Below are 51,022 nucleotides of genomic sequence, written 5' to 3' on the forward strand. Positions count from 1 at the left end.
TCACATTTTATTCTCTCAAATATTAAAAAAATGAAAAGAATTCATTTTTCAATACAATGATTATCAACGTCACTTTTGTTTTTCTATACATTAATTTTGCATTGAAATTTTAAACTATCAATTAGAGAATTCAAAACATTAATTTTGCATTGAAATTATATTTCCATAGCTATTTGCTTGCTACTGATTTAATTTTGTTAATGTTATCAATGTGAGAAATACATAAAATTAGTTTAATATCAAAAAAATAAAAAATTGATAAAATAAAAAAATTATTAACTTAATATTTTAAAATTTTAAATTAGATGTAATATTTTTTTATTTTATATTCTCTTACTTAATTTTTATCTAAAATTTTTCTGGTATTAAACCAACCCAACAAGTTTAAGGTCCTTCCCTTGAATAATCTTTATTGTTAAAGACAAAATCAACACGTCAATCCTTCACTTTTTCAACAATCAACTCCCGGGTTTTCATTTTTCAATAAATATTGGTTTCACTTTTTCAACAATCATCGGCCGGGTTCTCATTTTTCAATAAATATAGTTAAATAATTTTTAACTAATTCATTTTAAATAATTATAATTAATAATTAATAATTTTATTTTTTAAATAAAATTTCAATAATTATTAATTAATGATAATTTAAAAATCAAAATTACCAATTGATGACAAGTTAATTAGTAATTGATTGATTGAATGTTAGTTATTTAATAAAATTGTTAATATTTTTTTCTTGGTGATATATATATATATATATATATATATATATTGTCTTCTACTAAAGTTATCATACTTTAAAGTAAGGTCAGAAGTGAGTTAAATCAGTTCATGAGCCAGTTTAAACTCGACTCATTAATAACTCGATAAACAAAATTCATGAGTTGGTGAGCTAAACTTGAGATTGAAATTGAACTCATAAATTAAATGAGTCGAACTTAAACTTAGATAAGCTTAACTCATTAACTCGTAAACTGGCTCGATTATATATATACATTATATATATGCATATGAAATAGTAATACTTAATTATATATATATATATATATATATATATATATATGATGTTAATTATTTAAAATTTTATATTTATTTTTTATATATAATTTTGATGTAAGACATAAATAAAAATTTATAATTTATTGATAGATAAATAATATATAAAATTGATCTTTTTAAATATTTTTTAAAATATACAAGTTATAATTTATTAATATAAAATTATAAATTATGTTTTTATTATTTGAGTCAGTTCGTAAGTTCGAGTCAGCTCGTGAACTTTGCCGAACTTAAGCTTAAAAAATAAGTTCGATTATTAATGAATTGAATCGTGAGCCAAGCTCAATTTTAGTAAATCGAGCTTGAACTTGGTCTAACTCGACTCAACTCGGCTCCCTTCCAATCTTACTTTAAAGTGATAGTGATTAGTGACAACTCTTCAAAGGATAATCCGATCCTATACTCCATAGTATTCCCTGCTTAAATCACATGACTAAACATGGGAGTTTAAGTGATTGACTTAATTATTATTTTGTTTTGGTCAGATTGCTTAGTTAATTATACATGTAGAGAATATTGCTGGACTAAATATAATTGAAGCCCAATTCCCTAAAATTTGTAATGGTTTGTAATAAAATCTTTAACACTATTTTTTATGAAGTCCTTGGTAAAGTGGGAAATTAGGAATATACTAAAAAATATGGCTCAAGTTATATGAGGATGAAACAATTCATAAAAAAGTTATGGGAAGAATCTTACTGGTAGTTGGTAGTGTACATAAATACCTATTTACGTTTCTTATTGCATAATAAAATAGATATATATATATATATATATATATATATTTTTTTTTTTTTTTTCAAGCCCAATTACATATATTATTCATTTATTTTCCCTCTGCTGTGCATGATTGTTGTTATTCTATGTTATAATTGCTGCACACTTGTTTTTATTTTGGTGAAACTAATTAATAAAATTATGAAAGAACGAGAAAAAATGAAAAAAATTTTATATTGTGTTATTTTTTTTATAAGAGAATAATGCTATTTATTTATACTAATTACTAGTCAGGAATTGGTTTTACATTATATTTGAGATTATCCAAAAGCTCAACTTGTTTGATATAGGTTGAATATTTATTGTCATCATTTGAAATTGAAAAATTGGTTCTTGTATCATAGTAGAGAGCATCCGTTCAAGTTCTTTTCGGGACTTTGGTGGATATGATGAACAAGGAATAATAACATCTTTAATCCTCATGAAACTTGGCCTCCGGAAAAAGTGATTTGTCTGTCATTAACTTCAGAAAAGAAATTTAGGAATATTTTTTAATTACAATGTATGTCCCTTCCCTCTACTCTAAATGCTTTTTGGAATCTCCCATTTATTGGTACTTTTAAGATTAATTGTGATGCTAGTTATTTTTGGTTCGGATAATAGTGTTGGTTTTACTTGTGTTATTAGAGATTCTAATGGGAGTTGGTAAAGGGAGTGTTTGGGAATGATTGAAAGTAATAGTATTCTTCAAGGAGAATTGTTTGCTATTTGGAGAGGATATCTCTTAGCTTAGGATGTGGGTCAACGAGATGTTATTTGTGAGATGGATTGTGTGAAAGCATTTAATCTTGTTACTCAAGATGGTTTTGGGTTTATTGATCCATTGGTGCTCAAAATAAGAGATATCATGCATTGGAATTGGCGTGTTGACTTTCGTTTGATTATGATAAATGTAAATACAGGAGCAGATACTATGACAAAGATGGCGATGAAGTTACAACTTTCTCATGTGGAGCTTCATTCTCATTGGCAGGAATTTAAGAGTAGTCTTAAACGGGACTGTCCCTCTATTTAAGCAGTTCCTTTGTTTTGTTTTTCTTTGTTTAGTTTATTTCAGTCACAAAAAAAATACTAATTACTAAATTGATTTTGATTTTTGAAATAAGATAAAATAATCAGAATCTCTAGATGATTCTATAAGAGAAATATAAGCATAACTAACTTAGAAAAAGATAAACATAACAAATTTTCTTTCTAGAAGAGAAAAATAAGATAACAAATGAAAATAACACAAAAATTTAATACTAATCAACATGGTATTGTTCATACCTTGACTCGAGAACGAGGCCGGGACCGACAAAGAACAAAGGGCCGGCCTAAGAGGGGCCTCTACCCTCTACTCGACCTCTCCCAAGAGGTCGGATACTACTAAACCGACACGGTGAAGCCAATGCTTCTAGAAAACAATGAGTGAGAAAGATAAGATCTCAACAAACTCCCAAAGATATAAGATAAGATAAGATTATCGCCTCCAGGAAGATCATCGAACTCTACTATAAATACACTGGCAGTTCTTAAGTATAACTCACGTTCTAATCTACTAAAAACCTGCCTAAATTCTTTATTAACTTAAGCATCGGAGTCTCTTACAGGTACCACCCTCAATCTCCTCACGAGGAACTCGGATAGGCAACACCTCAACATCGATAAGTCGATCACTGCCACTCAAAAGGACCTGGACCTCATGTTCAGACCCGACTCAACGGTTCAGATAACCCTCGAAACAGTATTCATCATAGCATCAATTCTTTTTGAGTTTTGATTGCAACCAAGGTCCAAGATCATCTTCCTTCTTCCCATCATCATCTGAAACAATAAATTCCCATAATGAATATGTCCAACATAATAAAAGGTACTCTGTCTTTTTTATGTTAAAATGTAGCACTTGGGTAGTAAACTCAAAATAGCTATATATATATATATATATATATATATATATATATATATATATATATATATATATATATATATATCATGTTTATGACTTCAATAAATATGTGGGTGGATCTAATACGTCATTGATTAAAGTCATACTCAGAGAAACTTTAAGATAGAAAATGCATCTTGACTAGGAAAATAAATTAAAAGGTTGTCATTTGTATTGTCAAAAAATTACGGAATAGATTTTGTCATTCTAACAAATTTGTTTAAGGGAAAGTCTAGGGGGTCAGCAATTCTATTAAATTTTGGCCAGCATATAACCAGCAGAGAAAGGTGAGCCATTGGATGAAATCTCATACCAATTTCACACCATTAAATCATCATTGATGGTTAATTGATGGCTAACAATTACAAAAGTTGCTGTCCCCTAGTATTGCTCTTTGTTTAAATATATATCCTACCAATAATCTTGGAAAAATATTCTCATAAAGATTATGTATTTATATTGAAAATAAATAGACAGAGTGTGCGCTTGCGGTGAACAACACATCATTGGAATAAAACTTTTTTTTTTCAAAAGCCTTCAAAAATCAAAATCAATAAAAGATCATGCACTAAATCGTGCAATTTGAATATATATACACCACCATAGTCAACAAAGTCCTCAAGAAATGATATTGATTGTAACTCATATACACATTCTCTGACTAGATCATCTACTGGTTTACCTTTTTCTGGTAGTGGAAGAAGACCAAGTGCCTCCCAAGGCAAAGATCCTAAAGAACTATTGAAGTTATAGTCCTTTGGGTAAAGGGAGAATAATGCAAAAAATCCCTTTAAGTGCCAAGGTAACTGATCATAGCTGAATTTAAGTGCAGGCAAGACATCACTTTCTTTTTGTTCAAAATTCCAAATCTCATTGTCTTTGACACCAAATTTTAAGAACAGTGAACTCCCTAATGTTCTCTGTGCCAATGGAAGCCCACTACATTTTTTGACAATGTCTTCTCCAATTTCCACCAATTGTGGATGATTCTTTTCATCTCCTTGTAGGAATGGCCATTTGAGATGAGATAGACCATGTAAAATGTAGAAGGAACCATTGCTCATCATGCTACGAATTAAGCGGCTACGTGTAGTCACTAGAACTGTACTTCCTTCAGCACCAAATTGCAACAAGTTCCTCAACTCTTCCCACTTGACATGATCTTTATTCCATACATCGTCCATGAGGAGTAAGAATTTTTTATCGGTAAGTGCATCTCTGAGATGTTTCTGTAGCTGCTGGACATTTAAGTCTTCTAATTTGCCTAGGTTAGTTGAGGTTGGAGTAGATCTCAAGATTTTAATTATGAGTTGCTTAAGGTCAAACTCATCAGAAACACAGACCCATATCTTTAATGGAAAAACACCATCTATGATGGTCTTATCAACCCCACAATGGAGACAACAGAGACACTTTTACCATCAACCTCATTGCTTTTCTTTAACAAGAGGTCAATGATATTATCTTTATCATCATTTCTCTCTTATGCACAACACGTCTTTCAACGTGAATGATCTCAAGGCAAAACTTATTCCTATCAGCTGCAACCTTGTCTAGCTTACCTTTGATTTCTTTGATCCGATAAATTATCCTACAACGGAAAGCAACTGGGTTGGAGCTTGAGAAGCATGTTCATAAGCCTGAGAAACGAGCTTCCCTATGAGTAGTGATTCAGCAATGCTGAAGATAAATGACTCGGCCATCATGTATTCTTTTTTTTTTTTTTTTCTTTTGGGTTTGTAATTAAGGGTCAAGGAGGAGGAAGGGAGTGAATTATGTTATGTGAGGCTAAATGTTAGGTTATACAAAACTCTATTTATTGATACGGTGAATGCATACTGCATTCTTGCATTAGTGATAACTAGTAGAGAAGAAATATTTCTTACTTGCATATCTCTTGTTGGAGAATGCTCCATAAAAACGCCTAAAACATGTTTTTAAAGACATTTATATGCCATATTATTACTGAACTTATAAATGAACCAATTATTTGTTAATATCTTAAGAAATTAGAATAAAACCAATTTTTTATAACAATAACATAAATCTAATTGTTCTCAAAATCATTTTTTTTTATTTTTTTTTAAATAAAAATCAGGGATATATTCATCTTTTTATCAAAAAATTTAAACATGATTCGATTTAGATTGTGTAAATTGATAGGATCAAATCAGGTATAATAATTATAATGCGGATAATTAGATTTATTATTGTTGCTATATAAACCATTTTGATTTAGTTTATTAAAAAATAAATTATTAACCGATTTAACAAAGATGTCTAATAATATCATAACACATGTAAACGTCTTCAAGAAAAAGACATTTTTAATGTCTTATCGAAGTGGTCTCCTCTCTGCTTTACTGGTTACAACTTATAAGCTGCGCGATTCTCGTCTATTATCCGTTATACATTAATAATTTTACAATTAAAATGTGTAACATGTTACTCTTTTATTATAATTGAAATTAAATTTTTTCTTCCAAAATGAAAGACTTCTCTCTTCTTCTCTCCCCTTTCTATATCTCTCCCATTTTTTCACTTATTCTATCTTTTTTTTATCATTATCAATGACTAATTACAAATTTAATAATTAACATGTGCAACATGATATTTTTTAATTGCAATTAAAATTAAAATTAAAATATAACTATATTATTATATTAATAATTTAACAATAAAAATGTGTCACATAATATTTTTATTAAAATTGAAATAAAATATTTTTCTTCAAAATTAATAATTTATTTCTTCTATTCTCTTATGATCTTATCTATCTCTCTCTTTCTTTATTCTCTCTATTCTTCTCATTTTATATATAACTTATATTTTATATTTTATATTTTATATTATTAATTTGACAAATCAAAATGTATCATGAGATATTTTTTCGTTATAATTAAATTAATTTTTTCTCTAAATTTAAAAAATTCCCTCTCTTTCTTCTTTTTCTTTATCTTTTTTTTACTCTTTCATTCTTTTATTTTTTTCTACTTTTCTATGCACAGAAAAACAAAATTAATAAAATAATATAATTTAAATAAATTCATAAAATTATAAGAAATACGTTAAATTTATAATTAAATATAATTAAAAACTAATTATACAATATTATTCACATAAAAAATATATTATTCTTATTATATGCATATTTTTTATTTAATTTTAAATTTTAACTGTTTATCTTTGTAAATGATATTTTTACTTCTCTTCCTTTAAATATTTATTACATATAATTTATAGAAAATATGATGTTATAATTAATAATTAGAATCAAGATTCAACTATTTAAAAAAAATTAGTTTTGAGTTAATTTTTAACTATTAATATAAAATTTTTATACTAATATCTAATTATATTTTTATATATACAAAGAGAATAATATTATTTTTAAATAACAAGTATGAAAATGAATTATTTTTAATTATGCAATAGACTTAATACATAATTAAATGTAAAATTATATACATTAAATTCTTTTATAATGAATATTAAAATTAATTATTAGTAAAAAATTAAACTCTTTCACATAAAAATAATAACTAAAAAATTTATTATTAATTTTTTTATCTACATAGATCCTGTTCTTCTTAGTCGACGGGCATAGATCCTGTTTTTCTTAGTCGACAGGGACTTTTGTTCCCTACGACTTTTTTATAAAAATAGTCTAATTTTATAAATTTTTTGTACTATAATATATAATATCATGACAAAAATGACATAATTTTAAAAGATTTATATTCTCATTATTACGAACAAAAACACATTATATTCTAAGTTTTGAGCATAAAGAAAAGGTTATTAACATTTGAAAATTCCTTTCTTGTCTTCTTTTGGATCGATTATATCCTTTACCATTCAACTTCGAAATCACTTTAAAGAATAGGAACTAGGAAGTAAACTTTTAAATAAGAATTTAATTTTAATAATTGTGAAAAAAATGTATACATATATTACTTAAATATTATCACGTTAATGAAAATAAATATTTCTACATTCACCAAATAAATAGGTAGCCAAATTAACACATCACATTTAAATTCTTCAAAATAAAAGTGGGCAGAAACCATTTGGCAACGTTGATTTCACCAGCACATATGAACTCAGCAAAATGTCAATTGATTAAAACTGATATATCAATTAACATAAATATTGTTTTAATCTTTTTGAGATTATTTTTGTTAAAGAGAATTGAATGTTTTTGAAGGTTAAACTGAATACATAACCTTCTTGTAATAGTTCATTGAAAAAAGAAATGAAAAGAAAAACGAAACATAGAATAATATGCAAAAGCATAACAAAGGAGCTCAGTCCACATAGATCTGGACCAAGAAGCCTGGTTTGATCCAACACTTTTGGGACCTTATATATTCATGAAAAATAAAAGAAAAAAAGAGAGAGAAAAGAGATGGGTATGACTGCAATGAGTAGGGTAGGGTAGAATTTAGACTCTATCCTAATCCTACCCGCGGGTTAAAAACTTTCTTAAAATTCTACCCTATCTTACTCACGGATTGAGAATCTCTCAATCCTAACTCTACTCGCACCCTAAAGTTCTAAATTCTACCTGCAGAAACAAAAATTTTTTTCAAATAAATATAAAATTCAATCATTCCAAATTTTATACATATTAATAAAATAGAAAATAAAAAACTAAGTACAAATTAAAATTAAAAACAATAAAATCTTAAAGAAATCCAACATAAAATTACAAATAATATGATCATCAACTAGTTTAGTGATTATTTCAAATTTTTATAAGAAAAAAATTATGAGTACAAGACTCACTTTCTTCACTACATAGATAACTTTTACATATATATTATATAATATATTAAGGATAAGGGTAGGATAGGGTTGGATATACTCTAAATCCGTACCTTATCCTACCCGCAAGCAAATTTACACCCTATTCTATCTTACCCGCAGCGAGTAAGGTAGACAACCCTACCCGAACTAGTTGATCCAGGTTGAGTACCAGTAAGTAGGGTATATATTGCCAGCCTTAAAAATAGAAAATTTTTAGAATAAAATAATATTTTCAACATATATGTTATTTTAAAATTAGTATATTAATTTAAAATTACGTATAAACTTATTTTTTAAAATATATTTATTCAGCAACTAAAATAAGATACAATTTATTAGATGAGTTAAAGGAAAAGAAAATATTTATATGTTTATTTTGTGATTAGCCTTATTTGAGTGCACTTTGAAGAGTGTGAGTGAGAGCCACAGAAAGTAGAATAATTATGCGCCACGTAATTCTCTCAGCTTGCAAAACCAGACAATTCATTGTCATCCCTTATTCTCCCATCCTATAGAGTATCAGCAATGGCTTTCACTGCGACTCCTCAGATTTTGTTACACAATCCCATATTAGGAAGAGGAGCAAGGTGGTTGAGAGGGAGAGTAACACCATCCACAAACACCGATAATAATAATAACATTAGTTTGCAGGTGCGGGCTTCCAAGGGCCCTGGCAACAAAAGAAGAGCACCCCCTTCCCCTGGAGTGGACACAAGAATCCACTGGCAAAATGAAAATGATGGTTGGGTTGGAGGTAGTAACAAACAACAATCCACCGCAGACAATAAGAACCCTAAGAACCTCTTAGGAGAATCATTTGCTGATTTGCTCAGCGCTTCCTCAGGTTCCCATTACGAGTGAGTCAGTTACTTACTTATTCAGATTTTAACTAGAACACGCATGCAAGAATTTCTCAACTTATTCATAAATGACTAATTCATGAATGAAAACAACAAAACAAACAGATTCTTAGGAGTATCGGCAGATGCGGATTTAGAAGAAATCAAAACAGCTTACCGGAGATTATCAAAGGAGTACCATCCAGACACAACTTCTCTGCCTCTCAAATCTGCTTCAGAAAAATTCATGAAACTCAGGGAGATCTACGATGTTCTTAGCGACGAAGAGAGTCGAACGTTCTACGATTGGACTCTGGCTCAAGAGGCTGCAAGCCGCCAAGCAGAAAAGATAAAAATGAGATTAGAGGATCCTTATGAGCAACAACTCAGAAGCTATGAATCTGTTCCAGACATGGTTGACCGTCTTGGTGGGAAGAATATGAAGCTTAGCGATCAAGCTGTTTCTGCCCTCACTATTGATGTCTTCATCATTGTTTTTGCCATTTGTTGCATCATTTATGTAACAATATTCAAAGCACCATATTATTATTAGATGCATACATAATCACAGTATTTTTATATTGTAATTTGTAATTGTTATAATGTAATGCAGTAGAATCAGATATAGGACTATACATCATTGCCACATTTAAGGCAAGGTTTCTCCATTGTTAACTCTCTTTTAGCAATGATAACATCGTATATTTCCTTGTAGTTGCAGAGAAAACTAAAATGCTAGAATCAAAGGAAAAGTGGGAGATACTTATTTTCTAACGTGACATGTAGTTGACAGTCGAAGTCAAACACCATAACCAACTTGCAATTGGCATTGCTCAAAGTCTAACTGTTTCTTGTTACAGCATCAAACTCAATCGTATTTCATGGTTTGGCTCTGAACGTCACGAACTCAGGATTCAATACACAAACTATCATAAAGCCTAAAGTTTACACTGGAATACGATGGACATGTATTTATATATGCTTCCAAGTTCCAAACCTGCTTAAATTTTTGAAATTTCAGCACAGATTTTAACTTTGAATTTGAATCTTTACTTAGTTCAATTTTTCATTTCCATTGTTTTGCTGATGTTTTAGTTACAATCTTACATGCACATAGAGAACCCCCTCTCAAATGACAGGAAAAAGTATGCACCAAGTAAGAACTAAGAAGGTGGGGGACTCTACAGTATAAGAGACGTTTATGATCAATTTTTGATAACTTGGCATTCTAAAGAAACCCGGGCAATATTAACAGCAGAGAAAGAATGTGAATAGACCATATCACCAAATACTAGTCACTAGCCTCTTTTACCACTGCTAAGCACTCTATGAAGTTGGAAAGCTTCTCCCTGCTCCCCACTCAAAGATCTATTCTCCAAGCAACAAGCAGTTAGCTGTCTAAGTAACCTCTCAAGATATGAGTGCAAGCAATTTTTGGACTCTTTCATGTTGGGATTTGTTGACAAGATCAACGCATTGACTGTGTCAGCTACAACTTCACGTTGTGAATCTTTTAGAAGATAACCTACAGGGGATTCCAGTGGTTGTTCGTATGCCAACAAAGCAACACAATCCTGCAGAAAAAGAAATATAGAATTCAAAGATAAATTTAACTAACTGTACTACCAATAAGATGAACAGAAATAATCTTGTGAAGTAATCTCCAGCAATTGTGAAGGCTTATATTTGAGGGAAGAAGAGACTGCTCATGTTTAGCATGCACGAAATAGACCAGAATGATTATTTGCTATAACCAAACCAGGCCCTATGAAATTCGAAATCAGCCAGAAATAATTGGTGTAGCAGCAATGATTTTAGTTGTCGGTAAAGAAATTCACCTGAACTAGGTCCTCAAAGACAGGCAACCCAAAAAAGCTTGACAACTCTATTCTTCCATATTTGACAGCCTCCTCCAGTGCTCCAATCTATTTATACCAGAGAGGAATGCAAAAGTGTTAATTAAGTAATTCTCTACCCAATACATAGGAATTTTAAATAAAAGCTACATACCAAATTGAATCAGTAACAATCGATAATTATAATAATAATATCAATTAAGCTTGACTATTACACAGAGCATCAGTCGCAGAAACTATCACCCGAGCCTCACATTCATACTACTATTAAACCATTAAAAAGCAAAACAAAAAATATAATATCTTAGCTGCGTTTGTTTACAGGGACCGGACACTGAGACAGGGACATAGAAACATAAAACCGTGTTTGACAGATGAAATATGGACAGAGACATTATGTCCAGAGACACTGAATTAATGTATTTTGTATCTATCCTGACAGGAAGAACAGAAACACTAACAAGGAACACAACTTATTTTTTATTTTTTCTTTCATTATTCTTGTTAATTTTTCATAATTATACTTTTTATTATTATATTTTTTTTCTCAAAATTTTCGAATGAAAAAAAAAAGAGAATAAATTAGATTTTCATAATTTGTTCTATTTTATGACCAAACAGAATACAAGAACACTAAATTGTGTCTCTGTCCTTTATGTCTTGTTCTCAGTATCTTGTTTTGTCCTGTTCTCAGAAATAAACGCAGCCTTATATGCTAATTCAGTTGGGAAAGCTTCTAATAGTGAAAAACATGAAACATTAAAAGGAATGTACCCGAACTAATTCAATAAACTTCTGACAATGAAGCAGAAAGCACATAGCTGATGTATTGTCCTGCAATAACCAGGTTGATAGTCATGTCTAGTGAGTTAAATACAATAAAAGAATATTCTTAGACAATAAATATCAAATGAAGAATTTCACACACAAGTTGGTCTGATGATATTTGGAATCATTTAAAAATAAAAGGGAAAATGGTAGACCTATGTCTTGAGGACTAAAGTATTCCAACATGAATATCATGGTCAAGTTGGCCATGTATTGCCACGTGTGTGTGTGTGTGTGTGTGTGTGTGTGTGTGTGTGTGTGTGTGTGTGTGTGTGTGTGTGTGAGAGAGAGAGAGAGAGAGAGAGAGAGAGAGAGAGAGAGAGAGAGAGAGAGAGAGAGAAGAGAAGGGGGGACTAGAGCCAACTGGCAAAGTCTAGCCATCACAAATTCTTATGAAATCAAGTCTTCAAACTAAAATAAAAGTAATTTGACCAATAGAAGAAATCAAAGCAGAGGGCGACCACCATTATATTCAGTGTAATGCAGAAGTATCAGCCATTATGAGCAGATATTACTTACGATAACAATCAGATTAAGTCTATACTTATTACACATACATCGAAGATCATTTAAGCCACAGCAGATTGAATCGAATTACATTTAAATTAGTAAAATTAGGAAGCTAGCTTAGCAACAGGATAGACATGCAGGATATACAATATAATTATAATCTGAAACAGCGCACCTCAACAATCTGGGGATACCATTCTCGCAATTTACCAAATGCAGTATCAATCTCCCCATCCCTGATTAGCTTCATTGAAGAGAAAAGGTGTAAGCCATAAGTTTGTACATCAGCTAGCATATGTAGCCAGGAATCATATAAACTATTTAGGGAAGAAAAATAGAAAGGTAATCTAACATTATGGGTACTTTATTACATGGCCACTGACTAGAAGTTCTAAATTCTAAAAAAGCAGAGACTCTACATTGAAACAAGAGATTGGATTTATGATGACTAATAATACATTTGATAATTACTCACTCCACTAAAACATGATAGAAAAACCTCCATAAAAGGGACAGAATTTTGGTTTTTTTTTTTTGGGGGGGGGGGGGGTGGAATCACAACTGAAAATTACAGAATATTTTTTTTTCAGTTTTCATTTTTTATTGACGTGTTTATATTGATGATAACAAAAATGGCCCATGTTTACATTATTTCCTGTGTCAAATGTGAATCCACCTTTTTACCATTTATATAAAATCCATGAACACCATCCAGATGAACTAAAAGATCTCGTACTTTTCCCACCTTTAGAAGATTCAGTGCAGCAGGTATGATTACATTTAGGATATATGCATGCCTCCAAAAGAGTCTAAGTGGTTTCATTAAAGGATGATGTTGACAAAAGAAATGAACCAAACTATATTAGAGCAAAAAAACTTCCCATAGTTCCAAGAAGAGGGATCACAAGAAATTTTTGAAAAAAAAAAAAACAATGAAAACAATTTGACATTTTTGTTTCCTTTTCTTTGTGATTTATTTCGGATGCTAGCTTAGAGCTTGTTTGGATGAACTTCTACGAAAAGATCTTTTTTTAAGTTATCTTTTTTTAAAAGATCTTTTAGAAAAGTAAAGATAGTTTTATGTTTGGATATCTTATATAAAACTATTTTTTTTATCTAACAATTATGTTTGGCTATAACAATATAAAAGTACTTTTTTTTGTTTATTTATTATGTTAAAAATATCTTTTTTTAAGTAAAAAAGATCTTTTATAAAAAGATGTAAATTGTAGCTTCTAAAATAAAAATATTTTTTTAATTTTTCTAGTGCTTTTACTTTTACTACTAAAATTTTGCCAAATATACTAAAAAATAAAAATCTTTTTCAATGAAAAAAGATCCTTTCTAACAACTTAATGCCACCCAAACAAGCTCTTCCTCTCTTAATTTCCCTTCTTATCTAGTAATGTCATTTTCTTATCAAACATTTTCCAGTAATTATTGATGAAAACATACTAAATCACACCCTATCTAATATTCCCATGTTTCCTGTCCCAATAATACATGCTAGAACAAAAGTTGATAGCCTACCTGCCGGAGAGTCTTTCGGTGATTCAATGCATACATTATTTCCTGCTCATCAACCCCATTCTCCTGAGCTATATATATAGGAGGAACAGTACTTCTACTAGCCACATCAAATGAATTCAAGGTATCTTCGTAGCCATAGTGTAGCAGGTAAGAACGGACAATTCTGACAATAATATAAATTGTAATATATTATTACCTATTTATTGCTTTTGAAATAGTATTGGTTGGCAAGAAAGTCATGGATGTCACTTGGTGAAATATATTAATTTCAACATTTGTAAAGAATGGTTGGCAAGAAAGTCATGGATGTCACTTGGTGAAATATATTAATTTCAACATTTGTACAGTATACAACGCAAAGAAATACAGTATACAACATCAGAGAAGGGGAAAGTTTGGGAAACAGAACAGGTTAGTCAGTGTCCATATTAAAGTTTTTACACTAACTAATAACTAAATTTCTCAAAACCACTTAGTACTACTTCAAACTCTTTATTAAAGTTATGTCATTTGACCCGAAAAGAAAAACCAGAAGCCATTGCTAGCAGAGACAAAGCTATAGACAAATGTAACATAAGAAATCAGCACTGAAAGATCCCCACACATACAAATAAGAATTTTTCATCAGTTGACACTTGTGTAATTTTACCCGGCTACCAACTACACATGAAGGTCCAAGAATAATCCTAGATATGAAAGACACATGAAAGAAAGTAATCTGGAGGCAGTTTTGTCTCACCCGTAACTAACATTTGATGTCAGAGGCAATTCCTCTATTTTCAGTTGTTGCTTCATTCTTTCTTGCACTTCAAATTCCTAATCCAAAAACATATAATAATAACTTCAGTACTTTTAAAATTGAAGTGTCATATGACCATGATTCTGGTTAATGTAGATAATCACAATGAAAACATGTCATCTTTGCATCCAAGTATGATCCTGTTCATATAATTAGTGCTGTTTCACAACAATTTTAGTCATCATTTTCTTTTAAAAAATGAGGAAAGATATTGAGGGGGAATTTATAAGGGAAATAATTAAAAAAGGAGTCTCAGGATGTTCTTGTTTATGCTTAATTTCTCAGAAAAAGTGCTCTTTAGATTTTAAAGGAAGAACTTAAATCTATGTAAACTGTTTGAATAATATTCTTAAACAATTCAACTCAGGAAATGATAATTCCTTTTAGATGCCACAGAGAATCGCTTCTAATAAAATTGACTACAAGTCTAGGGTAGGATGTGTACACTTGAATGAACAAAATATAAAAATGGTTCTTACCTTTAGGTCAAAGGTAAATGGTTTCTGCCCAAAGTTGACATGCACCCTGTCAGAGATAAATGAAACACAGTCCTGTAAAATTAAATTCCTCAACTAATGATCAAAAGAAGCTGCCATTCGAATATTAGTAATTACTGTGTCTTGACAAGACGAGCCCTCTTAAATGAAGGAAGGGATAAATAACTAAGAATTGAAATGAGGAAAAATGCTAAAGACGGGGGTGGCAGATTCAGCGGAATCATAATCGGATCAATTAAACACTGAAATAAACTACTTCCCCTGCCCATATCATTCACTAAGCAGACCTCTCATTTTTTTTTTATTATAAACAACACAAAACAGTATTGTACTCATAAAATAATTTGTCAGGGCTTAAAACAGATTTACAGCTATTGGCTCTTTTATGTTTTCTTATCAAATGCCACTCATAACATAGTTCAGCTTTATGAGTTGATAATAGACTGGCACATTCATTTAGTGAAGCAGAACTGAAAATTCAAAGGTAAACAAATGCATGCTCAGCATTGGATTGACAATTTAAGATTAAAAATAACTACTAAAATCTCAATGCCGTTTACTATTATACTCAGATTGATGACTTCATATATAGCAAGTAGAAACACCTACTACATTGGAAAATAAATAGTGTGTGATAAAAACAGGAAGAGACGGTTAATACTAGAATTCATGGTGATAGAACATACTCTTCATTTTGGCTATGAACAGCAATGGTAGGAAAGAGTGGACCCTTCATGTCCTTGTAAACTGTGCCAACAACTTGCCCATTTTTACTGACATAAAACACAAAATCTTGTTATGTAACAGAAACAGAAAGAGAAATGGAAAAAGAAAAACCTAGTGGTTGTGGAAATTACGTGAAGAAGAATTCCTGGGCAGCATAGTTGATTCCAGCGCCAACAATATCGCCAGATGTATAGGTAGGGCCGAAGGGTTCCCCTTTGCCATGTCCACGATAAAGAAGCCCATCATCCCCGTGATATCCACAGCTATTGGCCTCCCACCTATTCAAGAAATCGAAGAATCAGAATTGCAATTGAAGACTCTACTTGTAATTGAAGAGACGGAGAGAGAATGGAAATGAAGAACTCTCACCCGGGCTGCCTACGCATCTTGAAGGACTCGGAGGTGAAGCCGATGGCAATCTGGCCCTTGGCGCCGGCGTCCTTCACATAAATCTCGAAGTAGTAGAGGAGCAGCTTCGTGGGAGCAGCCTTGTTCGCCTGAATCACGCCGACGTCGTGGCCGTGAAGGTTCACATTCGTGTACTTAACTGACAGCTTGTCCGTCGACACCACCACGAATCCGCCGGAGCTGTTGATGGTGTTGAGCTCGCTTGGGGCCTCCTCCGCCTTCTCTTCGCCCTCCTCCGCCCCCGTCCCCCTCCGCCGGCACACTTCTAGAAAGTACAGCCCCAGATCTCTGCCTTTCTCTTCCTTACTGCTGCTGCTGCTGTGGTGGTGGTGGTTGTTGTTGTTGTTGTTGTTGTTGTTGATGATGTTGATATTGCTCACCCCGTTGCTGTTGCTGTTACTCTCACTCATCGCAAACCCTAGCTCCCTTGATTCTACACGATTCTTTGTTTTCGGTGTTATCTCTAATTCTATTGTGCACGCAATTCCATTCAATTACACAGTAGCGGAATCAATAGTTTCGTCTCCCTCCCTTCGCCCCTAAACCTTTCGTTTTAATTCGTCATTCGGTTACTCACCTCACCGAGTCACCGTCTCTCTCTCTCTTTCTCTCTCCTATTTCTTTCTCATTTTCTTCCCAATTCCTGTTTACCAAACAAGGCCTTAAGGACATGACTATTTGAACAAATATGTAGACATATTAGAATAATTTAATTTTAATGCACATTATAAAAAATAACTATTATTTTTATACAAAATTTTATGATATCAGATTAAAATTTAAATATATATTAAAAATAAATTAAATAATATATATTTATAAATATATATAAAATAATTTTATAATTATTTTTTATGTATATATAATATTTTTATATTTAAAAAAATAAAAATAATTTTTAAAATATTTATAAATTTAATATATATTTTTATCTATTTATAAATATTTATATTTATTTATCTTTTTATTATATTTATATCTATTAAAATTATTTAAAATATTAAAAGTAAATTTATTAAACAGATTTTTTATAATTTTTACTTATAAAATTTTTTTAATTTAACAAATATAATTACTATCATTTTTAAAAATCTGTCCTAAAAAAGTAGATTTAATAAGTTTTTCTTTAAATACTAAATCGGACCTTTATACAAAGAAATGTTCCTACTGCCTACATGTACTTTGGGCCGTTAGTTTTTTTTTAACTTTTGACTTATGAAAAGTGATTGTATTAATATCTGGTGTAATTTTTAAAACCAAATTGTAACTTTTTAAGAAGCTATTTTGGAGTTTATAGAGAAGTTAAAAAAAAATGACTTCTCTCATAATATTTTTATTTTTCATTACATTTCTATAAAATAAGCACTTTTAGAGTTAAAAATCCAAACACAAAATAACTTATTTATAAGTTACTTTTAACAGAGTCATTTAATGTTTAAGTTATTTATAAAAAAAAGCTTAATTAAATTAGTTATCCAGGCCTTTGTTGTGTATATTGTAGGTTCATGGTCATGGTACGTGACTACATTCAGCCATTCAAATTCATCAATTCTCTTTAACACTTTTTATTTTTATTATTGAGATTGTGATGGTATTTTTAAATAATGTGAAAAATTGGTGTGATTTTTTTTGTATAGATGATCACAAATTTTATCTTTAAATTTGTGGTTTTAATTTTTTTTAAAAAAAATTTACAAATCTGACCTTTAAATTTATATTTTAACATTAAAAAATTTTTGAAACATGCTAGGGAATTTTGAATTTTTTTTTGTTTTACTTACTCTCAGTTTTCTATTCCTATCCAAAACCGACACTCGGTTTTCTACTCTATCCAAAATCTGACTCTCAGATTTTTACCTCTACCATGAACTTTCAATTTGTAGTTTTTAATTTAAAAAAAAATAATTATCTCAATATCCATAAAAAAATATATCAACTTTCGATAACTATGTATAACACACCTCTTCAATCTATTACCAAAAAAATTAGCCTTCTCTTAACAGTACAATTAAATATTCTTTAAAAGTGATCCTTTATTCAATTTTTTTATTACACTAATTTATAAAAATAAAACAAACATATTAAAATAGATTTTTTTTAATTTAAATACAAATCTACAAACAGATTAACTAAAATTAAAATTTTAAATTTAAATGTTATAAATCCTAATAAATCTCAAATAAAATCTTAAATATTTCAAATCAGATTTTTACTAATAAAATCTTCCCTCTGGGAAGATTCAAAGCTACAGTGCCTCCCACTCCTCATCTTCGTCTTCTCTCACGGCCGCGCACCTTCTCTGCACGATCTCCTCCTTCAACGACGCGCACCTCCCCTGCGCCGCGCACACACCTCGCGCCTCCTTCATCGATGTGCACCTCCCCGTCCCTGGTCTCCTTCCTCGCGCCACGCACAACCGCACTTCCTCCTGCGCCTCTTTCGTCGGTGCATGTCTTCTCCGGTCTTTTCTCCCGCGTCACACTCTTTCTCTGTCTCTGGTTATTCCTTTTTGTTCGTTTAATACAAAATTCTATTTTTTTAATTTAAGCATAATATTAAAAGTGTTTGTGTTTTATTTTTTTTTAAATGTTTGTGATTATAATTTTTTTGCATTCATATGTTTGATTTGAAAGTTATAATATTAACGTAATTTAAATATATCAATACTTAATTTTGGATGTATTTATGTTGTTCATTATGTTTTCATGTCTATATATAAGTTTTTTTACATAAATTTTAGATGTATTGATAAAATATTTAGAGTGCATTTTTTTAATTTTGGATGTGTATTTGAGTCTAGCTTTTCTTTCTCTTATGTGTAATTTAGAACCACTACTCAATAATTTAGATGTGTCAATACATAGTTTTGGATGTGTTTATATTGTTTATTTAATTTTAGAAAACTTCGCTGATTTAGTGCACAAAAAGTTGTTACAAATTTTATGGTTTGCGAAAAATCAATGCATTGCAAGTGGTTACAAATTTTACGGTGACAAGTATAATAATAAATTAAATAAAAAATAGTTTTTTAAAAATAGGAAACATAATTAATTAAAAAATTAAAATAATAAAATATTAGATTTTTTGTGACTAATAAAATATTAGATTTAAAGGCCGAATAAAAGACAATATTTAAATGTTGAGTAGCATTTTTCTTCTCTTGATTATATACATCAATCAATCGGCGAAATTTTTTTAGAGTAAAGTAATAAATAAATTTTTAAAAATTTATATTTTTGATAAATTAGTTTTATAAAAAATATTAATAAAGTCTTTTAAAATAACATATGTGGAGACACTCCTTTTAAATTAACCCTTATAATTAAAATAAAATGTCTGAATTTGAACTAATTTATCCGCAGTTTATTATCTTAAAAAGTTTTTTGGTATTTTTTTAGAGAGTAATATGTCTAAAATGTAAATTTTTAAAAGTTTTTTTATTATTTTATTTTTTTTATATGAAAAAAGTAATTGTGATTTATGTTATTATTATTATATTTTTGTATAATATACTAATATAAGAAATAATTGGTATAAGTAAAAATCTTAAGTATTAACTTTAAATAAGATAAAAAAATTAAATAAAAATCGTAGGTGATAATTCTCAAAAAATAAAATTATTTTTAAAAAAATTGTGACTAACGATTTTTATTGAGACGAATATTAAAAAAGTATATGGATATCAATAATTTCTTTTTAGAAGAATATCAAACATTTAAATAATAAAAATAAAATATTATTCTAACATAGTTAGTAACTATTAGCAATTCATTTTTCATTTTTAATTTAGTGCTTGTTTGGGTGTTATTATCTTGATAAAAAAAGATTTAAGATTTTTTTTATTTTTTAACGTGTTTAGCAAATTTTTAGTAATAAAAGTAAAAGCATTAGAGAAATAAAAAATATCTTTTTTGAGAAATTGTAATTTACATCTTTTTTTAAAAGATATTTTTTTCTTAAAAAAGGTATTTTTATATAATAAATAAATAAATAAGTACTTTTATATTGTTATACCTAAACATAATTGACTGATAAAAATATCTTTTTGTATGAGATATCTAAATATAAAATTACTTTTATTTTTTCATAAGATCTTTTAAAAAAAGATAACTCGAAAAAAGATCTTTTTTTAGAAGCTCACCAAAACAAGCCCTTAAAGTGATCATACAACGCATATTTTTTTTTTCTATCTATCTTTTTCTCTTGGTATTACCTTCCTAAACCATGACAGAAAGTGGAGAGAATTTAACTGATTTCATTTCTTTGAGTAATAAAGAGAGTGATGATATAAGAAGAGGATATAAATGGGCTATTCACAACTGTAATAATAGTTTGGTTGAAAGACTTTTTGCTGAAAAATCATTTTTAACCATTTTTAACCAGAACTATGGATGGGGGACTCAAAACAATCTGGAGAGAGACCAATAGGGTTTTAAGTAAAGGAGATTTATCACAATCAATTCCAATTTTTCTTCGATAATGAGTAGGATGTTATGAGAATTGAGAGAGACTCCCCATGCCTTTTCAAGGACTATGCTCTGTATGGCCAGCGCTGGAAAGAGGGGTGTGCATTAGAAAATAACTAATAAATGAGATACCAATATGGGCCCAAATTTGGGAGTTTCCGAAATATTTAAAATGCTGGAAGTTGCTCGAAAGCTTGGTGAAAGGCTTGGTAAGGTGATGGATATGGGACTGTTTGATGTTAAAGGGAGAGAGACACGTATCATCAAAGTAAGGGATGGTTATTAATGGAAATCAAGTTACAAAAGACTCTCTTAAGGTTACTGGTCCTGACAAGTCTCCAATTGGAGTGATAGTTTGGTATGAAAGGCTAGAGATGGTGTGTACATATTCTGCAACTATAGGTCATGACCATAAAACATGTGTTGTGTTTTGGGAAGATATAAAAATAAATAGGATAAGATAGGAGAATAGGTCAGAACTGGTCAAATTGGTATAAAAGTAGAGACTAAAGAGAATGAAGGGAGAAATGGAGAAAAGAGCTTTCAAGTGGGCTAACCTCTTCGCAGAAAGAAACTGCTCGCAAACTGCCTGGTAGATAAATTTTTAAACTTGAGTGTCAAAGACAAAAAAAATAAAATCCAGGAGTCAAGAGTCCTGTCAGGAACGAAAGATGTGATGAGAAAAAGAAGAATGATAGAAGTATAGAGGATGCTATGGTTATAAGCTCGAATCAAATTCAATTGGGAGGAACAAGTAGTTCCCAAACGAAGCATGCTAACACAGGGGTCCTAACTGAAAATCGCATGCCAAGTACTCCTGCTTCTGAATACTCCGTCAAATGTTAAAAATTAAAACAGATGGCTAGATTAAACCATGGAAGGATAGAGATGCTATCCGGGACTTAAAAAAGGATGGAAGATAAATTGGAGATAGTTTTAGAATCATTAACTAGAGCAGTTGTTGGAGATATAGATCAAGAGACGGTGGTGGGTGCCAGTCATTCAGTGGCACCCAATGCACCATGAGAGTCCTAATGTGAACTATCGAAGTTTGGAGAGACCTCTGACAGTCTACAATCTTAAAGGGATATGCCAATCCCACTCTTTCGAGGTGGTACCAATTTCAGATGGTAGAACGTAAAGTTAGATCATGCAGATATCAAAGTTTTATATTAGTGGACAAGAATGAAACATCAGGAGGAATGACTGTAACATGAAAAGATCATGTGGAGGTACACATTCTGTTTCAAAACTCTTTTCCATAATTACTTCGGTTAAAGATGAGAATAAGAATGTGAATTGGGGGTTGGTTAGAGCTTACTTGAACACTAATGAGTTGATTCGAATCAATCAATTCGAAAAACTCTCTTCTCGACTTCAGCAATTGAAGATAGTTTTATCATCTTGGGTGACTTCAATGTAACTACAAATTATGGAGAAAATGAGGGAGGGAATATGAGGTCCGATGCTTTCATTAAAAATTTCAATCGTTTCATTGATGATAATCAATTGGTTGATCTTAAGATGATAGGACAGTGATTCACATGGTGAAATAAGAGGGCTAGGGAGGTATTAATTAGGGAGAGGCTTGATTTTTTATGGCTGGAATCTTGAAGAGAGACTTGTATAAATGCAGTGGTAAGAAGATTATCAGAGAATTGTTTGGATCAAGCTCCTCTCTTACTTGATTCGAATCCTTCAAAATGATATACCAAAAAAAATTTAAATTCCAAGATTAATAGTGTGAGATGGAGGATATAAGAGCACTGATAGCAGAAGTTTGGAGTATGAAAGTTAATGACTCACTTATGTACATTTTGGCACAGAAATTAAAGTAATGTAGGCACCGTCTAATGCAGTTGCAATAGCAAAACAAATCCAACTCTAAGAAGGTAACTAAAGAATTAAATTTTAGGTTGGAACAATTAAAGATAACGTGTTATTTTGGTGGCCAGAAGTGTTAAAGGTAGAAAAAAATTGGAAGATGAGCTATCAAACCAGAGCGTATCTCACGAGATTGTCCATATAGAAAAAATCATGGAGAAGGTCAATCTCTCAACAATAAGGTTGAGGTAATCGTGAGACGAGTAAGTATGATTGATTTTTAACTACTTGACATAATATTGGAGTGTTGTGGAAATAAAGCGGAAAGTGAATTAGAGTAGAATCCCTTATGATAGTTGCCTAATTACAGATTAGTGAGAATCTAGGATAAAAATATTGAGATATGGAGTTTAGGATTGCTTAGTTGCATTTTATCCTGCCTTATATTGTATTTATTTAGCATTTTTACCGTACTGAGAATCCATGCGTTGGGAGTTCTCATTCCGTACATATCTATTATTTTTCAGATGCAGGTCCTGGTGCTCTGCAGTGAGTTAGAGTTTGTCTGAAAGGCGACGAGTTTATTCTGATTCTATTTTGTACTTTATTTAGCATCTCTTCCCTTATTTTGGAAAATCTTTAATGATATATGTGCATATATTTCTTTTGAAACTTGCCTATAGAGGCCTTGATGCATATTTTGAAAGAGATAGGAAATGCTATTGTCAACTGATTTTTTATATCTGTAACATTAGCCAACCTCAACTTCGCAAGTCGTGACTAATGGCTATTATACTTATGTTTACATATATCCTGTCTTTATTCTATTCGTCCCTCAATGTTTTATTATGTTTCCATTTTTTAAATGCGTTTTATCTTCTTCTTCGTCGATACGTGAGTGTTTCCGATCGCGATTTTATTTTACTCCTTTTTAGACTTATCGTTTAATATTTCTTTTCAATTATATATATGTATTATAAATTCACTTTGAGTCGTACCACATTATTATCATTGAGTTATGACTCGAGCATAAGGAATTGAATATTAGGGTGTTACACTATCAAAAGAAAAAAATTTTTGAAAGAAAAATCAAGATGTAAATGGCTGAAAGAAGGGAATAACAACACAAAGTTCTTTTATCAGAAGATCCAAGCTAGAAACTGAAAAAACAAAATATGAGGACTAATTCGGCACGATGGTGAGATGACTTCAGATCCATAAAATATTGCTCTGGTGACTGAAAATTATTTTAAGAAAATATTTTCATCAACTAACCCATTAGAACATGGTAACATATTCAGCGATTTCAGTCTTCTGGTTACAGCTTTCATGAACCAGAGGTTAATAAGATCAATCTCTATGGAGAAAACCAAGAGATCCACTTTCAGCGTTTGTCTTCAAAGTGCTCCAAGTGAGGATGGCTTCACAACACGATTTTTTCAGTTTTATCGGGATATTGTGGATTATGATATTTTTAAGGTAGTTCGTAACTTATTTGGTAGAGGTAAAATTTTCAAGGTGTTTAATTATATACACAAATTTGCTTTATCCCTAAAATCTCGGATGCTAGAGACATGTCATAGGTCATACCTATTAGCTTATTCTCAGTTTTTTATAAGATTATTTCCAAAATTCTGGCACATAGACTTCAGGAGTTTATGAATAATTCAATAAGTTCAAACCAAAGTGCATTTTTAAAGGGTAGATTAATTTCTGACAATATTCTAATTGCTCATGAATGTATGCACTACCTTAAAACTAAGAGGTGCGGATTGGAATCTGAAATGGCTATTAAATTGGATATAAGTAAAGTATATGATAGAGTTGAGTGGAGTTTTTTATGGTTCATCATAGAGAGAATGGATTTTAAAACCAGATGAATTTCTTAGATCAGAGAACTAGTCACTACTATTTCTTACTCTGTTCTTATAGAAGATCAATCTTATGATTTTTTTTAAGCCAACAAAGGGTATCCGGCAAGAAAATTTCTTGTCACTTTTTCTATTTCTATTTTGTGTGGAAGGATTATCATATCTATTGCACAAGGCAAAGCAAAATAGGTCCATTCAGGGGATTTAGATTCATAGAAGATATCTCCAACAGTCAATCATATTCTCTTTGCTGATGGCTCTATCTTATTTGGGAAGGCTAATTAGGAATCATGCAACAATATCCAATCTCTACTCAATGAATATAAGATGCTTAGCGGACAGAAAGTTAACCTCCACAAATCAGCAATCTTTTTCAGTCAAAACACCCTACTCACCAGAAGACAATAGCTAGCAAAGTTACTTAACATAGAGTATGTAGGAGCCTAAGATGAATATATAGGCCTTTCATCTATTATTAAGAGGTCTAAAAGGACTACATTTGGTGCAATAAAGGATAAAATTTAGAAAAGAGTTCAAATTTGGAAGAGGAATCTGTTATCAGTAGGTGACAGACATGTTTTAATCAGAGTTGTCAAAAAAGCTATTCCAATATATATGCTTTCATGTTTCAAGGTTTCAGATTCTTTAGTGGAAGACATATACAGAAATCTAAGACAGTTTTGGTGGGGTCAAAAGAGAATAAAGAGAAAAATGGCTTAAGTTAGTTGGAATTGTATGACCAGACCCAAAAAAAAAAGGTGGATTAGGATTCAAGGATCTTAGAGCCCAGAACCTTGCTTTCCTAGATAAATAATTTTGGCGAATTACTACTAAGTCTAATTCGTTACTTGCGCGTATGCTCAAAGAAAAATACTATAGATACACTAACCCCCTTTTGGCAGATAAAGGAAACCAACCTTTTTGGGGTTGGGAAAGTATACTGGAGAGAAAAAAAGTCATAGAAAAGAGTATGAGATGGAATATAGGATCTGACACAAATGTTCGTATCTAGGAGGACCTATGGTTACCCTTAGGGGTGGCAAAGCGAGCCGGCCCGCCCCAACCCACCCCTCCCCGCCAAGGCCCGCCCCATAAACGGGGTGGATCGGCCCGCCCCGCCAACTAAAATGGGTTCAAAATGCTAGCCCGCCCCACTTTATGGCGGATTGGCGGATTGGCGGGTTAGCCCACTTGACTTTTTTTTTTTTAAAATAAAATTAACCAAAAAATAATAATTAAAATAAAAAATAGTCAAATTATAATATAATTTTTTTACTATTTTTTTAATTTTTAACTTCAATAAAATTGTTCAAAATAATATTTGTCAATAGAATCATCTTTATTTTAAAAAACAAGTCACATAATTTGAGCACATATACGAAATTGTAAAATAAAATAAATAAAGTTAATAACGAAAAGAAGAATAAAAACAAAAAATGAAAAAAAAGGTGTTTAAAAATTCTATAATTATTAATTTTAAAATAGTAATCACTCTTTTATTTAATAAAAAAAAAACAAAAATAAAAATCTTCGGCCCGACGGACCGGCCTGCCCCTCCCCGCTAAAACCTGCCAATTTGGCGGTGTGAGTTTGGCGGATTTTTTTAATTTGGCGGGCTTCAAATCCTAGCCCGACCCGCCTTTTTAGCGGGTTTAGCGGATTGGCTCGACGGGCTCAACCCATTTTGCCACCCCTAGTTACCCTTACCCTACCCTTTTAAGACTCAGTAACAATAACAATCCTGTAACAAACATCAATTGGGTACATGATTTACTTACAGTGGATGGAATATGGAATAAAGAAGAAGCTTGAATAGGTCTGGAACAAGAAGAAACAGTACGATGTGGCTTCGAGGTACTGGATGGCTTATGATTTTTTTTTCACGCGCCAATTGAGCACCACGGCGATGACAAATTCAACGCTCTGAAAATTAATTTAGGGGTTAAAATTACCATTGAAAGTAAAAAATTTTTTGTGGAGAGTAGTCCATAAAAATTACCTGTACTTAATTTGATTAACCAGATATTCTCAGATACTTCAGCAATGTGCCCAAGATGCAGAAATGAGAATAAAACAATCGTTCACGTCTTAGTGCAGTGTGATCTCGCTCCTGAGATTCGGTCTTCCTCTCCTTTTGTGAATGCAATAATACAAAATAGAACTATGGAGTTTGTAGTCTGGTGGTAAACGGCAAGTAGAGGCATTGAAAGAAGATAATCTTCTATGACCCTCATTGCATCTCTGTGTTGAGCGTTGTAGAAGGCGAAAAATTTGGAGGTCTTCAAAGGTGAGAAGCTAAGGGCAGTAGTAATTATAAAAACAGTAAGAAAACTCCAATAAAAAATAACTCAAATTATAAAGCATCGTTATTTGTGATTCCCATTCTCTTCGGTTAGTTTTTTTTGCTAGTATTTAGTGTTTACCAAAGCGAAAGATCTTCTTTTTCTTTTGTCTTTGTCCATATAATAAACTGTATATTTTTTTTTACAAAGCAATGCAATTATATCTTTAAAAAATGAAAATATTAGCAACCCATTTCATATAAATAACAATCGTAACAACAACTAAAAATTATTTTAAAAAGTGATGTTTGTTTTTCCAGTTTATTTTTTAATAATAATAATAATAATAATAATAATAATAATAATAATAATAATAATAATAATAATCTCACCTTACTACTCTTCATTTTCAGAAAATAATAAGAACAAAAATGAGAGTCTTTAATTATAAATTCACAATAAATAATATATAATATATAATAATACATTCATGAAATACTTTTGAATTTTTTATACATGTACTTTGTTCTCACTTTTAAATAAAAATATTTTAATCTCTTAACTGCATGAGGCAAAAATATTTAACTATGAATTTAGGGCTTCTTCTTTATAGAATCTCGCTAAAAATTTTAAATACAAAAAGTAGACAACAACAACTCCTGATAGAAATATAACTACATTTTTTCTTGTTACCTCATTGATAATGTAATTCAAAAAAAAGTACAAAACTATTATAGTTTTCAAGATACCAATTTTCGTTTTTATTTTTAAAGAAATATAAGTTGGGTGAAATAAAAAAATATTAAATGACTATTAAATTTTATTATTTTTAATCATTAATTAATTATTAATATTTAAAAATATAAATTAAAAGTATGTTGTTTAATAATTAAACTAAAAGAATTGAGTTGATAACTAAAAATAATGGTAAAAAATAATAAATTTAGATAGTTTTTACATAAATAAATCAATCGGGTTTTAAATTTACGCAATTGTAACTTTTTGAAATAGATTACATCTTTATCCTGTTTTAATTCTATGTAAATTACTACAAGGTATAGTAGTTTATAATTTGCACGTAATACGCTACAGGGTAGCATGGATTACGTTGAATTTCGTGCCATGCAAAAATCATTAGAGGATGTCGTGGTTTCTGAAGAACTTGGATCATGCATAAATCACTACAAGGCTAGCAGTTTATGAAAAAAATTGATTAGCGTAATTTACTGCACCCTGTAGCGAATTATGTATACGTGGATTCTCTATATATACAAATGGAAGGTAATTGTGAAGTAGAGTGTCATTTTTACAATAGATACTAAGGAGAGTTTCATAGCTATAGTGCACTGCTCTGGAAAAATTCAAAAAATCAAAAGGCACAGTTTAAGTTTAGTGATAGGGACCCACAAAGTGTCGTTACCCGGTCATCGAATATCTCGTCAGAGCTAAAAATTAGTATATTGCAAAATTTTGGGGTGTGTGGGATTAAGTCGGTGAAAAAATTGTTTTACAATATTCCTATTGCTGTTGTGTCAACTGGCGTGAAGTATGACACATTTGTAATGGGATCCAACAAAGATATGCAGGTTTTATTTCATTGTCTGCGAACTTTTTTAGTAGTAAGAATACACGAGTTGTATGCAAAGTTGGAATATGGTGTCGACAGTTCTGTGACATAAGCTCCGAATCATCAGTTGACTGTGTTGGGGACTTGGGGTCCTTTCTACCTCGATGCCTGTGGCTGCACCTACTTGTCCATTGGTTGAACCTCCATCTATTGCAGTTGAGATGGCTAGTTCTCCTCGTCTGATTTCTGATTTTGCAAGTGAGGGTGAATCGGATCGAGTTGAAAATGCGACGCGAGATGATGATTTGGATGAAAAACCTATTGACATACTTGGGGACAATGATGAGGATACTCAAAGCAATTCACCTATACAGTATGGCCCATCAAGTTCTAACACACAGCAACATCCTCCATATTTCTCAATTTTGAACTTGGAAGCCATTGGCCAACAGCCAGATGTAAATCCTATCTTTGGGGTAAAAAATTACATGATGGAACCGCTCCTATGAAATTTCAGATTGGCCAATATTTCTAAAGTAAAAAGGAAGTTGTGTTCAACGTAAAGGATTATAGCATTTGTCATGGAGTTGAGTACAAGGTATTAGAGTCAGATAATTTTAAGTACCATGAAAAATACAAGGAGTTCGGTAAAGGTTGCATGTGGTTGATTTGCATCACACTTTGGCAACGAAAGGATACCTAAGAGGTTAGAAGGTACAACGAGCCTGACACTTGTTTGGCTACATCGATTTCAAACGATTACCGACAGTTTGATTATCATGTCATTTGTGCGAAGGTCTTTCCGTTAGTCAGAGCAGATGCTGTAGTTATGATAAAGATTTGGCAGTAAGCTACAAAAATAACCTATGAATTCAGACCTACTTACAGGAGTGTTTGGCTGAAAAAGCAGAAGGCAGTAGCACAAATCTATAGAGATTGGGAAGAGTCTTATGGCAAGTTGTTCCGTTAGATGCTTGGTGTGCAATCCACCATAGAAGGAACCATTGCACTATTGAAGATTTCTTTGGTTAGAGTTGGTAATCAGGTTAATGAATATACTGTGTACTTGTGAAATGTGTGTGTCTGTCAAGATATCACCTCTTAATGAATACGTTCACCATGGCTCATCCAATCAGAACCAATGAGTGTTCAGTTTAACCAAGTGATACAAACCAACCTTTTTTAAACAAGGTATAATATGCTCATGTAGAAACATATTCTGTTGCCTTTGAATGCTGTAAATACACCTACTTTACTACATCATATGATAAAAATAACCCCACCAATTAAATTTTAAAACACAAACCTAAATCATAAATTATTACTAAAAATGTCTTAATCCAGTGCAAAAATATATAGCTATTATCTAACTAAGCTTTTAAAAGTGAGAATAAAAAATATAAAAATTCTAATATATTAAAGCTTAATAAATAAATTACTGATAAAAAAATTCTAATCAAAGTTCACATACACGAATGTGTGTTATTTATCCAATCTTTTAAATACACAAAAATACTAAAAATGTTACATAATAAAAAAGAAAATAAACTAACCACTTCATTAATGCCTCCAGCAACGTGAGTAACATTGTTGAGTCGGTAGTCCCACTTGAATATGATCTCCCCAATTTTTTCAAATTCTCTCTCAGCCTCTTCCTCTCTCTCAAGCCACAATTTTCTCTCTCTATCGAATGAAAAATCAGCTGTTGGTTATTGCGATTTTTTAGCCAAGTTACATGTAAACTGCTACACCCTCTAACGAATTAGGATAGTCGCTATTTTTTCATAAACCGTTGGACCTTATAGCAACTTATGCATTGTGAAATTCTTTCATAAACCGCGGTACCTTCTAGTAATTTTTGCATGACACAAATTTTAACATAATTCGCACTATTTTATAACGAATTACGTGTAAATTTTAAATCGCTACGGCCTATAGCAATTTACGTAGAATTAAAATAGGACAAAGTTACTAAATTTAAAACCAATTTAATTTGTTTATATAACTTGTCCTAAAAATTGGACAAAAATAATGTTGTAGTTAATACTTAATTTTATTTTTCAATTAATGTGCTAATAACAGTATAAAAGATATATTAGATTAAAAAATTTTTGGAAGTCAATAATTTTTAATAGTTTTTATTAGTATAAATATTAAATTATTTTTAATAAATAAATTTTACCAATATATGTATACAAATTTTAAAAAATATGAGTAGAAATTATATTAATTTATGTATATAAAATTTTAATAAATATAAATATAAATTATATATTTTATATATAAAATATCTATAAATATAAATATAAATTATTATTAATTAAATATTAAAAAATAATATGTACTGGTGATCTAACCTTTTCTTGTAAACCCTTGCGGGAAAAAGTAATGACACGAGGGCCTGAATTATCGTTGACACAACAAACTGCGTGTGTATTGGAGGAATATTCGAGATGAGGCATTTGGACTTCGGAGCGATAATAGATTAGGGGAGAGAGGGAGTCTGCTTTTAAAGGGGAGCCACAAAAATAATAATGGGAAACGCAAACACATGAATCGAGCTAAGAAGAGTGAGGCACAACAACAGCAAGAACCTTCCTTCATCTTCATCTACATCTTCATCCATCCACACTCTTCTCTTCGCTTCTACAACTGCACCGTACAGTGTAGCCGGCATAGCTAGCAATAGCATATGCTATGACGCGCACACTCTCATTGCCATGCCTCTCCTCTTCCATTCTTCATACTCGCAAACCCACCACCTCTTCCTCTTCCTTCATCTTCACTCCCCACGGCCATGGCCACCGCCGCTTCCACTTCCTCTCTCCATGCTCTTCCCTCAAGCAGACCAAGAAGAAGCAGCAGGAGCAGCTCCGCAAGGTCACCACTGCTCCTTCCACCATCAAGCGTCTTTTTAGCCCCAACGACGACGTCGATGTCGAAGCCGATAAGAACAACGAACCTGACTCCTCCTCCTCCACCTTGACCGGCACACTCCTTGCCGGTCTGTTGCTTGTCGGCGCCGTTGGCGGCTTTGCCTCTGTTGGCTATTTCTACAAGGACCAAATCAACTCATTCCTCAGTCAGTTCTCCGTCTTCATCGAAGGTCTAACTGATTCCGACTTCCAACCATTCTTCTTCTTCTTCGTCTTCGAATTCTTCTTCTGTTTTAACGGTTTTGTTTTCTGTGTGCGTGCCAGGTTATGGTCCAGCTGGATATGCATTATTTGTAGCAGTTTATGCTGGATTGGAGGTATCATATTCCTTCCTTCAATTTCAATGCTTAATGCTTCATAGGCAAATTCGGTGTTGTTATGTGCACATTAGTTTGTTCCCTTCAAGTTATATTGTCTTTCTTGTCTCTATCATTATATTTTTGTTTTCGTCTTCTGCTGTGGATGTTGTTTTGACCTGACTTTTTGTGTTTACATTTTGATGTTGTCTCAGATACTTGCGATTCCTGCTATTCCTTTAACAATGTCAGCAGGACTTCTTTTTGGGTCTGTTATTGGCACCATTATAGTCTCCATTAGTGGAACGGTGAGTCAATTTCTTTTTCGATTCATTTGTGTTGGGTCATTTGATTGTATTAACTACAAATCTGTGTAATTATGTCGATATTTTCTTGTTTCAAGTTAATGCACTGTTGTTCATAAGTATACTAATCATTAATTAAGAATCATGCTATTTGATCAAATACTTGTTAGTACAATTACTTATATAAGTGGCAGCAAGTGTTGCTTTGATTCTAATACTTGAAGGGATTGCAGGTGGCAGCAAGTGTTGCTTTTTTAATTGCACGATATTTTGCTCGTGAGCGGATTTTGAAACTTGTGGAAGGAAACAAGAAGTTTCTTGCTATTGACAAAGCAATTGGAGAGAATGGGTTCAGGGTTGTAACCCTGCTTCGTTTGAGCCCTCTGCTCCCATTTTCTTTGGGGAATTATTTATATGGATTAACATCTGTCAAGTTTGTTCCATATGTATTGGGAAGGTATGGTGCTTATTATTAGTTAATATCAAATTTATACTGATTTCCGTTGTGTTTTTAAACTTTATGCTACTTATCTGGAAATAATATTTTGTATTTAAAACTAGTTGTGGAAAAGTTTCATAAGTTCTTGTGTCACTAATGCTAAAAAGTAGACTGGATTAGAAAACAAAATTTTAACTTGCTATGAATGGTAACTTATGTAGGCAAGTCTTTACGCTACTCAATATTTCCTATAACAAGTGATGCAACACTTTAGCGACTCTAAATTTTGACAGTAGCCTCATCTAGATTCTAGTTGAATTTGGAAGATGCACTGGCTTTCCAATGATTGTTAATGTTTGGCAATGTTATGAACTGGTGGTAAAAACTTAATACCACAGCTTTTGTGATCAGGTGCTTTCCGATGAATTTTATTGTAACAATTTCAACTAGGCACAACTTCGTGAAAATATGTTTGCATTGATTCATCAGAGGTTATTTTATTATAAAATGCCATTAATTCATTGTGCTCTAAAAAAATTAAACTGGGAAATCTGTTATTAAGTTTATATTAAATGGAATTGCCCTGAATGTCAAATTTGAAGCTAACTAATGATTATCATGCAGTTGGTTGGGGATGCTTCCAGGAACATGGGCTTACGTTAGTGCTGGTGCTTTTGGAAGAGCAATAATTGTGAGTTCGCACTTAGTTATTTAAAAAGAAAATGGTATTGTGTTCTTGTTATGCTAGTACTTTAGTCATTATCATTTTATTGCTTTGCCCTACAGTACCTTCATGTTGTTTTGTTTTCTTCATCTTTTTTATGCATATTTCTTGGAAGGAATATGAGATGGTGTTAAAGGGAGAAATGGATGATGCTGAAAGGCATGTTGGCATACTGTTTGGTATCTGTTTTCATTAACAAAAATTAGATTACATTGACTTTCCATGAGATTAGGTGATATTACATAGTGCACCCTTCTATTTTTAAAAATATATACTAACTTCCCATAAGATGTATTTTTAATGACACTTTATGTTCCTGTATTTTGTAAATGTCACATTAACCACCCATATAAATGCGAGGTTAGTTTAGGCATGAAAAATTAATAGGTGCCATCTGTATTGTAAACCAAATCTCAAGAGATCAGTGTATTTACCCTTGATTGATATTGCAATTTCACAAAAGTTCATTGGAAAACCTGGTACAGCATTCCTTGGCAGATCTACAGCAAAACTTAAAAAAGTTCAGGTTATGTGTAGAAAGATTAATTTTCGATGGGAGATATAGTCAGATCAGAGTGTTATGGGCATTAGCATATGAAGTAGACATTGTTAATTTTAGTGTTTGGCACTTTATGCACTTTATGTCCTGGTTGGATGACATCCATAGCTGCAGTAGGTATCTGTTATATGGTATCAAAGTTGGTTCAACTGAGTTTATGGTTTCTTGCCTCCTATATGTCGATATTCGTTTGTAGGGGAAGACAGTGACATCTATTTAATTTGTGATGAATCTCAAGTTCTTTAAGGCTGTCTCTCACTCAGATTATTTTAGCCACAAGTTTGGCTTGAATGGATAACTTCTCTGCCTGGACTACTCCAGGAAAAAGGACATAGGTACAAATGAATAGATTACACTTGAAAGAGTGAAGGCAGACTATGCTAAGAATCCTAATATCCTGACAGGGTGAATGAAATTATGTTGGTGAAATCATATATAGTTTGTTTACACTAGTTGCTGTTTTTAAATACAATAATATCCTTTTAAATGCAGTAGTTGTTTGCCTTCAGGACCTCTGTTAATTATTGATTGGCTGCTTGATGTTACTTGTGCTTTTCATTGACAGCAAGAAGAATCTGATCTTAATGTACTTGGAGGAAGCAATCAGCTGCTGACGCTTGGGCTAGGACTATTAGCCACTGGATTAGCTGCTGCATATGTAACTCGACTTGCAAAGGTATTGCCTAATGATAGTCGCATTTGCAATTTTGCATTCTAAGATACATGCAAAAGTGATCATCATTGAGAAATAGAGAAGTAATTCACTTGTTACATTACCGAGCCTGCGATCTGACTCACCAGTGTTAAAATGCAGGATGCTATAAAGGATATTGAGTAGTCTTTAGAGAGTAGACAGAAGTCAGCATTTGCCAATGAAGACAAAGTCAACTCAGCATTGGGAAACTGATGTCTCATAAATAAAGTATCAGTAACCAAAGATAAAAATAAAAGTGAAAAAAAAAAGAAATAAGGAAATTGATGTACACAGCACGTCTTTGTAAATTAAAATATTCTTGTCGATGAATTAAGGTTAAGGTAGGAAGGAAAATCATGTTTCCCTTTTGTACCCCTTACATTGTTGGAATAGTTTGCCTGCGTCATCTATAATTCTACAACGCGCTGGCGGAAAGGGAATATACACATAAAAATAAGTCAGGTTGCTGAGAAGTGGTTAGGGCTCTCGAGAGACAAAGAAAACCTGAAAAACCCGGTGAGAAAGCTTCTTGTTAGTTGTTAGGTAGGTAGTATGTACTGGTTTTGACTTGTTTCATTTCTAGGTTTCATTGATAATTATATGTATAAAAAGATTTTATTTTTCAAGAACATGATAAACTTTTGTTTACTATTTTATGTGAAAATATAAAACAAAAATCACGCAGTTACTTTTTATTAATGTCTCTTCAAATGAGAGTTTAGTGTCACTAGGAAAATATTGATATCCATCTTTGTAATAAACTAACTATAATAATTACAGATGAATGGACATAATGGTCTTATGTAAAAATGAATAAATATCCCTCATGATAAATAACAATATTGCGTGCTGTATTGCATTAACCAAAAGCCTAGTGATATGATGTCCATTTGTTGTGCTTATAATTCATCACCATATCAACATTGGGAATCCGAAGAGGCCAGATCGCTAGCCACATGAGCCTCGACAGCACAGTCTGGGCTACATATGGAACCTGTGGACTCAGCCGTCCTAAGCATGCAGCGGAGCGCTGAATGAACTTGACGATAACCTTCCATTCTCGCATAAGAGCTCATGTATCTTCAGTACTGTTAACCAAAGAGAAAGCATCAATGCTGTCTTTCACACGAGATTCTCCTCAGGCCAGACGCACTAGTCAGCACCAGACCTCCCCAAATTGCAAATAGCTCACTATGTAAGACATTAATATTGTGACAGTAACCCAAACAGCTCTTGATCCATCTACTTGCGCTGTCACAAATTGCACAACCAAAGCCAGCCAAATACCAATCAGTAAAAACACTCCCGTCGTAATTGACCTTAGCAATGTCCATAAGAGGGGGAGCCAAACAACATTGGGGCATGAATCCGCATAAATGAATATACAAAAAGGTGAATCATAAAGATTTATCTAATCTAACCAATATACAAAACGGAAGTAGCAAGCTGCATCAATTGTTTCTCATATGCCAAGGTCAAACGATGGAGCCCAAAAGCTATCTTCCTTCAGAGAGGGAGGTAGAGGGATTGCATCTTGCTTCTGAGTTGACAAACTTAATTTCTTTTTATGAAGTGAGATTGCTTGTGCCTCCAGCTCATCAAGATCAAGGTCGTTATAAAATTGATCATCACATTGATAATCCACAGTAAAATCAGGGGCATCCACCAAGTCTTTCTTTGATTGAAGTGCAAATTCTTGTTCAAGGTTCATAGTTGGAAGGTGTCCTCCTGAATGATAAAGGGATAATCTTTTACGACTTGTAACGTTTCCTGTAAGGGAACTAGTTGATGGCACTTTTTCTTGGTCTATGCAGTTGCCATGAACATGACTCATTACTGTCTTGCCTGAAGAGCTCCCACTTCCATTAGTCACACTGTCAGGGCTGAACATGGCAGAAGAGCTGTAACTTCCATTTATCTGCGTTTGACTAAGCAAAGAACGCCTGCAGCAGAGTTGATTCTAGTGAGTCATTATGCAACTTTAATATCAAGTTGACAATATTCTATATACTACAAACTAGCAAAGAAAGAAACAAGGATAATACACGAGGTAAAGGTATGTACATTGTGAAACGCCTCGCTAATTAGTCACAAGGTTTCTCTTTGAAAATGTGACATTGCTTTTTTAAAACATACACTAGCCTCGTCTCTTATCATTCTTATCATTCTTCAATTTCATCTAGTGTGATTTATAAAGCAATTTCATCTTATCATTCTTCAATTTTTTTTCTTCAACCTTAATGGTTGATTAGGAAATTTAAACTTTTTTTGTCTTCGTCGACTCATTGATATGTCAATTATTCAACAGAATCACCCAACCAAAGGCCAACACCTAACATTGCCTATACTCCGACTAATCTGTTCAGTCGCTTGTTTTTATCTTCTTATTTTCATTAATTCATTTACCAAGTTTGAATCCTGCAATCTTATTCAAGGGAACAAGTGTAGACCACTTGAACCAACCAGCCCACTTTGTTTATTTATAAGATGAATTTGAGTTATTTTGCTACCATGTCTGGAATTATGCATCCTCCTATAGAAAGCTGACAAATAGGAGGAATATGAATAAAATACCTGTAAATTGCCATCATGTCCACTCTACTAACTTCAGGCTGACTTTCTCCTATAGGATTTGTCCTGTCATCAATGAAATTGTCATAAGAAACATCATCTTCTCCATCTTCGTCACTAGATACATTTGCCTCTGCAGAGACCCTGCAGACATTGAATAGCTCATCATATTGGATATGCTTTCACAAAATGTCCATGATATATGCACATTCCTTGCATAATATTTCAATATATCTTTTAGGTTGAATATAATGGTACTGGAAATATCGCAAATTTTGATTTTGATTCCTTTTTTTATTTTTGGTTCAAATTTTCTACAGATATTTGGTTCACTTCCTACCATTTTCTGGGTCGTTTTTTATTGTTAAACTGAAATAATATTCTTTTTACATGTTTAACTCATTTAAAGAATACTTTAAACTTCTTGAAACAAATTCATCATAAGTTTTAAGAGCCAATAAAAATTTGAAAATGTTGGATCAATATCAAAAAACAAAATTATATAGTCAGTCAAGCAAATAGTTATGAATTTTGAACAAAAAAACATTTAATCCTATCTTCAATCATCAATGAAAAATATGTAACTTCAATGTTAATTTTCAAACAACAACTACAACATCATCATGATCATCAACAACAACATTGATGAATGCAAGATTCGGCAAATGTTTGGCTTAAACTTACTCAGCTTCCTCCTCAATGAAGTCTCTCACATCATTTGTTGATTTCCTTTTACCTAAAATGCAAAAGTAGAACAGCTTAACCTCTTAGTTTCCGCATATATTTATTATGGAACTAGTTAAAAATTATGTTCAACGTGGTAGAAATACTTCTACAATTAGTTCAACAAAGGAAAAGGGTGCATCAGACTCACCAAAATGACTTTGAACATGCTTATATCGGATGGGATCATTGTTTTCCTGATTAGCTTTGCTGTCACCATCTGCAGCTTTCCGCAACCTTTTAAATTTGCGCAAAGGTTGAATGCTTGCAGTTCCAGGCATTTTACCAGAGCTTAAATGTGATTCTTCCCTGAAGCTTGGGTCAGACATGTGTGAGTGACCTTCCTCAGTTTGGGAAATAATGATGCGTCGTCTTTTAATTGCAGAATTCTTCAGCTCAAGTAAAGGAGTTCGAGTTCCATTATCTACTGGAGAATTAGAGACATTCTTGCCAGTACTGCCCTCAATTACAACTTTTTCACTTCGCATAGAACTCAAGGGACTCGTATCCTGTTCTTCGTGGAGTCGAACAGGCAAAATACAGTCTCGAATTACAGACTTGCCTCTTGATTTCTCTGGAAAATTAAATGTTTCAGAATTAATTATATGTCACTGTGAATAAAACACACTCAATCGTATAAAAAAAATTCAAATATAGTGTGCAGAGGTACATTATGATTGAAGACACTAACCTTGTTCATCATCAACTGGAGACTCTGGAACAACACCACTTGTAATGAAATCAGTTAAGCGAGGACTAAATTCTCCTTCTCTAATGCCATTAATGCATACATCTTCTGGAAACAATGAAGTCTTGACCACAAGGTTGGTCGTTTCACCAGCATCATCTCCTCCATTTGATGCACTTTTATTAGCAACCGGAGTCTCGGGAACTATCTCATCACCCTGGAGTGAATCCTCTTCATGCTCAATCAAGTCATCGAAAGTACTATCTTCTTGTATAGTTAGATCAATAGTATCTTTGGTTTTAATCCTCAAAGGATGGGAATCCAAGTTCATACAATTTACGGTGTCAACATTCCTTTCCATTGTATGCCTATAGCATGATTCAGTGTCTGAAGTAGAACATACAAACAATAAGAAATTCCCACTAGCTACTGAATTATATAAATTTCACATGTTTTTTGGTATTTGGGAAATCCTCACACAAGTTGAAAATGCTACTTCACAGAAAAGGATAAGTCCATCAAGAAAGAATTAATATGGAAAATAAAATCTGTAGTATTGCACCACCATTTTTTTCTATCATGTTGACAATTTTGTGAAACATAAATTGAAATGACAATAAGAGGAATAATAGCACACTTAGAAAAGCAAAATATTATGGAATTTTTACCCAAAAAACCTATATTTTTCACATGAAATTGCAGAATTATTTCACAATAAAACCCACACACACAGAAGGGGCGGAATAAGGTGGGGGTGGAGAGAGAGCAGTTACTCCACATTTTTTAAAAAAATGGGAAAGATAAAAATGAAACAAAATTAATCCCCATTCCGGAATCACATTGGATACTTTATCTAAAACAGGCCTTGTACTTGGTGTATTGATTCTTACAGTCTTTATTGTCCAAGTTAGGGCAGAAAAATGAACAGATGATAAGTACCATGTTTGGCCTCAGAAATGGAAAACGGCTTGCTATTTCCTAAACACGAACCTTCCTGAATTAAACAGAAGACATCATCATTTTACCGAACAAAAATAAAATAAGGAAAAAAAACAGACCATAGCATGACTGTGAATCTATGGTCATATTTAACAGTATGGTAGTAACACTAATTTTAGGAAAGGATGTAAAACCTGAAGAGTAGTTTTGTCATTTCCTGGACACGTTTCTAATCCTTGCAAATGCTGCATTGCGTCTATAAGCATCATTGTTCTAAGGGAATGGTTCACTTTATGAACTCTAGAAGGAAAGGTTTGAAAGTAAGGAAAGGCAATGAGAGACAATCTACTTGTATTTTCCTCAGTAGAATGGAAATACATTTTAAGTAAATCCATTTCAGCAACAGTGAGTTTATCTTTGGATGGAGAAATTGGAAGAGGGACATCTTTCACATTCTTTTCACGGGGAATAAATTTCTCAATTGACATCTCAACATATTGAACTTCAGGTTTGAAGACATGGGGAATCTACAAAAGTATTTAACAGGATTTAGATGATAAGCATAGTAGACGTGCCAACATAAACAAAATCACAAAACAGAGAATAGAGGAGTTTAAATTTATCAAATAGTTTCCAACCATTCTTGGACTAGGATGAAAGTTGAAGCTATCTACACCCCCATTTCGCATGTGTTTACTTATACCCTTGCTCTTTGCCTTCTTCCGCAAGTAGCCGTTCAACTCTGACCCTTCACAAGCTAAAATTAGTAAGAATTGTTAAGGAATCATTAACAAATGCTTAAACTTCTGTAGAACATGAAATAAGATTTCCCCATCAACATTGATTGCTTCTCATTGTTAACAAGCCAATACACAAAACTGGAAACCAAAGGATATCAACTCGTCCATCATGCTTTCTTCCAGTTCTTCCCATTCGCTGAATCATTCTAAGTGGTGAAATATTTGCATCAAAAGATATGACAAGATCAACTTCCATTATATCTAGACCTTCTTCACCGATTGATGTAGCAACAATAACATTGTAGGCACCGGACCGAAATTTCTGTGGTAAACATTGTAAGTACATGAAAGAGTTTGAATACTAATACTAAATGAAACACTTACCTTCAGCACAGCCTGTTGAACTTTTTGGGACTGACCTTTCATTGCTTTCCCTGTAAATCATTAAAATGAAAATATTCTTTCATGAATGACATAATAATAATAATGAAAGCAACAATTTATATGATCAAGGATAAGATATTTCTTATGAATAAATAAACAGAAGAAGAAAGATGCATATGTCAACAACAATTTAACAATTAGGCAAAAATAAATTAAGAGGGGAGGACGATGCAATCAGCTTCCAGTTCTGGATAGAGGCCACAACAAAGATGCAACAATATATTCAGGAGGACAAGACTGGGATGACATACCTCAGAGTTAGTGTTAGGTTGGCTTAGTTTGTTTACTTTTACCTCTCGTGTTTTTTGTTTCTTGCTATTATTTTAATAAAAAAAAGGAATGTCACATCAAATACCTGAACTTTGACCAATAAACTCTGTAGCTCTGACTGGTTCCCCAATGTTTCCAAGTGCACCCATAATGTCCCTATTGTATTATCAGTCGAAAAATTTCAATTTGGCAGAAGGTCATTGTAAACTACACAGAATAAGATACAGAAATCACACAATTGTATTTTACCTGACACTTTCTCTATAATTGGAGAAGATAATTACCCTTGAACTTTTGGGATCATTGGTTTCTGCAACCACAACAAAGATGGTATTCACTGATGCGCATTACATCCATTTGCAAATTTTCTGGTTCAGAAGAATGGAATAATGCTTCTTTCACATTATCAAGAAGCAATACTCCTTAAATCACGGATAGGGTGACAAATAATCTTTATAGTACCTAGAAAAAGCATTCTGCAAGTTTTCTTGCTTCCTTAGTTCCTTTGTTTCTTTCTATTATAAAATCCTCATCTCATCAATTTCAACTTTCAGCAAAAATTCATAAAATTAAGCAAAAGGATCATCTAGAGGAAAATATAATAGAAAATATAAAAGCACCAAAATTTGATCATTTTTTCATATTCATCTTAATTTTCACAAACTCTGAAACATAAAACCAAGCCTCCTTAATATACACTTCTATACCAGCTAAACATGAAATAAGCACAAGGGCATCTTTTTATAAAATAACCAGCATAATAATATTGCCACATACGTCATTCTGGCAACAATTCTTTTTTTTTAGCATTTTTATTTCTTTTTGTTACATTACTGTCAGCACTCAGCAGCATAAATAAAAAAATCAACACCCTTGATATTGATAAATGATAATTAACCCAATTATTAAAATACACATAATTGACAACAGAAATTTTACATACTGAAATGATCATGTAGTACTTCTAGCATTTTGGAGAGCTTAGGACTAGATGCTCCATGAGACAAGCTTTGCTGCATCAGTTGCCTTGCTTTCAGCATAACTTCATTTTTACTCATATATTTTGCGAAAAATCTTGTATTGAAACTTTAACGAGGTTAGCATAGAACAATAAATGCAAAAGATAATGAAAATATCCTCAAAAAGCCCTTAACGAGATAAATTTACTAACAAACATACAAGCATAGGGACCAATAAAATTCAAAGTATTTTAAAATTTCTATTGCATACAGAGTAGGTTAAAAAAAATCATATCTGTATATAATAACCAAAAGCAACTTTTTTTATGCGCACTTATGTATAAATGTATAACAAAGGCCTACCCTTGCTTCAATTTTCTTTCAAGCATTTCTTGTGCTGGCCTTACTCCATGACTTGAAAGTAGCTTATGGATGTAATAAAGAGTGATAAGAACCCCAAAATACCCTTCGACATCTACATTGTTGATATTAGAAAGGTCTTGCCTATGTCCTTGACGGAACTTTTCCCTTATTTCAAGTAACGTACAAGGGCTCAACTGTCAATCATTCAAAAGATAAAGTGTAATTGGTGATTAATGTGTCTAATCAAGTCTTCGTAGTTATACTTCAGGCCAAAAGAAATGCTAGATAACAATGAGAAGAAAACGAAGCTTAATAGCAATAGCTAAGAAAAACCAATTAGAAATAATCAACTTTTTAATTGTTCATGCAAAGCAGTTGGATAATAAACATCAGGGACAGGCATATAATTTCCTAGAAGCTCGGCAATGTGACTAGAAAAAGAAATGTCCAGGCAGTCGAACAAGTCTAAAGGAATCCAAACGAGGTTCGTCGTAGAAATTACAAATTTATAAAACAATGCTACTAATCAATGCTCCTGCCATATTATTATCACTGTATTGAACTTATTACTCAGAACAGCTCTGGACAAACTATTATTTAACATCTTGGGTGTAACGCACAAAAAGGCTTTCTAAGTTGACAATGGGTGTCGCGAGAACAGTTTGACAGAAATGTAGGAAAGAAAGAGAACAGAAAAAAGACAAGTATAAGCAAGGACTTACTGTTGTTACTTTCCAGTATCATATATGTTAAGGATTAAAATGCCTTATTTATTGTTAATCATTTCCAAAAAATTATCTGACTATGTTTACACCCTATGATTTTAATAGAACTCATTAAAATAAAAAGCCAACTTTAGAGTTAAAATGGTTCTTCAATAGGTGATTAATACCAAAGAAGGGGGAGAAGAAGCACAATCCATTCTTTGAGGAGCTTCAATGAAAACATTGCTAACTCGTGTAATTATTTGCTATTAAAAGGTAAGCAAGAAAATCTGAAACCAGGAGAAAAATTAAGAAATTAGTGGGTAATGAGCCATACAGTACGATAATTTCTATTCTGAATGACCCCAATATCATTAAGCCTTGCTACTATTGGACGTATGACATCCAAAAGCTTATCATTTATTTCTGCAGCATCTTGGCCCATTGCAACCTGGTAATATGGAGACAAAGATCTCAAAAAGGTAAACATATAACCTTAAATTCCACATAGGTATGGGTTGACTACCTCTACCAACTCTATCTTCCTGTTATGAACATATGGGATAACGTCATGGTTAACCTCACTGCGATATTCAAGCTTGGAGACATGAAGATTATCAATAACATGCTGGACTGTCTGCTTCTTTGCTGAATATCACACTTAGAATTAGAGCACAAACTGGTTTTTCAAGTAAACAACAACCAAATTAGAATTTGGTTAATACCAAGTTACCAACATACATCCTGGGGTTGCAGTTAATGCTAATATTCTAAGTTGCACTGGTACAGCCATCAGCTACAAAGAAAGACAACTGGGATAAATCAACTTTACATAGTATAAATGAAGAATAAACATGTACTGAAAAACAAACCTCACGAACAGCTTCACAATAAGAGTAATTTCCTGTAGCTCTGTGAGCTTCATCAATAACCAAACACACCAAGTACTTTACTAAGCATATACCTTAAACAAATCACATCATGAACAAAGTCAGTGGATATCAAATGAAGCAAAGCACAGAATACAAAACATTTAAATAATTATCCAGATAAATATTGAATAGATTAAGAACTTCACCAGAATGAATATCTTTCTCCAACACTTGTGGGGTGACAAAGAAAACCCGCTTTGTTTTCCAAAAACAAGCTCTTTTGGGAGGACTTATTTGACCCGTCATATCAATTGTCCATTTCTGTAATTACGTTCACCCAAAAATTTTCAGAATTATCCTTCAAAGAAAGATGAAGGAGAAAACAGTTCCTACCTGGGGTATTCCAACAATATTATGGCATGCTTCTATCTGCTGCATGACAAGTGGTCGAGAAGGAGCAGCAAAGACTATTTTTCCTGTTGCAGAAAGAAACAGCAGAAAGCAAATATGTAAAAGGAGCCACCCTTGCATTAGGACTTGTGTTGCAAATTCTGAGAATGGCTCTCTCCTTGCATTTATAAGGATGTAAAACATACCAATATACTTGTGTTGCATGTAAAATTGGCAATCACAGACACAGATATAACCATGTATAAAAAGTTGTGGATCCACAGGGACAGTTACTTAAACCATTACCTTGAGGAAACCATCTGAAGTAGTTATACATAACAACAGCAGCGATGAGTGTCTTGCCTAATCCTGTTGGCAATGCCACCAATGTGTTTGAAAAAAGTGCGGATTTCGTGATGGCAAATTGATAGTCACGGAGAGGAACATTAACTGCAAAAAAATAAAGTTAAAAAAGCAACATCCTTCTTCAAGCTGAGGTGAGCTAAAAACATCTCATAACACAGTATGGATAATCCCTAAGGATAATCAATTATCTATCTATCTATTACATATTTATCTCTAACTAACCGGAATACCAAAAGAAAAATTAATAATGACAAATTCCTCTATAGATTTTACACTCTCCCTTGGCTTCTCCTTCATCTGAATTCTGTCCGCAATTTCAAAATGAACACTTTTAAAATTTAAAAAATAAATGAGAGAGACAAAGTACCAGGGTATATCCAAGTTTTGGCTGCGTCGGCATCAATGTGGTGGATGGAGGCAGAGGTTGGGACTTCTTCTTCGTGTTGGGCCTGAAGCACCGGGGCTTCCTTCTTGGCAGTGACCACAAACTGATCGAGAGTGGATTGCCGGGATGAGTCGCCATTGTTTCCCTTCGCCTTCGCCTTCCCCTTTGCATCACAGCCACTGCTGCTAACACACTTGCTTTGTTGGCAAACGACGTCGATTTCTCTTGCAGCTGCTTCCCAATCAAACCCCTAAAAATGATAACTAAGCAATTCAGAGAGAGAGAGAGAGAGAGAGGGAGAGAGAGAGAGAGAAAGCTGCTAACTTAGGTAGTAACCAATTGTGAATTACCATCGAATTCCATATCCATACCTCATCATCATCGTCTATGATTTCGTAAGGGTTATTGGATGTCATTTCGATAATTTCAGATTTCAAAACTCCCACTCCGATTTTGATTCATCAGCAGCGAGGAAGAGGCTCGGTGACAAAAATTAATAATTAAATTAAAAAATGATGATTATGATTATGATTATGCAAAGTGACTCTCAGCCACAACTCGTACAGTGAAACCAGAAATAAAATTTCAATTTTGGCGCTAAAGGATTCTCTGGCGTACGGCTCAAATTTTCGTTCGCCGTGTGGGCTTTTGTGATTTGGGATCCGGGCAGTTCTGGAGTCGCCATGTGCTTCAAATCAATAATGGCCCAACAATAAAAACAAGCCGTTTTGTTCACCTCATTGGCTTATTCTTATTGTAAAACTAATAATTTTAATTTTTTCTTACATAAAATAAATATAAAATTACAGGAATAGAGCAGAATTTTAAATGATAATCATTATTGTGTTCAACTATTCAGGAACAAAATACACACAGACAAATCATAGATAGAGATATTAGTGGTCGTCTTATGTGAATTGGTCTAACATAAAATGAAGAATAGATATGATAGAATAAAATTTATGTTCCACTTTAACTCTACTTGCATATTTAAATATCTCAATTCAATCTTACATTCTTATTCAACTAGCAAAAATCAAATTCATTTCCACTCAAATATAACATTTAATCTTTCCACATTTCATAATATAAAAATATTATTTATATATTATTAGTATATCGAAATTTAGTGGCACTTAAGTACTTATATAAAATCTTCACTCAATCATATATGTATATGTATATGTATGTGTAATTTGGTGGCACTTAAGTACTTTTGTAAAATCTTCACTCGATCATATATGTATATGTGTGTGTAATTTGGTGGCTCTATACTCGATCATAATATTTTTATTACTATATATTTGCCTTATTCATAAATTATTATTCTTAAAAACAATATAAACAACCAAATATTTAACACAAAAATAATATGAAAACACTCATAATACAATATGACTAAAAAATACAAAAAAAGAAACTTAAAAAAAAGTATCATAGAGCAAGAAAAAACTGTAATAACAGAAAGAAAAAAGAACTAAAGAATATAAAAGTAATTATTAAAATTGGGTAAATTGAATTAGAGTACAAATCCGCGTACTCTATATACAATGAAAAATATATATAGACATCACCTAAGCTATAATATCACATCAAGCAAATAACCCCAAATTAATAACTTCTAACTAACTTAACAACAAACTAAATTATGTTAATTCCACACAACTAACTTTGTTCTTTTTCTTTAATACCCTCCTCAAACTGAGATATGGGTTCTGACATACTCTCAGTTTACGTTTGAATCTGCCAAATAAATGCTGGAACAGTGGCTTAGTCAAGCAATCTGCAGCCTGATTTGGAGAAGAAAAATACACTACATAAAAAGATTTCTGATTCACTTGTTTCCTAAGGAAGTGAAGGTCCAACTCCAAATGTTTGCATCTACTGTGAAGTATAGGATTGACAGCAAGAAGACATGCATCTGATTGTCACAGTATAGAGTAAGTGGAGTAGACTGAGAAATATGTTATTCATCCAGAAGTTACTATATTGAGATGATTTCAATTTGAGCTCCACACATAGATTGATATTCTGCTTCTGTGCTACTCCTATTGACTTTAGTTTGCTTGTTACTCTTCTAGGAGACAAGATTATTGCCCAAATAAATGCAGAAGTCAGTGATCGACTTTTGATCCTCGAGATCTCCTCTCCAATCAGCATATGCAAACCTAAAAATCCTAAAATCAACAAACTTAGTAAACACAATTCCATTATCCACTGTACCTTGCACATATCTCAGTATTCTCTTGACATTTTTTCAGTGTTGAAGAATTGGATTGTGAACAAATTGAGACACACAATTTACAATAAATGTAATATCGGGTCTACTCATTGTTAAATACTGCAAACCCCCAATTATGGATCTATATTTCATTGAATTATCAAATGGTTCTGCATCATTAGTGTAGAACTTTGAATCAATAGCCATTGGAGTTGGTAATGGTTTAGAATTGATCATTCCAGATTTGGATATCAACTTTTTAGCATACTTTGTCTAAGATATCATGATGTCTATGTGAGAAAGATATGTAGCTTTAAGGCTCAGAAAATAGTTGAACCTACCAAGATCTTTCAAAGAGAATTTATTATTCAATTGAGCTATCAAAGACTCGATTTTCCTCGAGTTGTTACCTGTAACAATTATATCGTCCACATAAATTAAGAGATAAGTAACATTAGTAGAATCGTTTTTAACAAATAATGAGACATCAGATTTTGTATTTTTGAAACCAAAATTGTAAAGAGTTTTTGCCAAAGTCTTGAACCAAGCCCAAGGTGCTTGTTTCAAATCATATATGGCTTTTTTGAATTTACAAACTAAAGTATTATTGGTATAAACATATCCCTGGGGTTGAGCTATGTAGACAGATTCTTCGAGCTTGCCATTCAAGAAGGCATTATCGAAGTCAAACTGTCGTATTGGCCATCCCAATAAAATTGCAATGGTCAAATAACTCTCATTGTGGTTGGCCTAACCACTGGTGAATAAATTTCTGCATAATCCACTCCTTCTTTTTTATGGAATCTCTTACCAACCAGCCTACCTTTGTACATGAGAATATCACTTTTTTAGTTTTTATTTATGGTAAATACCCATTTATTTCCAATAAATGTTGCATTCAATGGTGGTTCAGTAAGAGTCCATGTATTACACCTCTGAAGTACTTAAATCTTAGCATTCATTACTCTCTTCCAATGAGGACAGTTAAGAGCTTGCTTAACTGTTGTTGGAATAGTTTGAACAAGATCAGCAACTTGAGTTGAAAGAGTTCTAGGTTTGTGTATGCCTGATTTGGCTCTTGTAATAATAGAATGTGTATTTATGGGTATGATGGGTGGTAAGCATGTATCTGTTACACTTATAGGGATAGGAGTATCAGTTTGGGGCAAAGATATAGTGGCTAATGTGTGTGAGGGGGAGGGATGTGGGTGCATAGGTGTAGTATCTGATGAGTCTAAAGCTGTTGAAGAAATATGTGGGATAGATGTTTGTGTATCAGTGATTGGTGTTAATGTTGGATTTATTTCAAATATTATAGGCTCTAGATTTTGATCTAGTATATCTAAAAAGTGTGTGGATACAGAATTATGGAACATTGAATGGTAAGAAAATAAGTTTTCAATAAAAATCACATGTCTTGCAAGATAAACTTCGCCATCTTTGGCTATGCACTTGTACCCTTTATTATTGGAATCATTACAAAAAAATAGACACATCTCGGACTTGTAATCAAACTTAGTATTCCTATATGGTCTTAAGAAGGAAAGCATACACATCCAAAAATTTTAAAAAAACCAAAATCTGGTGATTGATTAAATAGGATTTCATAGGGACTTTTGTTGTCAAGGATTGTTGTTGGTAACCTATTAATGATGTAAACAGAGGTAATAAAAGCATCATCCCAAAATTGCATTGGTAGAGATGCTGCCGCTAAGAGAAAAAGTCCTATTTCTGTAATATATATATATATATGTTTTCTTTCTACACTACCTTGTTGGTGATGTGTATAAGAGCATGGCATTCTATGGTGAATACCTTCATTAGCAAACAAATTAACAAAAGCCTTGAACATAAACTCGCCTCCCTTATCTATTTGTAATGCCTTAATATGATGATTAGTCTGTTTTTTCATCAATTTCTTGTAATTTTTAAATGCTAATAATGTTTGAGACTTATTCTGTAACAGAAAAATAATAGTAAATTTGAAAAAGTCATCCACAAAATAAGCATAGTATTTAAAGCCTTATTTTGAAGTCACAGGACTGGTCCCCAAAGATCAGCAAAGACACATTGTAATGGTTCATTATACACAGTTTTAGTTTTATCAAAATGCAATGAATGCTTCTTAGCCAAGGGACAAATTTCACACATATATTGTAAAGAAGATGCAGAATGTGTAACACTCTACTACACAAAGCCTTATGCTTAAGCCATAAAACAGAGGTGGTGTAGTATTATGACCTATAAAACAAAATATATACATAATAGTATTTGAAAAAAAAAGAGTAATATACGAGGAGCCTTAGAAAAAAAGGTAAAACAAAATCGCAAAATAAAAAGCGCAACGCTCAGAAAACGAGATTACTTGCATGCTAAGAAACCTAGAGATCATAAGTGTAACAAATAAAAAAAGGGGAATAGAGGGCCAAGAGTATAGAATAACAAGCTCCTAACTCAGCTTGCGAAGTTAAGGCTGGCCGGAAAATATTTACATATATATACATATCCCAAAAACCCAAAATACATAACTGAAAACTTAACTCTCCTCAACCCTCTAGGAGGGACAAAATAAACAAGTTTCTTGGAGAGAAAGCTAAGTACATATATATAAAGTTGTACAACAAAATAAACTCAGAGACTACTCCGCTTCAGAAGTCTAGATGCATAGCGAGGAGCCTCTCGACCTGCATCTGAAAACAACAACACATTATGGGATAAGAACCGGAGGTTCTCAGCATGGTAAAGGTGCCACGCATATAATATATAAGGTCCTGGGAATGCCAGAGGCAATCCTAGAACGCCGACACTCAGATTAAAAAGCCTTAAAGTATTAAACGGAAACCATAAAGGGAGTAGGTGTTCTAAGGAAATCCAAACCCAACTTAAACCTAATTTTAACTATAAACCTGTCCACCTCTCCTCCGCTCCTCCATTACCAATGTTTTAGCAAAGACAAACAAACATACAAGTTCAAGCACAAGTAGAAAACAATCCAGGTAGTGCAAGTAACAAGTATACAATTAGCAGAATATGTATATCCAGTTAAGCAGTCTCAAATAATGCATAGCAGACAAAACAAACAAAATGCACATGATGTATGTCTATCCTACGGCTGATGAGTCTCATTTGTCAGTTATTAAGCCAACCCGACAAGTCTAGTTTGCTAAACCTTTGGACTGTCTCCCGATGCACATCCCTAAGAGTCTATGCATAGCTTTTTTTCATGTTATAAATTGCTCAATGGGGTTAACCTTCTCGGGAATTTAGAGTGCCCAGTCAAATCTTACATCGCAGGGTCAACAGAGTATCGAGTCTCAACCTGGAACACATGGTGGTAAGCCATGGTACTTTACCCAGAAAAACTCGTATCTCAGATAAATTGAAGGAGTAAGCCTCATACATTTCATAATAGTTGTAGTAATCAATCATTCAAGTCTTAGCATCGTAACTCTTTCATATATGCACCTCCTTCTTATACAATTCATCAATTTTAACCTTCACTTCACCCTTAAGTTACCTGAATTTACTAACTCCACCTCATTACTAAGATTCCTAACCAAGTTTAAAACTAACAATAGGAAAATAAAGGTTTAGAAGTTTGAAATTCAGTTTAAAAAATAAAAAATCTCATTTTTGTAGAAAACAGGGCCACGCGTACGCATATATGCCTGGCAGTAGTGCACAATCACGCATGAGGATCTTGCGTATGCGTAAACCTAAAGTCACATGCACGCGTGGGCGTGCAAACTTAGCCCATTACGCGTACGCATAGGCTCGCCCGTGCACGCATACACACGAGGCAGTAGCTACCCTATGCGTATGAAGGTTTCGCGTACGCAAAATTACCCCTGCCACGCGT

The 51,022-nt window shown here is 32.5% G+C and overlaps 5 protein-coding genes across 5 annotated transcripts; 2 read left to right on the top strand and 3 right to left on the bottom strand.

Moving 5' to 3' along the window:
• Positions 1 to 3,577: 3,577 nt before the first annotated feature.
• LOC140183115 (putative disease resistance protein RGA3) lies at positions 3,578 to 4,947 on the bottom strand. The gene is made up of 2 exons (XM_072231129.1): positions 4,446 to 4,947; positions 3,578 to 3,642 (listed from the first exon to the last, which is right to left on the bottom strand). Exons 1-2 carry the CDS (start codon positions 4,945 to 4,947, stop codon positions 3,578 to 3,580), a joined length of 567 nt encoding a protein of 188 aa, XP_072087230.1.
• Positions 4,948 to 8,906: 3,959 nt separating this feature from the next.
• LOC112789512 (NAD(P)H-quinone oxidoreductase subunit T, chloroplastic) lies at positions 8,907 to 10,125 on the top strand. The gene is made up of 2 exons (XM_025831441.3): positions 8,907 to 9,429; positions 9,538 to 10,125. The coding sequence occupies exons 1-2, from the start codon at positions 9,098 to 9,100 to the stop codon at positions 9,962 to 9,964; spliced, it is 759 nt and encodes a 252-aa protein (XP_025687226.1). The 5' UTR covers positions 8,907 to 9,097; the 3' UTR covers positions 9,965 to 10,125.
• Positions 10,126 to 10,438: 313 nt separating this feature from the next.
• LOC112789511 (ran-binding protein M homolog) lies at positions 10,439 to 17,255 on the bottom strand. Its single transcript, XM_025831440.3, has 10 exons — positions 16,527 to 17,255; positions 16,289 to 16,435; positions 16,118 to 16,204; positions 15,414 to 15,459; positions 14,875 to 14,951; positions 14,136 to 14,298; positions 12,781 to 12,849; positions 12,042 to 12,101; positions 11,250 to 11,336; positions 10,439 to 10,985 (listed from the first exon to the last, which is right to left on the bottom strand). Exons 1-10 carry the CDS (start codon positions 16,973 to 16,975, stop codon positions 10,710 to 10,712), a joined length of 1,461 nt encoding a protein of 486 aa, XP_025687225.1. The 5' UTR covers positions 16,976 to 17,255; the 3' UTR covers positions 10,439 to 10,709.
• A 13,687-nt stretch (positions 17,256 to 30,942) lies between these two features.
• LOC112789514 (uncharacterized) lies at positions 30,943 to 35,223 on the top strand. The gene is made up of 7 exons (XM_025831443.3): positions 30,943 to 31,681; positions 31,776 to 31,828; positions 32,023 to 32,115; positions 32,346 to 32,569; positions 33,176 to 33,242; positions 34,400 to 34,510; positions 34,649 to 35,223. The coding sequence occupies exons 1-7, from the start codon at positions 31,273 to 31,275 to the stop codon at positions 34,670 to 34,672; spliced, it is 981 nt and encodes a 326-aa protein (XP_025687228.1). The 5' UTR covers positions 30,943 to 31,272; the 3' UTR covers positions 34,673 to 35,223.
• On the bottom strand, positions 35,188 to 45,825 carry LOC112789513 (DEAD-box ATP-dependent RNA helicase FANCM). Its single transcript, XM_025831442.3, has 23 exons — positions 45,314 to 45,825; positions 44,925 to 45,192; positions 44,498 to 44,641; positions 44,195 to 44,277; positions 44,008 to 44,122; positions 43,802 to 43,893; positions 43,671 to 43,725; positions 43,456 to 43,577; positions 43,267 to 43,380; positions 42,226 to 42,419; positions 41,847 to 41,977; positions 41,153 to 41,213; positions 40,989 to 41,059; positions 40,574 to 40,623; positions 40,346 to 40,511; positions 40,088 to 40,215; positions 39,644 to 39,976; positions 39,450 to 39,504; positions 38,514 to 38,897; positions 37,974 to 38,396; positions 37,784 to 37,835; positions 37,103 to 37,243; positions 35,188 to 36,471 (listed from the first exon to the last, which is right to left on the bottom strand). Exons 1-23 carry the CDS (start codon positions 45,356 to 45,358, stop codon positions 35,991 to 35,993), a joined length of 3,708 nt encoding a protein of 1,235 aa, XP_025687227.1. The 5' UTR covers positions 45,359 to 45,825; the 3' UTR covers positions 35,188 to 35,990.
• Between the last annotated feature and the right edge of the window lie 5,197 nt (positions 45,826 to 51,022).

The sequence above is a fragment of the Arachis hypogaea genome, chromosome 3, assembly GCF_003086295.3.
Source record: "Arachis hypogaea cultivar Tifrunner chromosome 3, arahy.Tifrunner.gnm2.J5K5, whole genome shotgun sequence".
NCBI classification, from domain to species: Eukaryota; Viridiplantae; Streptophyta; class Magnoliopsida; order Fabales; family Fabaceae; genus Arachis; species Arachis hypogaea.

Coding starts and splice junctions, on each gene's coding strand:
- LOC140183115 (XM_072231129.1), bottom strand. CDS start 4,947: ATGGACGATGTATGGAATAAAGATCATGTCAAGTGGGAAGAGTTGAGG. Junction 3,643..4,445: donor TCTTCCACTACCAGAAAAAG/GTAAACCAGTAG, acceptor TTATTGTTTCAG/ATGATGATGGGAAGAAGGAA.
- LOC112789512 (XM_025831441.3), top strand. CDS start 9,098: ATGGCTTTCACTGCGACTCCTCAGATTTTGTTACACAATCCCATATTA. Junction 9,430..9,537: donor TCCTCAGGTTCCCATTACGA/GTGAGTCAGTTA, acceptor CAAAACAAACAG/ATTCTTAGGAGTATCGGCAG.
- LOC112789511 (XM_025831440.3), bottom strand. CDS start 16,975: ATGAGTGAGAGTAACAGCAACAGCAACGGGGTGAGCAATATCAACATC. Junction 14,952..15,413: donor CATTTACCTTTGACCTAAAG/GTAAGAACCATT, acceptor TTTTTGGATTAG/GAATTTGAAGTGCAAGAAAG. Junction 10,986..11,249: donor TCTTTGAGGACCTAGTTCAG/GTGAATTTCTTT, acceptor CTTTTTCTGCAG/GATTGTGTTGCTTTGTTGGC.
- LOC112789514 (XM_025831443.3), top strand. CDS start 31,273: ATGACGCGCACACTCTCATTGCCATGCCTCTCCTCTTCCATTCTTCAT. Junction 31,829..32,022: donor CAGTTTATGCTGGATTGGAG/GTATCATATTCC, acceptor ATGTTGTCTCAG/ATACTTGCGATTCCTGCTAT. Junction 32,570..33,175: donor GTTCCATATGTATTGGGAAG/GTATGGTGCTTA, acceptor ATTATCATGCAG/TTGGTTGGGGATGCTTCCAG.
- LOC112789513 (XM_025831442.3), bottom strand. CDS start 45,358: ATGACATCCAATAACCCTTACGAAATCATAGACGATGATGATGAG. Junction 40,512..40,573: donor TTCAACAGGCTGTGCTGAAG/GTAAGTGTTTCA, acceptor TGTTTACCACAG/AAATTTCGGTCCGGTGCCTA. Junction 37,244..37,783: donor TTCATTGAGGAGGAAGCTGA/GTAAGTTTAAGC, acceptor CAATGTCTGCAG/GGTCTCTGCAGAGGCAAATG.